Below are 72,089 nucleotides of genomic sequence, written 5' to 3'. Positions count from 1 at the left end.
GGACCCTATAATATTTTTGTCTAGCTATTTTCATTTGCTTTCTGTTTTTTATTATGGAAATACTTTTGTATATAGACCTTGTATTTCGTGACTTTGCTAAGCTTATTTATTGATCGAAAAATATATCTGTATGTCTTTATGACAGGGTTTGCTCTTTATAAAATTATAGCATTTAATAAAAGATGTATTTCTTCTTTTCCTACCCTTACATCTTTTTTATTGCTTTATTGTAATTACTAGGAATTCTAGTACACACTTTCTTCTCCCCAATTTTAAGAGGAAAGGCTTCAACATTTAAGTACAATTGCCACATGTTTTTTTATGTGTTCATTAGATAAAGGAAACTTCTATCTCTAATTTTCCAAAGCTTTTTTTTTGTTCTTGGGAGTGGGGTACTGGAGTCAGATACTTATTTTTTTCCAGTTGTATTGAGATATAATTCACTTATAACGTTGTATGAGTTTGAGGTATGCGACACAATGATTTGATATTTCTATATATTGTAAAATGATTACCTCAATAAGTCTAATTAAATCCAAAACATCACATACTTACGATTTTTTTCTTGTGCAAACTTCTAAGATCTACTCTCTTAACTTTGAAATATACACTATTATTAACTAGAGCACCGTGTTGCACACTACATCCCAGAACTTGTTTATAACCTAAAGTTTGTATTTTTTTAAATTTGTATTTAAATTCTGGTTAGTTAACATATAGTGTAATATTGTTTTCAAGAGTAGAATTTAGTGATTCATCACTTACATATAACACCCAGTGCTCAACAAGACAAGTGCCCTCCTTGATACCCATCACCCATTTAACCCATCCCCTCCATCTTCCCTCCATCAACTCTCGGTTCTCTTTTAGAGTCTCTTATGGTTTGTTTCCCTCTCTCCCTTCTTTCCCCCTTCCCTTATGTTTATCTGGGTTTTTTTCCCTTAAATTCCACATGTTAGTGAAATCATATGGTATTTGTCTCTCTCCCTTCCTTATTTCACTTAGCATAACACCCTCTAGTTCCATCCACGTTGTTGCAAATGGCAAGATTTCATTCCTTTTGATGGCTGAGTAATATTCCTGTGTGTGTGTGTGTGTGTGTGTGTGTGTGTGTGTGTGTGTGTGTGTGTTTATACCACACCTTTATCATTGATCAGTCAGTGGACATTTGAGCTCTTTCCATAGTCTGACTATTGTTGACAATCCGATATAAACATTGGGGCACGTGTACCCCTTCAAATCTGTATTTTTTATTCTTTGGATAAATACCTAATAGTGAATAAATACACCTAATAGTGGATTGTAGGGTAGTTCTATTTTTAGTTTTTTGAGGAACCCCTCTACTGTTTTCCAGAGCGGCTGCACCACTTTGCATTCCCATCAAGAGTGCAAGAAGGGTTCCCTTTTCTCTTCATCCTTTCCAACACTTTTTGTTTCTTGTGTTGTTAATTTTAGCTATTCTGACAAATGAAGTTTGTATCTTTTAACCACCTTTGTCTATTTCCCCCCTCCCCATTCGCCACTTACATCTGGAAACCACCAATCTGTTCCCCATTTCTAGAAGTTTGGCTTTTTTAGATTCTGCATATAAGTAAGATCATGAACTATTGGCCTTTCTCTGTGTGACATTTTCATTTAGCATAATGCCCTCAAGGTCCACCCATGTTGTTACACATGGAAGGATTTCCTTTTTTTTTAATACCTGAATAATATTCCACTGTGTGTGTGTATGTCTGTATACACACATATACACATAACATACTACAGCTCCTTTATCCATTTATCTGTCAATAACACATTGTTTCTATGCCTTGGCTATTGTAAATGATGTTGCAATGAACATGGGTTTGCAGATACAGCTTCAGAAGAGTGTATATATACACAAAGGAGGAATTGCTGGATTATACGGAAGCTCTACTTCCTGTTTTTTATAGTACTTCCATATTGTTTTCTATAGTGGTTGAATGAATGAACATTCCCATACACAAGTGTTCCCTTTTGTCCACATTATAGACAACTCTTTCTTGTCTTTTTGATGATGGCCATTTTAACAGGTAAATACATATCTCATTGTGGTTTTAATGTGCATTTTGCTGATAAGTGATGTTGAACACACTCAAGTACTTATTGCTTTTAGGGATAAATCTGTTTAGTTCCTCTGCCAGTGCTTTATTAAGATTCTTTGGTGGGTTTGTTTTTTTGTTTGTTTGTTTGTTTGTTTGTTTTTTGCTGTTGAGTGTATGCCTTTATGCATTTTGGGTATTAAACCCTTATCAGATATATGATTTATAAATATATTCTCTTATTCAATAGTGTGACTTTCTTTTTGTTAATCATCTCATTTGCTGTGCAGAAGCTTTTTAGTTTGATGTAGTTTCACATGCTTATTTTTCCTTTTATTGCATTTGATTTCAGTTCCATAGGAGTTTTAGAGTTCCCAGTTTTATATTCAAATTTTTAATAAATTTTGAGGTCATTATTGTGTATGTTAAAATAGGTCTAATTCTATTCTTTTGCATGTGGTGGTCTAGTTTTCCAGCATCATTTATTAAATGACTGTCCTTTCCTCGCGGTATGTTCTTTGACACTGTATCATAAATTTATTGACCATATATGCATGACTTTATTTGCAGGCTCTCTTTTCAGTTTCATTAATCTACGTGTGTGTGTTTATGTCAATACCATAGTATTTCGATGAATGTATTCTTGCAATGTACCTTGAAATCAGGAAGTGTAATGCTTCTAACTTTCTTCTATATCAAGAGTGGCTTATCTTTGTATTAGGGGTATTTTGTGGATCCACACAAATTTTAAGATTGTTTTATTTCTGTGAAAAAAAAATGCCACTTGAACTTTGATATGGATTACATTGAATCTGTCCACCACTTTGAGTAGTGTGGACATTTTAACAGTATTTATTCTTTCAATCCATGAGTTCAAAATATCTTTATTGTGTCTTCATTTTTTTGGCATTAATATTCACAGTTTTCAATGCATATGTATTTCATCTCCTTAAATTTATTCTCAGGTATTTTATTCTTTTCTTGATTTTAAATGGGATTTTTCATTCAGATATAATTGACATATAAAAATTTTATTACTTTCAGATATATCACATAATGATTCAATATTTGTGTGTATATTATGAAATGATAAGTCTACCTACTTAACATTTACCGCCATGTTTACTTATAAATTTTTTCTTGTGATGAAATGTTAAGGTCTATCTCAGGAACTTTGAAATATACAATGCAGTATATTAACTATAGTCACTGTGTTTTATATTATATATCCCATGACTTATTTATTTTATAACTGGAAGCTTTTACCTTTTGAACCCCTTTACCCATTACACACACTCCACACCCAGCTGCTGACAACCACCACTTTGTAACTAGGAGTTCATGGGTTTTTTTAAGATTAGTGACATTATATGGTATTTTTCTTTCTCTGTCTGAATTATTCACTTAGCATATTGCCCTCAAGGTCCATTCATGTTGTTAAAAATGGAAAGATTTCCTCCTTTTTTGTGGCTGAATAATATTCCATGGGTTGTATGTGAATGTGTGTGTATGTACATACATATATATGCACCATATTTTCTTTATCCACTCATCCTTTGATAGATTCTTTTGTTGCTTCCTTGTCTTGGCTCTTATAAATAATGAACATGCAGGTGCATATATCCTTTTGAGTTAGTGTTTTTATTTCCTTTGGATAATTACCCAGAGATGGAATTGCAATATCACATGGTAATTCTATTTTTAATACTTTGAGGAAACTCCTTACTGTTTTCCATAGTGATCCCACCAACAGGGCACAAATGTTCCCTTTTCTTCACATTATTGCTAACACTTATTATCTCCTGTCTTTTTGGTGATAGCCATTCTAACATGTATGAAGTGATATCCAATTGTGGTTTTGATTTGCCCTTCTCTGATTAGTGATGTGAGCATATTTTCATGTACCTACTTGTCATTTGTGTGTTGTCTTTGGAAAAATGTCTATTCAGCTTCTCTGCCCATGTTTATTCAAATTGTTTGGGGTGGGGTTTGTTTTTGTTTTTGTTTTGCTGTTGAGTTGTATTTGTTGTGTTTTTTTTTAAAGTATTAATCCTTTGTCATATATGTGGTTTGCAAATATCTTACCAATTCTGTAGATTGTTTTTTGATGGTGGTGGTGGTGGCTTCCTTTGTTGTGCAGAAGATTTTTAGTTTTGCATAGTCCCAGCTGTTTATGTTCATATTTGTTGCCTTTGCTTTTCAGTGTCAAATTCAAATAATTATCACCTGGGCTGGTGTCAAAAAGCACACCCCTATAAATCTCCTTCTGGAAGTTATGGCTTCGGGTGTCACACTCAGTCTTTAATGAATTTTGAGTTGACTTTTGGGTATGATGTATGACAGCCATTCTTTTGCATGTGGCTGTCCAGTTTTCCAAGCATCATTTATTGAAGATATTGTCATTTTCTCATTGTATATTTTAGACCTTTTGTCATAAACTTATTGACTATGTATTAGTGGGTTTATTTTGAATCTCTTTATTCATTTATGTCTGTTTTTATGCCAATATCACACTCTTTTGATGAGCATAGCTTTCTAACATAGTTTGAAATCAGGAAGCATGATGCCTCCAGCTTTGTTCTTTCTCTAGATTACTTTAGCGATATGGGGTCCTTGTGGCTCCATATAAATTTAGGACTACTTCTTTTATGTCTGTGTAAATGCCAATGGAATTTTGATAAAGATTTGCATGGAATCTGTACATTGCTTTGGGTAATATGCAAATTTTCACAATACTCTTCCAATCAATGAACACAGAAAATCTTTCCATTTATTTGTGTAATTTTCAATATCTTTCTGTCTTAGGAGCTGGTTTACACATATTTTTCCTCCTTATATTTATTACTAGTATTTTATTTTGATGCAGTTGTAAATGGGAATGTTTTCTCAATTTCTCTATTATTATTGTATAGAAATCCAATTTTTTGTATATTGATTTTATATCATGCAACGTTACTGAATTCATTTATAAGTTCTATTTTTTGTGATCTGTATATAACATCATATCATCTACAAATTGTGACAATTTTACTTCTTCCTTACAAAATTGGATGTCTTTTATTTATTATTGCTGCAGCTAACACTTCCAGTACTATGTTGGATAAAGGTGGTGACTGCAATCCTCATCTTGTTCCTGATCTTAGACAAAAGTTTCAGGTTTTTTTTTTTTTTTTAACCATAAACCCTGGTTTTTTATATATAGTCTTTATTATGTTGAGGGATGTTTTCTCCAAACACATTTTGTTGAGAGTTTTTATCATGAGCAGATACTGTATTTTGTTCAATGCTTTTTCTGCACCTATTGAGATGATCACGTGGCTTTTATTCTTCCTTGTGTTAATGTGATGTGTCACACTGATTGATTTGAGTGTATTGAACCATCCTTGCATCACTGGCATGAATCACACTGGATCATAATGAATAATTTTTCTAAGGTATTGTTGAAATTGGTTTGCTAATATTTTGTTGAGGATATTCACTTCTATATTTCATCAAAGACATTGGCCTGCAATTTTCTTGTAGTTCCCTTGTTTGTGTTTGGTGTCACAGTAATTCTGTCCTCATAAAATGAGTTTGGAAGTATTTCCTCCTCTTTTCTTTTTTGGAAAAGTTTGAAAAAGATTGGCATTAATTTTTCTTTAAATATTTGGTAGTATTCACCAAACATCTGTTTTCACAAAGATCTGCAAAACCATCTGTTCCTGGACTATTGTTTGCAGGGAGGTTTTTATTACTGATTCATTCTCCTTAGTAGTAATTAGTCTCTTCTGATTTCCTATTTCTTCATGATTCAGTACTATAAGGTTAAATGTTTCTAGGAATTTATCCATATTTTTACATTGTCGAATAAGTTGGCATATGATTGCTTGGAGAGTCTTATAATCCTTCATATTTATGTGTCATTGTCAAGGCTTTTTAAAACCATGACTAGATATTGAATGTTTTTAATTGCATTTTATGCATCTGTTAAAATAATCATTATAATTGAAGTTATAAAATTTAGTATTCTGTAAAATATCTGGAAGGTTTACTCAGTGATACTTCTGAGCCTAAAGTTTCCTTATAAGAGGGTTGTTGATTATAAATCCAATTTATTTAATATAATTCTGACTTTCCTATTTCTTCTTGTGTCCGTTAAAGTCACCACTACTAACATTTTTGTGAAATGTCCTTTTTTCTAACTTAGTAAACACTGTTTAAAGATTATAATATACTAAAAATCTTTTAAGTGTTTGCAGCAGGATCTATAGTGTTGTCTCCTTTTGTAATCCTGGTATTAGTTCTTTGTGGTTTCTACCTATTCTCTTTTAATCAATCTATTCTGGATTTAATTGACTTATTATTCCTTTCTAAGGCCAAACTCTTAGCTTTAATGATTTTCTTTCTTGATTGCTTTTTGTTTCATTAGTTTTTTTCTCTTACCTTAATATTTGTATTTGGGACGGGGACTTAATTTATCTCATTCTAATTTCTTGAGATGAAGGCTTATTTTCAGATCTTATTTTTTACTAATATATTAGTTTAAAGATATAACACTTAAGCATGGCTTTCACTCCATCTCATTGATCTGTTTGATTAGTAGCAATATTACTTTTGCATCCTTGTATGCATAGGTCTGTACTTTACCACCTATTTAAAAAATAATATTACATCTACTTTGCCTTGCATCATAAGCCTTTAAACTATTTTAAGATATAAGTTTATGTTGATAAAAATGGTGGGTGGAGTGCTTTCAACTTCCATTAAAGTGAACAGATCAAAAAGATGTACACTCTTACACCTTTTTGTTTTCAATTTTATTTGTTTCAGGTGTAAAACATAGTGATTTGACAATTATATGGATCAGTATATAGTATAAGATGCTCACCATAATAATTTCAGTTAACAGCCACTATACAAAGTTATTATAATATTATTGACTATATTCCCTATGCTGTACTTTGATTACTGTGGCTTATTTGCTTTGTAATTGGAAGTTTGTACTTTTTAATACCCTTGACCTGTTTTTGCCATCCTCCCACCAACCTCCTCTGTGACAACCACAAGTTTCTTCTCTGTACTTTTAGTCTGTTTCATTTATTTTTTGTTCAGTTATTTTATTTAGATTCCATAGAAGTGAAATCATATGGGATTTGTCTTTGACTTGTTTTACTTAGTATACTTTCTAGGTCCATCCATGTTGTTCCAAGTGGTAAGATTTCATCCTTTTTTATGTCTGAGTAATATTCCATTGTGTGTGTTTACCACATCTTTACCCATTCATGTATCAGTGGATGCTTAGGTTGCTTTTATATCTTGGCCATTGTTAAATAAAGCTGTAATAAACATAGGGGTGCATCTGTCTTTTCAAATTAGTATATTCATTATCTTCGGGTAAATACCCAGCATTGGGTGTATTAGATTAATTTTTTGAAGAAAGTCCATACAGTTTTCCAGTGCACAAATTTACATTCCCACGAACAGTGCACATCCTTGGAAACACTTTTTTTTTCTTTTTTCCAGACTAACCATTCTGATTGGTGTGGAGTGATATATCATTGTGATTTTGATTTGCATTTTCCTGATGATTAGTAACACTGAGTATCTTTTCATGTGTCTGTTGACCATCTATATATATATTCTTTATAAAAATGTTTACTCAGGTCCTCTGCCTATTTTTAGGTTATTTCCCTTTTTGGTGTTGACCTGTAGGACTTGACTTCTTTACATATTTTGGATATTAATACCTTATCAGATAGGTTATTTGTAAATAAACTCATTCAGTAGGTAGTATTTTCATTTTGCTGATGGTTCTTTTAAAAGATGGTGCAAAAACTTATTGGTTTGAAGCAGTTTTAATTGTTTATTTTTGCTTCTTTCCACCCTCAGCTAGACACACAAATCCAAAACTCTGTGTGTCTGTTTCTATGTGTTAGGAAAGTCAGCTATGTTTCTAGTTCTTGGAAGTAGGGGCTAATTAAGAAGAGGTCTTGTGGTGCCCTATAGTGCAAGGGTGCCCTACTGTTGTGGTTGAGTAATAATTGCCCCCAATCAAGTAATATGCAATGGCTCTCTTTGACTGTCATGGGCAGGGTTTTGTCCCATGCTCTTAAGGGTCCAGTCTGGGGGCCACCTTGAGCTTCAGTTTGGTCCAACCAGATGCCTGCCCTCAGTTTGTTTGCTAGAACTGTGGTTGCATCAAATTATAGGCACACTCCTTGTGTTGTCCCTTGTGAGGTTTTTCTTGGGAAGCAAGGCCTTTGGTCAGACCAGATATCTGTCATCTGCCAGTCTTTTTGTTGGGGTTGCTGTGACCCTGTAGTACTATGCTGTCTCTTGTGCTGGTTTATATTGGTGGGCAGGGCTGGCAGATCAGATGTCTGCCCTAAGCCCACCCTGGGGCTACAGTCAAACTTGTGTGTGCCATTATCTTCCCCTCTCCCCAGGGTGGGCTCACTTTGGAGTGGTGCTGGCCACTATTGGAGCTGCTTGTACAATGCCACGCTTGTGACGTCACTTTGGATGGACTCCTACTGAGGTGGGTGTTTTCGATGAAGCATCTGCAGGAGAATACAGTGTCGGTATGCATGGTGTTAGCAAGACATCCATGGTCTGCTTATGGCAAGAGGTCTTGAGCCAATATGGAGGAACTCCAGCCAAGTGAGCCAGTTGGATCGGGTGGATCTGTAGAAGAATGTGGGAGCAGGGCATACCGTTTGCAAACTAGAAGGAGAGCGTTTGCTGTCATTCCCACAGATGTCATTGTATCTGGGGGTAGGGGGTTGGTGACTGAGAGAGTTGGAGTCCATCAGCTCTTTTGTCCTTGGCAAGGTCTCCTAAAGATCCCTGCCCTCCCTTGCACATTCTGAGATTACTAAGTAAATCTCGTATACCTCAGGCAATTTCAAAGCACTGTTTTTATGCTATATCTCTGTGATTGTCATACTGTATTTTTTTATATATTTTTAATGTTTGTTTTTGAGAGAGAGAGCGTGAATGAGGGAGGGGCAACGAGAGAGGGAGACACAGAATTCGAAGCAGGCTCCAGGTTCTGAGCTGTCAGCACAGAGCCCGACACAGGGCTGGAACTTACGAAGCACGAGATCATGACCTGAGCCCAAGTCAGATGCTTAACCAACTGAGCCACTCAGGTGCCCCTATGCTGTCTCCTTAAGAACAGGAACTATTTCCGGTCACCCGCAGACTCTTCCAGAGCCAAGCCCACTGGTTTTTAAAGTTGCTGGTGTTAAGCCCCTCTGGTTTTCAAAGCCAAATGGGACTCCTCTTCCCAATGCTGCAGGTCCTTTGTGCTTGAGGTGCCTGTGGCGGAGTCTACTCCACTCCTTTCTCCATGCTTGTGGCGTCCCTCCCTTTTGTGTTAGTCTTGCAGGTTAGTTTGTTTCCACACTGTGTCTTGCCCTTTCTACTACTTTTAGTATGGCCTCTTCTCTATGATTATCTGTGGCACTGAGGTGGGTGTTATCTAGGTGTATCCATAGGGTGAGGTGAACTTGGGATTCTCTTGTTCTGCCATCTTACCAGTGTTATTACAATATTATTGACTATATGCACTGTGCTGTGCTTTTGTCTCTGGACCCTGTTTTATACTTGGAATTTTGTACCTTTTAATCCCAATTATCTAGTTCACATACGATTCCACTCACATTCCCTCTGCAACAACTATTCTTTGTATTTTGACTCTTTTCCGTTTGTTCCTTTGTTCGTTTAGATGCCACATATAAGTTAAATCATATGGTATTTGTCTCTAACTTATTTCATTAGCATCATACCCTCCAGGTCCATCCATGCTTTTGTAAATGGCAACATCTCATCCTTTTTATGGCTGAGTAATATTCCATTGTAAATATATACATCTTTTTTTAATCCATTTATCTCTTGATGGACACTTGGGTTGATTCAATATCTTGGCTATTGTAAATAATACTACATATTTTTTCTTAGTGATTTCATTTTATTTGGGTAGTAGTATAATTACTGGATCATATGGTATTTCTATACGTTTTAAAGGAAACTCTACTGTTTTCCATAGTATCTATACCAGTTTACATCCCCACCACCAGTGCATGAGACTTCCTTTTTCTTAGTCTTCACCAACACTTGTTATTTCTTGTCTTTTTTATTCTAGCCACTCTGACAGGTATATGTCGTTGTGGTTTCAATTTGTATTTCTCTGATGACTAATGATATTGAGCATATTTTTCACACGTCTCTTGTCATGTATGTGTCTTCTGTGGGAAAATGTCTAGTCAGATCCTTTGATGATTTTTTAATTAGATTGTCTGGGTGTTGAGTTATATAGTTCTTTATATTTTTTGGTTATTAGCTCCTTATCTGGTATATCTTTTGCAAGTATATTCCCCCATTCAGTAGGTTGCCTTCTTGTTTTGCTGATGGTTTCCTTCACTGTGCAAAAGCTTTTTGTTTTGGTATGGTCACAATACTTTACTTTTTATTTTGTTTCTCTTGCATGAGAAGTCCTATCTAGAAATATGTTGCCAAACCAATGCCAAAGATATTACTGCCTGTGTTTCCTTTTAGGGGTTTTATGGTTTCAAGTCACACATTTAAAACTTTAATCTATTTTGGGCTCATTTTTGTGTATGGGGTGAGAAAATGGTCCAGATCCATTCTTTTGCATGTAACTGTCCAGTTTTCCCAACCAGTTTGCTACCATTTATTGAAGAGATTTTCTTTTCCTTATTGTATGTTCTTGTCACATTGTCATAGATTAATTGACCATATAAGCATTTGTATGTATCTATTTTATGCCAATGCCATAATGTTTTGATTGCTGTAGTTTAGTAGTATATTTTAAAATCTGGGATTGTGATACACCTCCTATTTTGTTCTTCCTCAACATTGTTTTGGCTATTCGGGTCGTTTATAATTCCACACAAATTTTAGTATTATTTGATCTAGTTCTGTGCAAAAGTCTATTGGTATTTTGATAAATATTGCTTTCAATCTCAGATTGTTTTCGTTAGCCTGGACATTTTAACAATACCTATTCCTCCAATCTATGAACATGGAATATCTTTCCACTTGTTGGAGCCATCATCAATTATTTTCATCAGTGTTTTATAGTTTTCAGAGTACAAGTATTTTACCTTGGCTAAGTTTATTGGTGTTTTATTCTTTTTGATGCAATTGTAGAGATTGTTTTTTTACTTGATCTTTCTGTTACTTCATTATTAATGTGTAAAAAGACAACAGATCCTGTATATTAACTTTTTATCCTGCAACTTTAGTGACTCTATCAGTTCTAATCGTTTTTGGTGGAGTCTTTAGGATTTTCTATATAGAGTATCATGTCACCTGCAAATAATGATACTTCTTTTCTAATTTGAGTGCCTTTTATTTCTTGTCTGATTGCTGTGGCTAAGATTGCCAACACTACGTTGAATGAAAGTGGTGAGAGTGTACATCTTTATCTTGTTCCTGATCTTAGAGGAAAAACTTTCAGATTTACATAATTATGATGTTAGCCATGGATTTTTTGTATATGTTCTTTATTACACTGAGGTATGTTTCCATTGAACCCACTGTTGATAATTTTTATCATAAATGAATCTTGTACTCTGTCAAATGCTTCCACTGCATCTATTAAAATGATCATAACATTTTTATCCTTCCTTTAATTAATGTGAGGTATCACATTGATTAATTTGCAAATGTTGACCACCCTTGTATTCCTGGAATACACACTACTTGACTATGGCCAATGACTTTTTAATGTGTTGTTGAATTCAGTTTGCTAATATTTAGTTAAGGATTTTTGTGTCTTTGTTCAGCAGAGATATTGGCTTACATTTTTCTGTTTTTGTTGTGTGTTTGTGTGGTTTTGGTATCAGTATAATGCCAGTCACATGGAATAAATTTGGAATTTTTTTCTCTTCAATTTTTTGCAATAGTTTGAGAATAGTAGTTATTAAATCTTTTTTAAATGTTTGGTAGAATTAACCTGTGAATATATCTGATATTGTATATTTGTTAAGAGTTTTTTAAATTTCTGATTTATTTCATTACATTAATTGGTCAATTCAAATTTTCTATTTTTTCCTCATTCAAATTTGGAAGATTATGTGTGTCTAGGAATTTATCTGTTTCTTCTAGATTTTCAATTTGTTGGGATATAATCTTTCATAATCTCTTATAATCTTTTGTATTTCTGTTGTGTCAGTTATTTCACTTTTTGATTTTATTATTTGAGCTCTCACACTCTTTCTTAGTTGGTCTAGCTCTAGGCTTATAAATTTGTTTATCTTTTCAGTGAAACTCCTACTGGTTTCATTGATTCTGTTGTGGGTTTTTTGTAAGTATTTCACTTATTTCTGTTCTAATCCTTAACATTTCTTCCTTTCTCTACATTTTGGCTTTTTTTTTCACTAGTCATTAATTGTAGTTGGGCTGTGCCATTCCAGGTGTTCTGGCCAGGCTTTCTGGTCAAGACAGTGAGTGGGGTTATGAATTCGCTCTCCTTCATGAGCAGAGCTAGGGAACAAACCCAACTGCAAGAGATCTTTTTCATGGTCTTGACTCAAACCAATCTGTTGCCTAAGTTCCCTGGCCAAACGTTGCCAGGGGTTTTGCTCTGAAGATGATCAGTTCTGCTTGACATCATCTCTGCTCAAGTTTTACTGGACTATGTAGCTTTCAGGTGTTCTAGCCAGGCATTCTTGTCAGGGCATTCTGAATTAGCTCCCCTGCCTGCAAATTGGGAGGTCCAGCTCCAAGCAGCATTCCACCAACCTTCCCATTTGGGAGGGCCGAAAAGCTATATTCACCAGTGAATGGGACTCTGAATTCCTTCCCTGCATGCATGGAGTGAGGGAATCACTCCAAGCCTCAGGAGTTCTTTGTGGTCTTTACTTAAGCTGATTAACTCCCCAAGTTTCCTTTCCAAATGGTGCTACTGGCATTACTCTACATATGTGCACCTTTGCCTGCCTTACTGTCTAGTGTTGCTGAGCTATCCAAATTTTTAGATGTTCAGAACAGCCTTTCTGGTCAGATTCAATCAGAAACTATATTCATCAATGAGATGCTATTTGATTCAGCAACCCTGCCTGGGCGGGGGGGAGACCACATTCCAAGGCCACAAAATTTCCTCATTTGAAAACCAGAATTAGGCATACCAGTACCCCACTGAGTTTTCTGGTCAGACTGCACCACTATTTTTGTTCTGCAGATGAGCAAAGATGCTGGTTGGGACTATTACTTGGGCACCAAAGGTAGGAAGTTGGTCAGCCAAGATCCAAGTGTTGGTAGTTGCAAGCTTTTCGCATTTTTCTGCATCAGAATAACCTTTCCTGCGGTCAACTTCTAGAAATTCCCACACAAACCCATTGGGGACTCCAAGAAGTGACCAATGATGCCGGGAAGATGTACATCCACCATGGGCCATCTTTTGTAGAAACCACAGACTTGGGTGGCTATGCAGTCTATGTGCAGTGCAGTGGCATAGGCCAACCTAGGGTGGAGAAATGTCGTCATGTAATCGCTCCTCTTATTCTAATACACACTGTCTTGGTCACTATGATTTAAGAGAGTGCTTTGACCTCACCCCATATTCTAAAATTTTCTCAGGGTCCTGTCCATTAATAGTTTTTCAATGTTCATCTTAGGAATGACCTATGATGTAATGTTGGTGAATTTACTGCGAAGTCACTTTTTAGTTTATTATGGTCTGATTTATTGATGTTTTTCTTTTGTTGTTTGTGCTTTTGGTGTCAGATTGAAAATATCATTGCCTAGAGCAATGTCAAGAAACTTCTTCCTTATGTGTTTTTCTAGGAATTTTACAGTAGAAGGACTTATGTTTCAGTCTTCAATCCATTCAACTTACTTTGTGTGAGAGGTGTAAATTGTGGGTCCAGTTTCATTTTTCTGCATGTGTTCTCCAGTTTTACAAACATCATTTGTTGAACAGACAATCCTTTCTCTGTTAAGTGTTCTTGGAAACTTTGTCAAATGTTAGTTGATTGTGTATATGTGGGCTTACATCTGGGTTCTCTACTCTGTTCTATTGGTCTATGTGTCTACTTTTATGCCAGGAACATAGTGGGTTTTTTTTAATTTTTTTAAGTATATTTATTTTTGGGAGAGAGAGCATGAGTGGAGGAGTGGCATAAAGGGAAAGGGAGAATCCCAAGCAGACTCCACACTGTCAGCACAGAGCCCAACACAGGGCTCTATCTCATGAACCATGAGATCATGACCTGAAATCACATTGCTTAACCAACTGAGCTACCCAGGAACCCCCTGCTTCTGCATTTTTCATTTCATTCATTGAATTATTCTGATCCAGAAGTTTCGTTTGCTTCTTTTTAGTAGTATCTATCTCTTTGACAAATATCTCATTTTGTTAATGTGTTTTTTCATAATTTCACTGAATTATCTCTTTGAGTTTTCCTATAGTTCATTGAGTTTTCACGAAGGTATTTTTTATTTATCAATTCCATTCTGAGTATGAATATTGTAGAATTATCATCTTTTTTCCCATGATTTTTATCTTTTTGCATTTTTGTGCACTGCTTTCACATTTGAAGTAGCAGACACTCCTTACATCTATACTAGATGCCTTCAGATGAGATATAGTTTTCACTGATGCTGATATGTCTAGAGTTTTCTCCCCTTTATAGATTTTCTAGAAGTTAGCTACAGCTCAAGTTTGTGGTTTCTCTTTTGACCCACAGATCCTGGTCTGTTTTTCTGATAGCATTCCAATTACCAGACTTACTCCCACCATGCACTGGATGGTGCACCCAAAGGGTTGGTCACAGAGTGTGGAGAGGTATGAGTTTAGCACAAGGGCATTGGGAGTTCCTATGGACCCAGTGAGGAGATGCGTGGATATGGCACTCTCAGAGACTTATGAGTGCACTGCCTGCTAAAGTTCTACATGCCATCAGCAGGAACTGAACCCCTTTAATGCCCTTTGTTATTCTAATCTGCCTCTTTCTAATCTCCCCAGCCCTTCAGTTATGGAGGTCCCATTTCAGTGCTCTGCGTGTTGCTGGAGAAAAATGGGTTTCTCCAAATCCCATACAACTAGGTAGCGGGACACTCACTCAGTGCTCTCTTTTTCCCTAGTGGTAGAGGTGACCACCACTGGATAGGTCAGCCCCATTCAAAGTTGACTTAGGGGAGGGTGCAGGGCAGGGAAAATGTCTCTTAGCATATACATATATCTATCCATCCATCCATCCATCCATCCATCCATCCATCCATCCATAGAATGTTGAATCTCCACTTGGGAAGGCTACACTTCTGCAAATTCTTTCCTGTCTATAGGTATTTGCCTTGGTCATCACGTTCCAGTTTTGTTGTGTTGTGTTGTGTTTTCAAATATGCTAAGAGGGGCTAGAGCAAGTTAGCTTGCTCTGCTTGATCCAAAACTGGTACCAAAATCTGTCTGCCTTTCACCAGATGTACAAGTGGATAAGACTATTCTCAGGTCCCTAGGCATATGGGACAGCATCTGCAAAGGCACTTTTGTTCATGGATGGATGTCTCATTCATTGTTTAAAATGGTAGACAAAAAGAAAGATTGTCTCACACGACTATGATACTGATGTCATTCTCAACCACCATTTTACTTCACAGTTTTAGGAGCTTGGTAATGTAAAAAAATATTTTTCAAGTTCATGTCCTGGTCCAAAATAATATGGTGAAGAAAGCATGTGCCAAGCAAGGAGAGCTCCAGGACCCATGTGTGTGTCAGCCTACACCTACGTTCCTAAGATCTAGCACCAAAAACTGAACTGTGCTCTGAGTGCCCAAGACCAAAGACCAACAGGGAAAGACATTCACAAGTCTCAAATCAGGTCTAAGTCCCACACAGTCACCCAGGACCTCTGCCCAGTCACACTGATCCCAGCTGCTCCACAGCCTGAAAATCTTATGAACTCCTTTTACTCAAGCGACCTACTTTACCAGCACCCTGGTTAGGTGTTACTGTGGTTTCCAGGGATCCCAGGACTCCATCCAGTAAGAGTTCAGACTAGACCACCTTATAAAATGACACTATTTTATTCTCATAGGGCTTTGTAAATGAGAGAGAGAGAGAGAGAGAGAGAGAGAGAGAGAGAGAAGAATCAACGAAACTCCAAGCACAGGCTCAACATTTTGAAGATACTTGGATCCAAATCTTCTACGGAAGATTCTTAGAAAACAAGACAATAACTAGTCTTGGATTTACGTACTACAATATGTCTCTTTAATGCCTGGCAAATGTTCTACATTATATAATTAGCCACAGGTGTCAAGGTCCCAATTCTCAAGTTGTGATTTTATCAAGAGTTAGAGATACTGGAAATACTATCATTGGGTAGCAAGCAGGGAATGTTTACTATGAATACTAGTGCAGGAACTAGGCCATGAATCAGTCCTCCCCTGTCTGTGTTGGTTATTATACCATTGACTTTTTATGTTCTCTTATCTCTGATCATTTCTTCCTAGTTTTTCATCTGTCCCCAAATTAGGTGTATTTCCAAGGTTAAGACCTTAGAAACAGAAGTTTTCTTGTATTGTAAGGTTAGAAAGAACTTTATGAAAAATATCTGGGTATTGTTCCATTTTCAGTGGCAAGTAGACCCTTAGTAACCTTTACAATTTGTTCTTTTGTTACGATCAGTCCAAGTTTTATAATTGGTAATTTGTATGTTGCTCGAAAATTATCTATTTTCTCTACATTTGATATTGTATATGATATCCTTTTGTAACAATTATAAATACAAAAATAACTTTTATTGTATGCATCCCTCTAGTTGCTTCTCCATTTTCATTTTTCATGCAGATATGTTTGTTTTCCTTTCCACCCAACATTTATATGTTGAACTTCCTCAGCCCTCCTCTCTGTTCCACTTGCTTTCTTAGAGAACCTCACCCATACTCATGGCTTTAGTTACTATCCATGTGATAAATAGTCTCAAACTGTGGTCTTCAGTCCTGACCTCTTACCTGAGCTCTAGAACTGCAAATTTTCACGGCATAACCTGACTCTCCTCATGGACATTCCAAAGCCATCTCATATTTCTTGTACAAAGTGAAAGTCATTTCCTGGAGATTCTCCACTATTTATTTCAGTGAATGGCATCACCATCACCTGTCAGCCCTATAACCTCATTAAATCCTATCTGTTGCATGTCCTAAATACCTATTGTTTCCTTCAATTCCTCTCCATCACCACTGCTACCAAGTTACCAGAACTGCTCTCTCAGATGACTATACTACCTGCTATATGGGCTCCACATGTTTTCTTGCCTTCTCTTTAATAGATTCTCTTTATATAGCCTAAGCAATCTCTTTTTATTTTAATTTTGAAATAAATTCAGACTCTCAGAATAGTTGCTTAGATATCTACAATTGTTTGATCTCCTTGCTATACTGACCCATTTAGCATTATCAATTATTTGATACTTTTATCATTTTTCTAAATGTTTATTTTATTTTTGAGAGAGACAGCTTGAGCAGGGGAGGGACAGAGAGAGAGGGAGGCACAGAATCCAAATCAGGCTCCAGGCTCTGAGCTGTCAGCACAGAGCCTGATGCAGGGCTCAAACCCATGAACCACAAGATCATGACCTGAGCTGAAGTCGAACACTTAACCGACTAAGCCACCCAGGTGCCCCAATACTTTTATCATTTTTAATTTAAAATCTCTTTTGCCTAAATATTTTTTGGTCCTTTCACACAGTCTATGTGAGTCTTCCAGGATAAAGTGAGCCTCTTGTAGTCAACAGATCACAGGATTTTTTTTTTTTCACATCTATTCAGCCATTCTATGTCTTTGATTGAAGTATTTAGTCCATTTGCATTTTTAAAAATTTTTTAATGTTTGTTACTTATTTTTGAGAAAGAGCATGAGTGGGGGAGGGGCAGAGGGAGAGGTAGACACAGACTCTGAAGCAGGCTCCAGGGTCTGAGCTATCAGCACAGTGCCTGTTGCAGGGCTCAAACTCATGAACCATGAGATCATGACCTGCGCTGAAGTCAGAGGCTTAACCAACTGAGCCATTCCAGTGCCCCTAGTCCATTTGCATTTAAAAGTAATTATTGATATCTAAAGATTCCCTATTGCCATTTCTTAAATTGTTTTTGGAGTTTTGCAAATCCATTGTTTCTTGTTTCCTCTCCTCCCATCTCTTTTGTGTTTTGATGTCTTTGGTATCAGTAGGTGTTTACTTTTTATCTTAGTCTTTTGTGTAATTACTATACATTTTCCCTTTTGGGCTACCATAAAGCTTATATAAAATGTCTTAAAACTATAATACCCTATTTTAAACTAATAACCTCAATAGAATTCCTACACTTTAAAATGTACTTACCTTCCCTCTCATATTTTAGGTTAGTGATGTTATAATTTACATAATTTTATATTGTATAATTAATACAGATTATTGTACTTATAGTTATTTTTACTTCCTTTTTTTTTTTAAACTTCTAGCTAGAGTCGTAAGTGAATTATGTGCCACAATTACCGTATTACAGAATCTAATGTTGACTATATATTTACCATTACCAGGGAGTTTTACACTGCTATCTTATGTTTTTATGATGTTAATTAGCATGCTTTTATTTCCACTGAAATAACTTCTTTTAGCATTTAATTGTAAAGCATGTCTAGTGGTGATGAATTCCCTCAACTTTTGTTTATTTAGGGAAGCCTTCATCTTTCTTCCACTTATGAAGAACAGCTTCCCTGGATATAGCATTCTTGATTAATGATTTTTTTCCTCAATATTTTGCGTATGTCATCCTATTCTCCTCTGGTCTGAAAGGTTTCTGCGAGAAATCTGCCTAGAGCCTTATGGGGGTTTTATGTAACTTCTCTCTCCTTTTGCTGCTTTCACAGCTCTTTGTCATTGATGTTTGATAACTTGATATTACTTTGTCTCTTTGTAGCCCTATTCACCTTATTTGGAGTTCTTTGGGCATCTGTGTCCGGATGTCTATTTCTCTCCTGAGAACTATAAATTTTCAGCCATAATTATTGATTTAAATATACTTTCCCTTTTCTTTGTCATTTTTTATGGAATTCTCATATTGCCAAGGTTGTTCTTTACATTCTGTCCCATAAGTACCTTTCATTCTTTCTTTTTGCTTTCCACTTCTTTTTCTTCTCTGACTAGATAATTTCAAATGTCCTATCTTGATAGTGTTGACATTTTCACATTAATTGTTCCATTTAATGAGCATGGAATATCTTTCCATTTATTTGTGTAGTCTTTAATTTCTTCCATTAATGTCTTTTATTACTCAGCATAGAGGTTTTTGTGCTTGGTTAAATTTATTAGTATTTTATTTTGATTCAATTATAAATGGCCATTTTCTTAATTTCTCTAATTGTTCATTACTATTCTATAGAAGTGCAACTGTTTGTATATTGATTTTATATCCTGCAACTCTATTGAATTCATTTATCAGTTCTAAACGTTTTTGGGTGGTTTCTTTAGTGTCTGTGTACAATGTCATGTCATCTGAAAATTGTGACAGTTTTACTTGTTCACCAATTTGGATGTATTTTATTTCTTCTTTCTGCAGCTAGTATTCCCATTACTATGTTGGACAAGTGATAGAGTGCACATCCTTGTCTTCTTGATCTTATAGAAATGCTTTTAATTTTTCACCATTTAGGGGCCCCTGGGTGGCTCAGTCAGTTAAGCATTCAACTTTGACTCAGATATGATCTCACAGTTCATGAGCTCAAGCCCTACGTTGTGCTCTTGTGCTGACAGCCCAGAGCCTGGAGCCTGCTTCAGATTCTGTGTCTCCCTTTCTCTCTACCCTTCCCCTGGCTTACACTCTGTCTGTCTCAAAAATAAACATTAAAAAAATTTTTTTTTAATTTTTCACCATTGAGTATGCTGTTAGCTGTAGGCTTTTCATGTATTTCTTTTATTGTGTTAAGGGATGCTCCCTCTAAATCCCCTCCATTGAGTTTTTATCATGAATAGTGCTGTATGTTGTCAAATGCTTTTTCTGCACCTATTGAGATGATCATATGGTTTTAATTCTTACTTTCATTAAGGTGATGTATCACACTGATTGATTTGAGGTTGCTAAAGCATCCTTGCATCACTGAAATAAGTTACGCTGGATCATGGTGAATAATTTTTCTAATGTATTGTTAAAATCGGTTTGCTAATATTTTGCGGAAGACATTTGCATCTATCTTTCATCAGGAATATTGGCCTGCGATTTTCTTGTAGTTTCCTTCTCTGGTAATTATCAGGGAGATGCTGACCTCATAAAATGCATTTGGAAGTGTTTACCTTTCCTCTGTTATTTGGAAAAGCTTCAAAAGGCTTGGTATTCTTTAAATATTTGGTAGAATTCACCAGTGGAACCATCTGTTCCTAGACGATTGTTTGTGCAGAGATTTTTATTAATAATTCATTTTCCTTAGTAGTAATTGGTCTGTTTAGATTCTCTATTTCTTCATGATTCAATCTTGGTAGGTTGTATGCTTCTAGGAATTTATCCATTTTTTAGGTTGTCCAATTTGTTGGCCTGTAATGATTTGTTATAGTGTCTTATAATCCTTTGTATTCATATGGCATTGCCAAGGCTTTTTAAAGTCATGAGTAGATATTAAATGCTTTAAATTACATTTTATGCATCTGTTATAATGATCATTATAATTTTCCTTCTTTATTCAGTAAGCATGTTAATCACATTGTTTAGTTTCTGAATACTAGACCAAGCTGGCATTCCCAAAATAAACCAATAAAAGAAAGATTTACTCTCCTTTTCACATATTGCCCAATTCACTTTGGTAATATCTTATTTAGGATTTGGGGGATTTAATTATTGAGTTTTCTTTTTAACTATTTGTCATATTTTTGGTGTCAAAATTCCTTAGGCACTGGGGATTAGATTTTTAAATTTCTTAAAGTTTAGCTTAAATTCTATAAAATGTTTGCAGGAATTAATGAGTGAGATTTCTGAGCATAAAACTTTACAAGAAGTTTGTTAATTATAAATCCAATGTTTTTAATATTCTGATTTTTTTTTCTATTTCTTGTGTTAAGATCAGTCATCACTGACATTTTTGAGGAACATGTCAGTTTAAGTTAGATAATATTGGCATGTTCCTCAAAAATAGTTTGACTATTTGTAATATACTTAAAATCTTTTAAATGTTTGCAGCAAGATCTACAGTATTGTTGCCTTTTGTAATCCTAATGTTAGTTATTTGTGTTTTCTACCTGTTTTCTCTTAATCCATATATCCTAGATTTAATAAATTTTACTAGTCCTAAGAACCAAGATTTAATTTTACTGATCATCTTTCTTATTTTGTTAAATTTTTTCTCTTATCTTATTCCTTCCTTCTTTGTACTTTTTGGGGGAGTTTCATTCCTTTATCTAATTCTAACTTAAGGAATCTTTAGCTCGTTTATTTTCAGATACTCTTGAGAAACATATAAATTTAAGGCTATAAACTTTACCCTAAGCATGGCTTTAATTGATCCTCCCTGACTTGTTTTATTAGTAGCAGTAGTACTTTTGTATTTTTGAATACATATGGCTATATTTTACCACTTATCACTTTAAAGTAATATTAAATCTACTTTTACCTTTTAAGTTTATTTTATTTATTTTAAGAGAGAGGGAGATCAGGGGAGGGACAGAGCCCAGGTAGGGTCCATGCTGTCAGCACAGAGCCTGATGCAGCACTCGATCTCACCACAGTGAGATCATGACCTGAGCCAAAATCATGAGTCTGACACTTAACCAACTGAGCCACCCAGGTGCCCCTACGTCTACTTTTGTTTACATCCCATTGTAAGCCTCTAAATAATATTTTTATCCTAAGTTATATGTATATATTAATTTGATAAAGAGGGGACTTTCAGTTTCTCATTATCTAGAAGGCAGATGAGAAGGATGAAGACATTTACCTATACATTTTTTGTAGTTTACACACAGTGTTGCCTGTACTTTATTTTGTTTTTTTGAATATTATTATTTTTTAATTAAAGTATAGTTGACATATAACATTGGTTTCAGGCACATAACATAGTGATTTGACAGATCTATACATTACAAAATGCTCACCATGATAAGTTTAGTTACCATCATTCACCATACAAAGTTACTACAATATTAGAGACAATACTCCCTTGGCTGACTTTTCATTCCTCTGGCTTATTTATCTTATAACTGGATATTTATATCTCTTAATCCCCTTCGCCTCTCACACTCGTCCTCTCACCCACCTCCCTTCTGGTAACTACAAGTTTCCTCTTTGTAATCTGTGGCCCATACAATCTTTTATATGCCATTCTTCCACAATGGTCCTAGGGCCAGATATCAGGAGGTGACTTGTTACCCATATATAGCAACATAAGATTAATATAAGACAAAAAATACTTAGAACAATAGTTCTCCCAATGATTTGGTAAAGAGGTGCACCATCTAGTGATGGCATCAGCAAAAAAGATCTCTATATAATCAATAACCTTTTGTATATGTTATGGTTTAAGTTCAGCATTCTGTAGACCCAGCATTGCTTATTCTTGAGGAATAGGATGACTCTAGCTATTTCCTGCTGAAAAGGGATGTAACTTATGAAAGAAATTGAAGGGAGCACAAAGAAATGGAAAAAAAACTACATGTTTATGGAATGGAAGAACAAATATTGTGAAAATAACTATACTAACCAAGGAAATCTACACATTTAATGCAATTGCTATCAAAATACCACCAGCATTTTTCACAGACCTAGAACAAACAATCTGAAAATTTTATGGAATCACAAAAGACCCTGAATAGCTAAAGCAATCCTGAAAAAGAAAAGAAAAACTGAAAGCATCCATTCCAGACTTCAAGCTGTATTACAAAGCTGTAGTCATCAAGACAGTATGGTACTGGCACAAAATCAGACACGTACATCAGTGGAACAGAATACCTAGAAATGGACCCATAACTATATGCCTAACTAATCTTCAACAAAGTAGGAAAGAATATCCAATGGGAAAAATAAGAGTGTCTTCAACAAATGGTGTTGAGAAAACTGGACAGCAATTTCCAGAAGAATGAAACTGGACCACTTTCTTACACCATCCACAAAAATAAATTCAAAATGGATAAAAGACCTAAATATGAGACAGGAAACCATCAAAATCCGGGAGGAGAACACAGGCAGCAACCTCTTTGACCTCAGCCACAGCAACTTCTTACTAGACACGTCTCCAGAGGCAAAGGAAACAAAAGCAAAAATGAGCAATAGGGACTTGATCAAAATAAAAAGCTTCTGCACAGTGAAGGAAACAGTCAACAAAACTAAAAGACAGTCGATGAAATGGGAGAAGACACTTGCAAATGACATATAGGATAAAGGGTTAGTATCCAAAATCTATAAAGAACTTATCAAACTCAACACCCAAAAAAGAAATCCAGTGAAGAAACAGGCAGAAAACATGAATAGACACTTTTCCAAAGAAGACATCCAGATGGCTAACAGACACATGGAATGATGCTCAACATTACTCTTCATCAGGAAAACAAACCAAAATAATGATGAAATATCACCTCTCACAACCTGTCAGAATGGCTAGAACTAATAACACAGGAAAAAACAGGTTGGCAAGATTGCAGAGAAAGAGAAACCCTCTTACACTGTTGGTGAGTTTACAAAGTTGTGCAGCCACTCTAGAAACCAGTAGGGAGTTTCCTCAAAAAGTTAAAAAATAGAACTATCTTATGACCTAACAATTGTACTATTAGTATTTACCGAAATGATACAAAAATACAGATTCAAAAGGGTACATGCAACCTGATGTTTATAGCAGCATTATCAACAATAGCCAAACTATGGAAAGAGCCCAGTTGTCCATCAAGTGATGAATTGATAAAGATGTTGTGGCATATATATATATATATGTGTGTGTGTGTGTGTGTGTGTGTGTGTACACACAACTCAACCATCAAAAAGAATGAGAATGTCCATCGATGGATGAATGGGTAAAGAAGATGTGGTACATTCAGATATCACCTCACGCCAGTCAGAGTGGCTAAAATGAACAAATCAGGAAACTATAGATGCTGGAGAGGATGTGGAGAAAGAGGAACCATCTTGCACTGTTGGTGGGAATGCAAATTGGTGCAGCCACTCTGGAAAACAGTGTGCAGTTTCCTCAGAAAATTAAAAATAGACCTACCCTATGACCCAGCAGTAGCACTGCTAGGAATTTACCCAAGGGATACAGGAGTACTGATGCATAGGGGCACTTGCACCCCAATGTTTATAGCAGCACTCTCAACAATAGCCAAATTATGGAAAGAGCCTAAATGTCCATCAACTGATGAATGGATAAAGAAATTGTGGTTTATACACACAATGGAGTACTACGTGGCAATGAGAAAGAATGAAATATGGCCATTTGTAGCAAAATGGATGGAACTGGAGAGTGTGATGCTAAGTGAAATAAGCCATACAGAGAAAGACAGATACCACATGTTTTTACTCTTATGTGGATCCTGAGAAACTTAACAGAAACCCATGGGGGAGGGGAAGGGAAAAAAAAAGGTTAGAATGGAAGAGAGCCAAAGCATAAGAGACTGTTAAAAACTGAGAACAAACTGAGGGTTGATGGGGGGTGGGAGGGAGGGGAGGGTCGGTGATGGGTATTGAGGAGGGCACCTTTTGGGATGAGCACTGGGTGTTGTATGGAAACCAATTTGACAATAAACTTCATATATTGGAAAAAAAAAAGATGTGGTATATATATACAATGGAGTGTTACTTGGCAGTCAAAAGAATGAAATCTTGCTATTTGCAACTACGTGGATGGAACTGGAGGGTATTATGCTAAGTGAAATTAGAGAAAGACAAAAATCATATGATTTCACTCATATGAGGACTTTAAGAGACAAAACAGATGAACATAAGAGAAGGGAAACAAAAATAATATAAAAACAGGGAGAAGGACGAAACAGAAGAGACTCATAAATATGGAGAACAGAGGGTTACTGGAGGGGTTGTGGGAGGGGGGATGGGCTAAATGGGTAAGGGGCACTAAGGAATCTAATCCTGAAATCATTGTTGCACTATATGCTAACTAATTTGGATGTAAATTTTTAAAAATAAAAAATGAAATTAAAAAACATGAAATCTTGCCATTTGCAATGACATGGATGGAGTCAGAGTGTATTATGCTGAGTGAAATAAGTCAGGCAGAGAAGGACAAATACCATATGTGAAATTTAAGAAACAAAATATATGAACCTATTAGAAGGGAAAAAGAGGGAATAAAACTATAGGAGACTCAACAATAAAGAACAAACTGAGGGGTGATGGAGGGGTGGGGGATGGGCTAAATGGGTGATGAATATTTTTTTAAATTTATTTTGAGAGAGAGAGGGGTGGGGGAAAGGGCAGAAAGAGAGTGAGAGAGAGAGAGAGAATGAATCCCAAGCAGGCTTCTCACTGCCAGCGCAGAGCCCTAACATGGGGCTCAAATTCACAAACTGTGAGATCATGACCTGAGCTGAAATCAAGAGTCAGATGCTTAACCAATGAGCCACCCAGGTGCCCCAAATGGGTGATAAGTGTTAAGGAGGGCACTTGTTAGGATAAGCACTGGGTGTTATATGTAAGGGATGAATGACTGAATTCTACTCCTGAAACCAATATTACGTTATATGTTAACTAACTAGAATTTAAATAAAAATTAAAGAAAAAGGATGTAGGTCAGGATTTGAGAAATGAAACAGTCTTGCATCCAATCGTAGATATTCCACAGTACTAAGGTGAGCCTTAGAGGGTCATTATTTTGGAACTATTATGTATAGTCTTAGCACTTTATGTCACATTTCGTAACAAGGTAAATTAGGTCAGTTCAGTTAAACAGTTGTCTCATTTTAGGAGGCAATTCTATAGGTTGGCTTGCAAAGGCAAGCCCATAGTGTGTAAGGAGTTGGGCAGAAAATTAGCCAGATATGCAAGGAATCCACAAAGATTCAGGATCCATCCCAGTTTTACAGGTAAACAACAAACATTCAAGAACAATTAGAAATGAACGCCCATAAATGTGTGTACTTAAAAATAACTTTCTCTAAACTCCATTTCCATCAAAGATAGCCAAATTAAGACTAGTTTGTTTGTAAAACAAGTTCACTTTTAACAAACTTGGCTAATTATTTACAAAAATGCAGCAAGGATAGTGTCTGATCATATAGACTCTTTTAAATGTGCTTTGCTGGAACTTTTTAGAAGGAATGTCAGATTGAGCTTTTAGCAGCCTCTTAAGGCTATAAGAAGCCAAGCCAAGCACTTGCCATCAGACTCACCTTCAATATCTAAGATTTGGGTTACTTCCTCTCTTCTCAAAGTCCCCAAATATCCTGAGATTCCTGAGCCTGCCAGGAAGTGACCGTCCTTATTCACCTAAGTTTTCTGGGAACCCTACAAGCAAGGTACCAGGCTGATTTTTTTTCAAGGAGATTTAATGGCTCCATACAGTCAGCTTGAGTCCCTTAAAGCTGTCTGTTCATAGCTGAGCCTATATATATCTATCTCAATTATGGCATTCTCGTCAAAACCTTGGTAATAAGACCCATGTTTCCAATGGTGTTCTGTTACAAAAAGACCAGATTCTTATTAAACTTGTGTACATAATTACAATTTCCATGAAAGAAAGAATACTCCCTGAGAGTTTCTGATTTCTGCAGGGATAAGGCAGGGAGAAAAAGATAAATGTTTTCTTAAATCGGAAAGAGCAAATGTTAACCAGCAATGTTTCAAACAAGAGTCCTAAAAGCGATAATACTCTTCTTCAACTCATTTAGTTTCATGTTACTAATTCCTGTTCTGTTTGAATACGCTTTTTCCATTAGTTCCAGAAATTCTTACTCAGCTTAATTGTATGATTGTACATGGTATCAAAAGCCTATATCCATCAAAAGTCCTCTCCACGAATCTCCTTGAAGCCATTTGCAAGAGCATTGGAACAAGAATTGAGGTAAATGATTTTAGGAGTTCCCTGAGCTTGCACCCACGGATTAACAGGCAGATAGGAATAGGAAGCCTCAGGGTGAAATCATCCAAGATTAGGTCATCAAGATTAGGTATTCAGGACAGAAGCGCCCCCCAATTTAGTACAATAGCAGAAAACTGCTTTCACAGGAAGGAAGGACCAAAATAGGTAAATAGGTAAATAGGGCTAGAGACCGCAGCAGGGTAAAGTTGCCTGGAGCAGAGCTAATTAGCAAAAGAAAGGTGCCTTGTTGAACCCAAGATAGCATGCTTTGTCTTACCCCCTAGGCAAGCGAAGGTTAACAGACACAGTGCCTCATGCCTGCCTTAAACAACCATCTTCCAGAGCACCAGGACTTTGTTTTGTATTGACCCAAACACCTAACACCACATTATCTTGGAAACCACCTTTCCCTCACACACATGAGTTAATGATCATGGTTTCATTGTCTCTTTGTGTGCGCCCATCGCCACGTTTGTAAGCCTTCTGATCCTAATAGAAACGGAGCAAGGACCTTTACTCAGGGCTCTTGTCTCCTCCCAGACATTAGCCTCTCTCACATTTTAATCCTGTGTTCACTGTCTTGCTGGACAAGAGAGAACTCCAGACCCAGAGTCTACGACAAATAACTGTAAAGAGAAAAGACTCAAAAATAGTCAGAGTTAAAGATCGGATGAGTGTTCATTTTAATGCAGTTGACAAGGAAAATTTGGTTATTTCTGTGACACAACATTTCAATAATTAGAATCACAAGTGATGATGTTATTCTAGGCCAATATCAAAATCATAGGAGTTTTATATAGTTTCTAGAACAATTATAGCATTTATCTATACAATATAATCTAACAAGTTTTATCACTAATTTGACAATGCTTCCCCTGTAACTTGACATGCCAAACAAATAAGCCCTAATTCATCAAAAAGACTTTATTTAATTAAATTTGGGAAGTTTGTTAAAAAACACCAGAAGGTTTTGGGGCACCTGGGTGCCTCAGTTGGTTGAGCATCCAACTTTGGCTCAGGTTATGATCTCACGGTTCATGGGTTTGAGCCCCGTGTTGGGCTCTGTGCTGACAGCTTAGAGCCTAGAGCCGACTTCAGATTCTTTGTCTCCCTCTCTCTCTGTCCTTCCCCTGTTTGCTCTCTTTCTCTCTCTCTCTCTCAAAAATAAGCATTTTAAAAAAATATTTCAAAGGGTTTTAAAGCACAGACCTAAATAGGATCACAGATCATTGCAAAACAATCTTTTTAACCAAGATATAAATAAGAGATTCTAAAGGCAAATATAAAAGGTTACATAGTTGTTAGCAAATCTTAGCTCTTCTAATAGTGAGAAAATTTGACCTCAGTTATTGAGGACCTGAGGAAGGCAAATCATTAGAAACTGTTTTTATAGGCAAATAAAAACATGTAATTACAATGTTCTATCAAGAGCAAACCAACAAATCAAAAAACAAAAAAGACTGTCATCTTAACAGAGAAAAACCAAATTCTAATCTTATACTATCAGATTTTTGATATTAAAATTCATTCAATATGTAACTGGACCAATGTGAGTTTCTTCCTAGTTGTGTCACAGAAACTGTAGCAGGTGAGTTGTTGCACAAAGAAAACTTTATTTGCAGCAAACAAGGCGATCACAGGAATAATGTCCAAAGCCATGACTCCCCAAGGTACATTTTGTTTAGGACTAGGAAGAATTTTTAGGTGGGGAAACCTTGTCATCGTATATAGAGGCAGGCATGTGCCTAAGTCACATATGTGCCTTAAGGAAACATGCCTATACATATGTTGTGTATTATGTAAATGAGGCGGAGGCTCTTCCTTGGATGGAGATTTTAGTATTATAATGAGGTAAAGGCAATTTCCAGTTGTTTCAGGGGTCACTCCCTGGTCCATCTCCACAGACACAAGTTGGGGGGTTTAGCTCAAAAGTTCTGGGTGGTCGGGGCTGGTGGGAAGTCTTGTCAGGGCAGTAGCCATCACCTAATGGGTGGTTTCAGGTTTCATTGCCTAAATTAAAAGGTAAACTGGGAAGAAGAGCTTAAGGAAAAATCTAAGAGAAAAGTTAGTGAGTCCAAGCAGGTAGGCAGTAAATGTCAGACCTTGGGGTGTAGCTGTTGACAATTCCAATCTTAGTTCTGACCATTCATAAAACTATTTTCCAAAGATTGTTTTGTCACAAACTTTCTATAACTTTTTCATTTAGATTTTCTCCTGAGTTTTCCTTCTGTAAACAACCAGTCTTATTTTAGGACAAAATTACATTCTTTTCCCTCAACATAATGTATTCCCATTCCTCCTAACTTTCTTACCAAAAACATACATCTTATTCTCTTTGCATACAGAGACAGTTTTCGTATTTTTCTAGTAGTTGAATTATATTTATCAGAACTTTTAATGCTTAGAAGACTTAAATTTTAGTGAAAACTAATAACTGATGGGTTTTGGAATGGTGGGGGTTCGGAGCTGGAAACCAAGAAAGAATTCTTGAGATATCTTTGGTAGAAAAGGTGATTTTATTAAAGCACAGGTGATGGGGTTTTGGGGTGATGGGTGGGAGCAGAGGGGTTCAGAGCCAATGGCCAAGAAAGAATTCTTAAAGATGTCTTTGGTGCAAAAAGGTGATTTTATTAAAGCACAGGGACAGGGTCCATGGTCAGAAAGAGCTGCACTGGGGTTGTCACAGGTAACTGATTATGTACCTTCAGGTGGGAGGGGGTCAGGGATAGAGTAAGTCTCTAACGTACTTTGGAAGCAAGGACCTTTCCAGGACTTGAGGGGCCAGCTGTTATTAGGAAAATGCCATATATTACTGTTGAGTAAAACCTCAGTCATGAGACCCTTCAGATGTATATCAAAGGCCATAAGCTTGATGTATGATTGCCAGCATATGCCTTGGGGGAGTTGAGATAAAGGAAGTTCCTGAAGAAATTTGTATATAAAGTAGACTTACAGGATCCTGGGGAGTCAGGATAATGTTAAGCCAAGATTCTCTTTTTCCCCTAGCAAAATGTCATCATGGAGGCAGCTGAGCTCGTAGAGAGATGTCACTCTGCTTGTTTCAAGGACTTGTAGATGGGCTGTAGGCAGTAAGGAAATTTAATTTTTCATTTGCCTTAGTTTCTCACATCACCATGGCAAGCACTTAAACCCCTTTCCTTTGTTCTTGGGTAGCCAGGAGTATCTGAGAAATATCACACATACTCACCTGGGGGTTGGGGGGAGGAGTGTGCTAGCTTGTGTTTTGCCCTCAGCTTACATTATGCTCCCTCATTACAGGGACAGGACCCATGAGCAGAAAGGACTGCACTGGGGTTGTGCAGAGTGACTGGTTATATACTATGGAGTTGGGGGAGGTAGAGTCAAAAGGGAGGCCTCCAGAAGGACTTTGATATGCTAAAGAAGACTCCTAAGACACCTGAAGCCTTGCTATTGTCAAGCTAAGATTCTTTTTCCTCTAGCAAGACATTAACATCGGGATGGTAGGGGGTTCTTAGAGAAATGATTTACTCTGTATTTGCCTCAAGTATTTGTCAATGGGTTACAGGTTATAAGGAAATTTAATTTTATTTCCTTCTTGCCTTCATTCCCCCACAGCACTATGGAGGGGAGGGTGATATTAGGGCTCCAGGAGTCTGTAGGTTTCTGGACATTAGGCTATTGGTAAGATTGACTTTTTCTTGTAATTGACTAAGAAATTTTAAATTGATGGAGACTCATGTCCTTTATGACTGTGATCTCTATTAGTTAACCATTTGTTTTCTTCCGTTTCCTTTGTTCTTGGGCAGCCGGAGTGTCTGAGGAATATCACACATATCCCACCTGGGGGTGGGGGGGAGGTGCCATCTTGCACTTTGCCCTCAGCTTGCCTTATGCTCCCTCATCAGTAAGGAACTGTGAACTATTACAACAGAATTTTCTAGATTGGAAAATTTATGAAAAAAATCTATAATTGCTAAAAAAAATATTTTTCCATAGTAAGTCTTTCAATAAAGAATAACATGTTTATTAGCAGACCCAAATTTATCTGTAGTTGCTCTTTAATAAAAGTATATAAACCTATTTTAGTAATCTTGGAAGAGACTTAAATATCCAGTGAATTCTACATAGTTTATCATTTAATTTAGCAAAATTTGAAAGATTTTGGAAGTTATTTAAAAGTTGACCTACAAACCTTCTTCATCTATTCAACCTACTTATTAAACAACAAACTTTAATTTAGCAGAGATTATCCCAGAACACATGAGCCTGAACAAAAATTTGGGGTAGTTTCTATCTTTCTGAGTTTTAGAATGCCCAATCCTTACAAGTAGTTGCCTTCAAACCAACTAAATAGAGCTGTTTCACAAATTAATTTTAGCAATACCAGTCACAGGTAGAAAGTTACTCATGGCACCTGGGTGCCTCAGTTGGTTGAGTGTCTGACTTAGGCTCAGGTCATGATCTCGTAGTATGTGAGTTCGAGCCCCACATCGAGCTCTGTGCTGACAGCTCAGAGCCTGGAGCCTGCTTCAGATTCTGTGTCTCCCTTTCTCTCTGCCCCTCCCCTGCTCATGCTCTGTCTCTCTCTCTCTCTCTCTGTCAAAAATAAATAAACATTAAAAAAGAAAAAGAAAATTATCTCAAATTTGCAACATTCATATATGGATACACACAGAGACAGACGTAAAGATCTTATAGTTGATAATATTTTTAGAGGTTTTCAAGATTTGTATCTGTCCCTGGAATTAATCTTGAGATATTACTAGACTTTGGGCACAACAGCTCTCTTAGCAGTCTGCATTTTAAAGAGGTTTCTTGGGGCACCTGGGTGGCTCAGTCTGTTAAGCATCTGACTTCAGCTCAGGTCATGATCTCACAGTTTGTGAGTTCGAGTCCCATGTCAGGGTCTATATTGACAGCTCAGAGTCTTGAGCCTGCTTCAGATTATGTCTGTCTGTCTGTCTCTCTCTCTCTCTCTCTCTGCCCTTCCCCTGCTCATGGTCTGTCTCTTTCTCTCAAAAATAAATAAAACATTAAAAAAGGTTTAAAGAGGTTTCTTCAGAGAAATAATAAAGATTAGAGCAGAAATAAACAAGATATAATCAAAAAAACAGATCAGCGAATCTAAGAGCTGTTTTTTTTTAATTAAACAAAATTGATAAACCCCTAGCCAGACTTCTCAAAAAGAAAAGAGAACCCAAATAGATAAAATCACGAATTAAAGAGGAGAGATCACAACCAACACCACAGAAATGCAATTATTAGAGAATACTATGAAAAAATATATGCCAACAAACTGGACAACCTGGAAGAAATGGACAAATTCCTAGACACCCATACACTACCAAAACTCAAATGGGAAGAAATAGAACATTTTAACAGACCCATAACCAGCAAAGAAATTGAATCAGTTATCAAAAATCTCCCAAAAAATAAGACTCCTGGGCCAGATGGCTTACCAGGGGAATTCTACCAGATATTTAAAGCAGAGGTAAGGGGCAGCTGGGTGGCTCAGTCTGTTGAGCGCCCAACTTCAGCTCAGGTCATGATCTTGCAATCTGTGAGTTCAAGCCCCGCATTGGGCTCTGTGCTGACAGCTCGGAGCCTGGGGCCTGCTTCAGATTCTGTGTCTCCTTCTCTCTCTGCTCCTCCCCTACTCATGCTCTGTCTCTCTCTCTCTCTCTGTCTCTCTCTCTCTCTCTCTGTCTCTCTCTCTCTCTCTGTCTCTCAGTAATAAATAAACATTAAAAAAATTAAAAAAAAATAAAGCAGAGTTAATACCTATCCTTCTCAAGGTGTTCCAAAAAATAGAAACATAAGGAAAGCTTCTGGACTCATTCTATAAAGTCAGCATTACCTTGATTCCCAAACCAGACAGAAACCCCACTAAGCTAATATCATCCTCAATGGGGAAAATGAAGAGCTTTCACCCTGAGATCAGGAACACGACAGGGATGTCCTCTGTCACCACTGTTGTTTAACATTGTGTTGGAAGTCTTAGCCTCAGCAATCAGACAACAAAATGAAATAAAAGGCATCCAAATTGGCAAAAAAGAAGTCAAACTTTCACTTTTCACAGAAGACCTGATACTCTACATGAGAAACCTGAAAGACTCCACCAAAAGGCTGCTAGAACTGATACATGAATTCAGCAAAGTCACAGGATACAAAATCTGTACAGAATCAGTTGTGTTTCTATACACCAATAATGAAGCAACGGCAAGAGAACTCAAGAGATCAGTCCCATTTACACTTTCACTGAGGACTGTAAAATACCTAGGAATAAACCTAACCAAAGACGTAAAAGATCTATATGCTGAAAACTATAGAAAACTTATGAAAGACATTGAAGAAGACCTGAAGAGATGGAAAAACATCCCATATTCATGGATTGGAAGAATAAATATTGTTAAAATGTCAGTATTAAAAGCAATCTACACATTCAATGAAATCCCAATCAAAATTGCACTGGCATTCTTCTTAGTGCTAGAACAAATGATCCTAAAATTTATATGGAACCACAAAAGACCCCAAATAGCCAAAGAAATGTTGAAAAACAAAACTAAAGCAGAAGCATCACAATCCCAGACTTTAGCCCTTACTACAAAGCTGTAACCATCAAGACAGTATGGTATTGGCACAAAAAAACAGACACATAGAGCAATGGAATAGAATAGAGAACCCAGAATTGGACCCACAAATGCATGGCCAACTAATCTTTGACAAAGCAGGAAAGAGTATCCAATGGAAAAAAGTCTCTTTAGCAAATGGTGTTGGGAGAACTAGACATCAACATTCCAGAAGAATGAAATTGTGCTATTTTCCTACACTGTACACAAAAATAAACTCAAAATGGATGAAATACCTACATGTGAGATAGAAAACCATCAAAACCCTAGAGGAGAAAACAGAAAACAACCTGTTTGACCTCAGCTTGACACATCTCCGAATGCAAGGGAAATAAAAGCAAAAATGAACTATTGGACCTTGTCAAAATAAAAATCTTCTGCACTGCAAAGGAAACAATCAACAAAACTAAAAGGCAAACCACAGAATGGGAGAATATATTTGCAAATGACACATCAGAGGGTTAGTATCCAAAATCTATAAAGAACTTACCAAACTCAACACCCAAAAAACAAATAATCCAGTGAAGAAATGGGCAGAGGACATGAATTAGACACTTTTCCAAAGAAGACATCCAGATGGCCAACATACATATGAAAATATGTTCAACATGACTCGTCAGGGAAATACAAACCAAAACCACATTGAGACACCACTTCTCACAAGTCAGAGTGGCTAAAATTAACAACTCAAGAAACAACAGATGTTGGCAAGGATGTGGAGAAATGGGAACCCTCTTGCACTGTTGGTGGGAATGCAAATCAGTGCAGCTGCTCTGGAAAACAGTGTGGAGGTTCCTCAAAAAATTAAAAATAGAACTACCCTATGACCTAGCAATTGCACTACTAGGAATTTATCCAAAGGATACAGGAGTGCTGAAGCATAGGGGCACTTGTACCCCAATGTTTATAGTAGCACTTTCAGCAATAGCCAAATCATGGAAAGAGCCTAAATGTCCATCAACTGATGAATGGATAAAGAAGATGTGCTATATATATACAATGGAAGACTACTTGACAGTGAGAAAGAATGAAATCCTGCCATTTGCAACAACGTGGATGGAATGGGAGGGTATTATGCTAAGTGAAATCAGTCAGTCAGAGAAAGACAGGTATCATATGTTTTCACTCATATATGGAACTTGAGAAACTTAACAGAAGACCATGGGGAAAGGGAGGGGGAAAATAGTTACAGAGAGGAGGCAAACCTTAGAGACTCTTGAATACAGAGAACAAACTGAGGGTTGGGAGGAGGGGAAAATGGGTGATGGGATGAACACTGGGTGTTGTATGTAAGTGATGAATCACGGGAATCTATCCCCAAAACCAAGAGCACACTGCATACACTGTGTGTTAGCTAACTTGACAATAAACTAAACTAAACTAAACTAAAATAAATAAATAAATAAATTCTTCCCCTCCTCTGCCTGCTTCCACGTTTTTCCCTTCAGCTTCAGGTGATCGTGGGCTGTGGTCACATTTCAAAGAAAGAATACAAACTTTTCCAAGAAAGGCTTTGGTTTCCTAAAGTCAATAATTTAGAAGACATTTAAGATAAATAGGGGAAGACTTGGGAACAGTAAAGGAATATGTAAACTGAAATTCCTTTAGAGCTGCATTTCTAGCTGTGTAAAGTTTTATAAGATAAAGAAGGATGCTTTCAATTCCCAAAGAACTGGGTGGTAGCACAATGATACAGGTTGATCTACCCATCTGATTACATCTTCTTAATCTGCTTCTTCCCCTCAGGGCACATCTTCTTATTTTTTTATGGATAGTATACTGTCAGTGTTTTTAGAAGACTCCAAATACCAATCAAAGCAGGCATCCTACTCAAATTGTTTAGTAGCCAGCTTTCTCAAGTTGGGCGTGCAAATACAATAATTAAGTATTTTAAAGGATCCTCATTTAAGCCAGTTGAGTGTTAAAATAATTTTCAGTATAATCTTCTTAAAACATTTTTGACCTCCATTACCTGGGGACTTCTAAGCTCCACTTGAACAAGAATTTAATCCCCGAGGGGATTTATCAAAGGGACCTTTCTCTTAAGACACTTCCGCTGAGCTCTCTTTTAGTCTGTCTTTCTGTCTTTCTTTCTTTCTTTCTTTCTTTCTTTCTTTCTTTCTTTCTTTCTTTCTTTCTTTTAGTGTGTGTTTATTTTAAGAGAGAGAAAGAGCAAGGAAGGGGTAGGGAGAGAGGGGGAGAGAGAGAATCCCACGCAGGCTCCATAAGGTCAGCACAAAGCCTGATACGGGGCTCAAACCCATGAACCTGATCATGACCTGGACCAAATTCAAGAGTCAGACGCTTAACTGACTGAGCTACCCAGGCACCCCTCCCCTTTAGTCTTTACAATTAGCAAGACAGCACTAACTGTGGTGGCAGAGCCGCAACTCACTTATCTGCCAACTCTCCTGAGATGCTGAACAAAGAGTGTTCAGGGTGGCCACTTCACCTCTGGGATCAGCAGACACCAAGGCACCAAGCAGAATGTTCCTAGTCTTGAACCTCAGATGCAGTGCCTGGAGCTACCTCAATCTGCCGTTGCCAACTGCTTCATTCCAGCTCTCAGATTAAGTAGGCACACAAACCACAGACACGTCCCGTGTGGGTCACCAAAATTTATAACAACTCAAGGAGATTACTGCTTGGGGTAGTTTAAATTGAACAGTACCAAATAGAATGTTGAAAGCAAAGGACTATTTACTACTTGTTACAAGCAAGGAGACAGAGCAGTAGCCCTCAAAGCGCTGTCTCTTGAAATTCCTTTTTTGTGGCATCTCATAATGCACAGAGCAATGGCCGAGTTACCATCGCAATAGTTTTATTCACGTTCTCTTTTCCATTTCCTTTTCTCCACCATTTTGTATGGAATATCTAACAATCCATTGGGAATATTTGAGTTGTCCCCATATGCATGCACTGGTCCCAAATGCTCAAAAACTTGGCCAGGTCTCCCCAGAGCCATAAGATTTCCCCCATGAACAATGGAATTTCCCCATGGACAACAGACTTTCCCCCAGCATGGCCCCTTTACCCATGCTAGTTTCACTCTGGGTCCCCTGGCTTAGCTTGCCAATTGTTATAAAATGGAAAAGAGGTTGTTAATTATCCTTTAAACTGAGAAGGTACTTTGAGACCAAAATATGAAGCCAACAATTGTATACAGTTTATACAGAGTTTTATTCAGGGTAAATTACTGGCAAGGAGGATCAGATGGACGATGATCCATAACTGTGCTGCTGTTCCCTGCAAAGTCCTGACCTTAGTCTACAGATTTTATAGAGCAAGGAAATGCACACGAGGGCATTGTGGTGCGAGCAAAAGGTTTGCATGCATTTTTTTTTTAACGTTTATTTTTGAGACAGAGAGAGACAGAGCATGAATGGGGGAGGGTCAGAGAGAGGGAGACACAGAATCTGAAACAGGCTCCGGGCTCTGAGCTGTCAGCACAGGGGCCCGATGCGGGGCTCGAACTCACGGACCGCGAGATCATGACCTGAGCCGAAGTCGGCGCTCAACCAACTGAGCCACCCAGGCGCCCCCGGTTTGCATGCATTTAATTGACAGCTAACCTTGAATTCGATCTTGTGGTGGTGCCATTTGTGCATCAGGAAGAAGAGATGCTGTGTTATCTTTAACAAACATATGGAAGGTCAAAGCAAGCCTCCCACATTCCAGCCTTGGCAGGCATGTCTAAGGTATGTACATTGATCTCCAACTGGCCTGGATCATATAACCTCAACAGAGGCCATTGAGCTGACATGAAAAAGATAAGCGGGCCAAAGATGGCGTCACTATTGTCAGCACACCTACATAAGTAAATTCATTTGGTATCTGTCTTTCTATGTATGAGTTATGTCACTTAGCATAATATCATCTTGTTCCCTTCATGTTGTCCCAAATGGCAAGATCTATTTCGTTTGATGGCTGTTAATGAAATTCCATTGTAAATATATCCCACAACCTCTTTTTCCATTCATCTATCAACAGGCACTTGTGTTCCTTCCATATTGTAAATAGTGCTCCAATAAACATAGAGGTACCTACATCTTTCCAAATTAGTGTGTTCATTTTCTCTAGGTAACTACCCTGTAGTGGAGATATTTGATCATATGGTATTTCTGTTTCTGACGTTTTGAGGAAATTCCACACTGTTTTCACAGTGGCTGTACCAGTTCGTATTCCCACCAACAGTGCATGAGCATTGCTTTTTCTGTACATCCTCACCAACACTTGTTACTTTTTTGTCTTTTTGATTCCAGCCATTATGACAGGTATGAGATAATACCTTGTTGTGGTTTTGATTTGTATTTCCCTGATGGTTGGTGATGTTGAGCATTTTTCCATGCATCTGTTTGCCATCTGTATGTGTTCTTTGAAAAAAAATGTCGATTCGGGTCCTCTGCCCATTTTTAATCATGTTATTTGGGGTTTAGAAAAAGATTACTTGGAGCTTTTTGGTGTTGAGTCTTAAACATTTTTTAATATATTTTGGATATTAATTGAATATGTCCAATTATCCTTATTGGATATATCATTTGTAAATATCCTCCCATTCAGTGGAGTGCCTTTCCTTTTGTTGATGGTTTTCTTTGTTGTACAAAAATTTTTTGTTTTGGTGTAGTCCAATAGTTTAATATTGCTTTATTTCCCTTGCCTGAGGAGACATATCTAAAAAATGTCACCAAGGCTGATGTCAAAAACATTTTTCTTCTAAACATTACCAAATAGAATGTTGAAAGCAAACAAACTTCGTTTCTTCTGGGAGTTACGTGGTTTCATGTCTCACATTTAGGTCTTTAATCAATTTTGAGTTCATTTATGTAGGTAGTGTGAGAAAATGGTCCAGTTTAATTCTTTTGCATGTAGCCATCCAGTTTTCCCAGAACCCTTTATTGACGAGACCATCTATTTCCCCTTGTATATTCTTGCCTCCTTTGTTATAGATTAATTGACCATGTAAACAAGTGTTTCTTTTTGGACACTGTATTCTGTTCCATTGATCTATGTCTGTGTTTATGTCTGTACCATACGTTTTGATTACTGCAGTTTTGTGGTATATCTTGAATTCTGGGATTATGATACCTTCAGCTTTGTTCTTCTTTCTCAAGATTGCTTGGGCTTTCCGTGTCTTTGTGATTCCATACAACTTTCAGGATTGTTTGTTCTAGTTCTGTGGGAAATTCTGTTGGTATTTTGATATGTATTGCATCGAATCTGAAAATTTCTTTGGGTAGTATGGATATTTTAGCAATACAATTTCTTCCAATCCATGAACATGGAACATCTTTCCTTTTTGTGTGCCACTATCAATTTCTTTTATGAGTGTTTAGCTATTAGAGTACAAGTCTTTCATCACTTTAGTTAAGTTTTTTTCCTAGGCGTTTTATTCTTTTTGGTGTGATGGTAAAAGGAATTGTTATCTTAATTTCTCTTTCTGCTAATTTGTTATTAGTGTATAGAAATGCAACAGATTTCTGTACATTAATTTTCTATTCTGCAACTTTACTGAATTTATCAGTTCTAATAGTTTTTTGGTGGAGTTTTTTTTTGCGGGGGGGGGGGTTCAGGGTTTCTATATATAGTATTAGGTCCTTTCCAAATAATGAAAGCTTTACTTCTTTCTTACCAATTTGGATGCCTGTTATTTGTTTCTCTTGCCTTAGGACTTCCAGTATTATGTTAATAAAAGTTGTAAGTGGACATCTTTGTCTTGTCCCTGATCTTAGTGGAAAAGGTCTCAGTTTTTCACCATTGAGTATGATGTTAGCTGTAGGTTTTTAATATAAAGCCTTTATTTTGTTGAGGTATGTTCTCTCTAAACCCACTTTATTGAGAGTTTTTATCATGACTGGATGTATTATTTTGTCAAATGTTTTTCTGCATCTGTTGAGATGATCCTATGGTTTTGATCCTTTCTCTTGTTAATGTGATGTATCACATTGATCAATTTGCAAACATTGAACCACACTTGCATCCCTGGAATAAATCCTACTTGGTAGTGGTAAATGATGTTCTAATGTATTGCTGGTATTGGTTTGCTAATATTTTGTTGAGAAATTTTGCATCTATATTTATCAGAAATATTTTCCTATAGTTTTCTTTTTTGTGTGTATCTTTGTCTACTTTTTGTATCAGGATAATGCTGACCTTATAGAATGAAATTTGAATTTTTCCTTCTTCTATATTTTGGAATAGTTTGAGAAGAATATATATTCTTCTTTAAATGTTTGTGGAATTCATCTGTGAAGCTATCTGATCCTGGGCTTTTGTTTGATTGGAGTTTTTTGGTTACCCATTCAATTTCATTACTAGTAACTAGTCTGTTAAAATTTTCTATTTCTTGGGCACCTGGGGGGCTCAGTCAGTTAAGTGTCTGACTTTGGCTCAGGTCTTTATCTTATGGTTCATAGGTCTGAGACCCACATCAGACTCTGTGCTGACAGCCCAGAGCCCAGACCCTGCTTCCAATTCTGTGTCTCCCTCTCTCTCTGCCCCTCCCCCCCCTCTCTCCCTCAAAAATATAAACATTAAAACAATTTTTTTTTAATTTTATATTTCTTCCTGATTCAGTTTTGGATGATTCTTATTTTTTTAACTTTTAATTTTAGAGCATGAGCAGATAAGAGGAACAGAGGAGAAAGAAGATTTCAAGCAGGCTCCATGCTCAGTATGGAGCATATCATGGGGCTCGATCCCATGACCCTGGGATCATGACCTGAGCTGAAATCAAGAGTTGGACACTCCACCAACTGAGCTACCCAGACACCCCAGTTTTGGAAGATTATATGTTTCTTTTTTTTTTTTTCAATATATGAAGTTTATTGTCAAATTGGTTTCCATACAACACCCAGTGCTCATCCCAAAAGGTGCCCTCCTCAATACCCATCACCCACCCTTTCCTCCCTCCCACCTCCCATCAACCCTCAGTTTGTTCTCAGTTTTTAACAGTCTCTTATGCTTTGGCTCTCTTCCACTCTAACCTCTTTTTTTTTCCCTTCCCCTCCCCCATGGGTTTCTGTTAAGTTTCTCAGGATCCACATAAGAGTGAAACCATATGGTATCTGTCTTTCTCTGTATGGCTTATTTCACTTAGCATCACACTCTCCAGTTCCATCCACGTTGCTATAAAGGGCCATATTTCATTCTTTCTCATTGCCACGTAGTACTCCATTGTGTATATAAACCACAATTTCTTTATCCATTCATCAGTTGATGGACATTTAGGCTCTTTCCATAATTTGGCTATTGTTGAGAGTGCTGCTATAAACATTGGGGTACAAGTGCCCCTATGCATCAGTACTCCTGTATCCCTTGGGTAAATTCCTAGCAGTGCTACTGCTGGGTCATAAGGTAGGTCTATTTTTAATTTTCTGAGGAACCTCCACACTGTTTTCCAGAGTGGCTGCACCAATTTGCATTCCCACCAACAGTGCAAGAGGGTTCCCGTTTCTCCACATCCTCGCCAGCATCTATAGTCTCCTGATTTGTTCATTTTAGCCACTCTGACTGGCGTGAGGTGGTATCTGAGTGTGGTTTTGATGTTAATTTCCCTGATGAGGAGCGACATTAAGCATCTTTTCAGGTGCCTGTTGGCCATCTGGATGTCTTCTTTAGAGAAGTGTCTATTCATGTTTTCTGCGCATTTCTTCATCAGATTCTGGTTTTGGTGTTGAGTTGTATAAATTCTTTATGTATTTTGGATACTAACCCCTTATTAGATATATCACTTACAAATATCTTCTCCCATTCATTAGGTTGTCTTTTTTGTTTTGTTGATGGTTGTTTTCACTGTGCAAAAGATTTTTATTTTGTTGTAGCCCAATAGTTTAATTTTGCCTTTGTTTCCCTTCCCTGAGGAGATATATCTAGAAAAGTGTTGCCAAGGTTGATGTCAAAGAGATTACTGCCTGTGTTTTTTTCTAGAAGTTTCATGTTTTCAGGTCTCACATTTAGATCTTTAATCAATTTTGAGTTTATTTTTGTGTATGGTATGAGAAAATGGTCCAGTTTAATTCTTTTGCATGTACCTCTCCAATTTTCCCAGAACAATTTACTGAAGTTACTATGAAGTCCTCATCATATGTCTTTGTCTCCTTTGTTGGAGATTAATTGACCATATAAGAGTGGGTTTTATTTCTGGTCTCTCTATTCTGTTCTTTTGATCTATGCATCTATTTTTGTACCAGTACTCTACTATTTTGATTACTACAGCTTTGTAGTAATCTTGAAATCTCAAGTTGTGATACCTCCATGTTTTCTTTTTCAAGATTGCTTTGGCCATTCCAGGGTCTTTTGTGGTTAGATACAATTATAGAATTGTTCTAGTTCTGTGAAGAATGCTGTTAGTATTTCGATAGGTATTACATTAAACCTATAGATTGCTTTGGGTAGTATGGATATTTTAACGATATTTGTTCTCTCAGCCTATGAGCATGGAATATCTTTCTATTTGTGTCATTCTTAATTCCTTTCATCAACCTTTTTTAGTTATTGGAGTATATATCTTTCACCTACTTGGGTGAAAGTATTTATTTCCTAAGTTTTTATTTCATTTTCATGCAATTTTAAGTGGAATTGTTTTTTTAATTTCTCTTTCTGCTACTTTATTATTAATGTATAGAAATTCAACAGATTTCTGTACATCAATTTTGTAGCCTACAGCTTCATTGAATTTATTGATCAGTTCTAGTAGTTTCTTGGTAGAGTCTTTCCAGTTTTGTGTATATAGAATCATGTCATCTAAAAATAGTGAAAGTTCTCTTTTTTCCTTAAAAATTTGGATGTCTTTTATTTTTGTTGTTTTTGTGGGCTTATTGCTGTGAGTAGAACCTTCAATACTATGTTGAATAAAATAAGTGAGAGTGAACATCCTTATTGGTCCTATTTTTAAAGGAAAGATCTCAGTTTTTCACCATTGAGTATGTTAGCTGTGGGTTTTTCATATATAACCTTTATTACATTGAAGTATATTCCCTCTAAACCTACTCTGTTGAGAATTTTTATCATGAATGGATATTGTACTTTGTCAAATGCTTTTTCTGCTTCTTTTGAGACAATCATATAGTCTTTATTCTCTCTTTTGTTAATGCGATGTATTATATCGATTGATTTTTGAATATTGAACCACATTTGTATCCAATGAACCACATTGGATTAAACCCCTCTTGATCATGGTGAATAATTTTTTAAGTGTATTTTTGGCTTTGGTTTGCTAATACCTTGCTGAAGATTTTTGCATCTATATTCTTCAGAGATATTGGCCTGTATTTCTCTTTTTTTGTAGTGTCTATCTGGTTTTGGTATCAGGGTAATGCTGGCCTTGTGGAATGAATTTGAATTATTTCCTTCCTCTCCTGTTTTTTGGAATAGTTTGAGTAGGTATTAGCTCTTTATATGTTTGGTAGAATTCAAGTGTGGAAGCCATCTGGTCCTGGGCTTTTGTTTTTTAGGAGTTTTGATTAGTGCTAGTAATCAGCCCGTTCAAATCTTCTAATGCTTCTGAATTTAGTTTTAGGAGATTATAGGTTTCTAGAAATGTATCCATTTCCTCTAGGTGACCCAATTTTGGCATATAATTTTTCATATTATCTCATAATTCTTTGTATTTCTGTGGTATTATTTCTGGATTTTTATTTCTCCTCTTTCATTTCTTACTTATTTCCCTACCCCCTCCCCTTTTGATGAGTTTTTGATAAGTTTTATCAATGTTTTTGGTCTTTTCAAAAACTAGCTCCTGGTTTCATTGATTGGTTTTATGGATTTTTAGTCCATTTATTGATTCTCTAATCTTTATTATTTCCTTCTTTCTACTGGCTTTGTTTTGTTTTGCTTTTTCTAGTTCTTGGTATGTAAAGTTAGGATATTTTTAAAGATTTTTTCTTTTCTTAATATATGAGTTGTTCTATAAATTCCCTTTTCAGAACTGCTTTTGCAGAATTCCATCAGTTTTGGCATATTATGTTTCCATTTTTGTGTGTTTGCGTGTGTGCGCGTGCACCCACACGTGTGTGTATTTCCCTTCTACATTTGTGACCCATTGCTTGTTCAGGACTGTGTTATTTAATTTCCATATTTTTGTAGTTTTCCAGCTTTCCTCTTGCTGTTGATTTCTAGTTTCATTCCACTGTAGTTGGAAAAAATATTTGTTATTATTTCAATCTCCTTAAATTTGCTGAGACTTGTTTGTATCCTATTATATGATTTACCATGGGGAATATTCTGGGTATTCTTGAGAAGAATTCCTGCTGTTGAATGGAATGTTTTAGAATGTCTGTTATGTTCTTTTTCTAATTTTTCTGTTGTTCAAGTCCACAATTTCCTTGTTGAATTATTTGTTGCTGAAACTTGGGCTTGAAATCCCTTAGTATTATTGCAGTTTTGTCCATTTCACCCTTCATATCTGTTAGTATTTGCTGAATATATTTAAGTGCTCTGATGTTGTGTGCATATATGTTTATAATGGTTACATATTCTTGTTCGATACCTGCACTATTGCATAATAATCTTATTTTTCTCATTACCATTTTTGGTAGAAAATCTCTTTTGTCTGATAAGTTTTATCCCTGCTTTCTTTATGGTTTCCACTTGCATTGAATACCTTTTTCCATCCCTTTACTTTGAGCCCAAGTGTTTAAAGCTATAGTGAATCTCTTGTAGTCAGCATATATTTGGATCTTCTCTTCTGTCCAGCTTCTCTGTGCCTTTTGATTGGTGAATTCGATCCATCTACATTTAGCATTATGTGCAAGAACCTATAATGCTATCTTATTAAGAGTTCTGATGTCTTATATCACCACTGTTTCTTTTTTTCCTCTCTTTCTGCCTATCTTTGTAAACTGGCTGTTTTCCTTCCTTTTTTTACTGAGATAATATTGGCATATACATTATGTAAGTTTAAGGTATACAACCTGTTATTTTGATAAATCTATATATTCATATATGATTACTACAGTAGCATTAGCTAACTCCTTTACCACATCATATAATTATCACTTATTTCTTGGTGTTGATTACAATTTAAATCTAGTATCTTAGAAAAGTTAAAGTTAATAATTCAGGGGGCACCTGGGTGGCTCAGTTAGGCTAAGCCTCCAACTCTTGATCTGGGCTTAGGTAATGATCTCCTAGTTTGTGATTTCAAGCTCCACATCAAACTCTGCACTGACAGCACAGAGCCTGCTTAGGATTCTGTCTCTCCCTCTCTCTGCCCCTCCCCTGCTCTCTCTCTCACACACACACACACACACACACACACACACACACACACACACACACTCTCTCTCTCTCTCTCTCTCTCTCAAAATAAATAAATTTTAAAAAAATAAAAATAAGGAAGTTGATAATTCAGTATTGTTGTCTATAATCACTATGCCCTGCATTAAATGTCCAGAATTTATTTATCTATTAGTTGAATGTTGGTACCCAAAGTCAACATCTCCACCATTCTCCCACCACCTAACCCCTAGTAAGTACCATTCTCTTCTGTTTTTACAAGTTTAGATTGTTAGACCCCCACACATAAGTGATGCCATATGTTATTTATCTTTCTCTGACTTATCTTAGCATAATGCCATCAAGATCTATCCATGTTGTCATATATGGTAGGTTTTCCTTCCTTCTCCTGGTTGAACAATTGTGTGTGTGTGTGCGCACACACACACACACACACACACACTTTACCCATTATCCATTGACAGACATTTAGGTTTTTTCCATATCTTCATATTATGAATAATAACAATAAACAGGATTGTGCCAATATTTCTTGAGATACTTCAATTTATACTAAGGAGTATAAGGGATGGTTCGATCATATGGTAGTTCAATTTTTATTTTTTTAGGAACCAACATACTGCTTCCATAATGGCAGTACCAATCTACATTTCTACCAACAGTGTATAAGAGTTTCCTTTCTCCTTGGCAACATTTGTTTTCTGTTTTGTTTTTTTTTTTCTAAAAGCCCTTTTAACAGGTATGAGTTGATATCTCATTGTGGTTTTGATTTGCATTTCCCTGATGATTAGTAATGTTGAGTATTCTTTAATGTACCTGTTGGCCATTTGAAGTTTTATTTAGAAAAATGCTCTTCAGGTCATCTTTCCATTTTTCAATCAGATTTTTTTGTTTTTTGCTGTTGACTTGTTTGAGCTCTATATATATTTTGAACATTAGTCCTTTACTCAATATAAGATTTGTGAGTAATTTCTCTCATTCTGTAGGTTGCCTTTTCAACCTAATGATTTATTTTCTGTTTCCCTTGCTATGCAGAAGCTCTTGAACTTAATGTAATCCCACTTATTAACTTACTTGTTATTGCCTGTTCTTTGGGAGAATTACCCAAAAAGCCATCACCTACACCAATGTCAAGAATCTTTTTCCATGTTTTCTTCTAGGAGGTTTATGGTTTTAGGTCTTGTATCTAAATCTTTGACCCAATTTGACTTAATTTTTTGAGTGATATAAGATAGAGGTACAGTTTTATTATTTTGCACATGACTATCTTCTCTTCCCAACACTGTATATTGAATATTATCTTTTTCTCATTGTATGTCCTTGGAAACCTTGTCATAAATTAAATATTTATTTTGAGAGAGAGAAAGAGGAGTACATTGAATCTGTAGATTACTTTGAGTAGTATGGGCATATTCATGTTGTTAATTTTCCAATCCAAAAATATGGGCTATCTTTCCATTTCTTTCATAAATTGCTTATAGTTTTCAGTGTACAGGTTTTTCATCACATTGGTTAAATTTATTGCTAAGTATTTTACTGTTTTCAATACTATCTTAAATAAGATTGCTTATTATTTATTTAAATTCAGGTTAGTTAACAGAGGGTAGTACTGGTTTCAGGACTAGAACCCAGTGATTCATCACTTACATATAACACCCAGGGTTCATCACAAGTGCCCTCCTTAATGCTCATCACCCATTTAGCCTATCCTCCTACCCACCTCCCCTCCAGCAACCCTCAGTTTGTTCTCTAGATTTAAGAGTCTCTTATGGTTTGCCTCCCTCTCTGTTTTTATCTTATTTTGCCTTCTTTTCCCCCATGTTCATCTGTTGTGTTTCTTACATTCCACATCTGAGTGAAATCATACAATATTTTTCTGTCCCTGACTGACTTATTTCACTTAACATAACATGTTCTAATTTCATACACATTGTTGCAAATGGCAACATTTCATTCTTTTTGATCGAGTAATATTCCATTGTGTGTCTATGTCACATCTTATTTATGCATTCATCAGTCGATGGTCATTTGGGCTCTTTCCACAATTTGGCAATTGTTGATGGTGCTGGTATAAACATTGGGGTTTACTCCTCATCAAAATTCCAGGGGTAATTTTCACAAAAAAAAACAATAAATAATCCCTAATTTTTGCATGAAACCACAAAAGAACCCAAATGGCCAATTCATTTTTTAATGTTTATTTTTTTCTGAGAAAGGGAGAGAGAGGGGACAAGAGGGGAGGGGCAGACAGAGAGGGAGACACAGAATCTGAAGCAGGCTCCAGGCTCCGAGCTGTCAGCACAGAGCCTGATGCTGGGCTCAAACTCACAAACTGTGAGATCATGACCTGAGCTGAAGTCGGACACTTAACCGACTGAGCCACCTAGGTGCTCCCCAAATAGCCAATTCAATCCTAAGAAAGAATAAAACTGAAAGAATCACAATACCTGATTTTAAGCCATGTTTTGAAGTTATAACATTCAGGCATTATGGTACTGACATAAAAACAGACACATAGATCGGTGAAATAGAATAGGGAGTCCAGACACAAACCCCCATATATATAGTCAACTAATTTATGACAAGGGTTATAGGGGCGCCTGGGTGGCTCAGTTGTTTAAGTGTCCAACTCTTGATTTCAGCTCAAGTCATGATCTCCTGGTTTGTGGGATTAAGGCTGCTGTAAACATTGGGGTGTATGTGCCCCTTCAAATCAGCATTTTTGTATCCTTTGGATAAATACCTAGTAGCGCAATTGCTGGGTCATAGAGTAATTCTATTTTTAAATATTTTTTATGTTTGTTTATTTTTGAGAGAGAGACAGAGTGTGAGTGGGGGAGGAGCAGAAAGAGAGGGAGACACAGAATCTGAAACAGGCTCCAGGCTCAGAGCTGTCAGTACAGAACCTGACACAGGGCTCATACTCACAAACCACGAGATGATGACCTGAGCCAAAGTCAGGGGCTTAACCAAATGAGCCACTCAGGTGCCCTGGATAATTCTATTTTTAATTTTCTGTGGAACCTCCACACTATTTTTCAGAGTGGCTGCACCAGTTTGCATTCCCACCAACAGGGCAAAAGGGTTCCCCTTTCTCTACATGCTCATGTTGTTTCCTGAGTTGTTAGTTTTAGAGCCTTGCTAGTTATGAGCCTGTCCAGATTTTCTGTTTCTTCCTGATTGAGTTTTGGTAGTATGTAAGTTTTCCATTTCTTCCAGATTGCCCAGTTTTTTGGCATATAATTTTCCATAGTATTCTCTTATAATTGTTTATATCTCTGTGATGTTGGTTGTGATCTGTTTCATTCGTGATTTTATCCGTTTGGGTCCACTTTCATTTTGTTTACTCTTTCAAAAAACCAGCTTTTCAGATGCACAGCTTTTATAGTAGCACTATCAATAGCCAAATTATGGAAAGAGCCCAAATGTCCATCGACTGATGAACGGATAAAGATGTAGTAAATATATATAATGGAATACTACTTGGCAACCAAAAGAATATCTTGTCATTTGAAACAGTGTGGATGGAATTAGAATGTATTCTGCTAAGTGAAATCAATTAGAGAAAGACAAATACCATATGATTTCACTCATGTGGAATGTAAGAAACACAGCAGATGAACATAGGGGCCGGGAAGGAAAAATAAGATAAAAACGGAGAGGGAGGCAAACCATAAGAGACTCTCAAATCCAGAGAACAAACTGAGGGTTGCTGGAGGGGTTTTGGGGGGGGGGGGGATGGGCTAAGTGGGTAATGGGCTTTAAAGAGGGCACTTGTTGGGATGAGCACCGGATGTTCTATGTCAGAGATGAATTGCTAAATCCTACTCCTGAAACCAGTATTATACTATATGCTAACTAACTTGGATTTAAATAAATTTTTTTTTTAAAAACCAACTTTTAGCTTCATTGATCTGTTCTGTTTTTGTTGTAATATTGTTTGTTTCTGCTCTAATACTTACTATTTCCCTTCTGTTGGCTCTGGGCTTTATTTGCTTTCCCTTTTCTAGCTCCTTTAGCTGTAAGGTCAAGTTATGTATTTAAGACCTTTCTTCCTTCTTGAGATAGGCCTAAATTGCAAGGTACTTTCCTTTTGGGGCCGCCTTTGCTGCATTCCAAAGGGTTTGGACCATAATGTTTTCATTCTCATTTGTTTCCAATATTTTTTTAACTTCTTCTTTAATTTCCTGGGTAACCAATTCATTCTTCAGTAGGATGTTCTTTAACCTCCATGTATTTGAGGGCTTTCCAAATTTTTTCTTGTGGTTGATTTTGAGTTTCGTAGTGTTGTGATCTGAAAATATGCACGGTGTGACCGTGATCTTTCTGTACTTGTTGAGAGCTGATTTGTGACCCAGTATGTGATCTATTCTGGAGAATGTCCCATGTGCACTTGAGAAGAATGTATATTCTGCTTTAGGATGAAATGTTCTGAATATATCTGTTCGGTCCATCTGGTCCAGTATGTCATTCAGCCATTGTTTCCTTGTTGGTTTTCTGCTTAGATGATCTGTCCATTTCTGTAAGTGGGGTATTGAAGTCCCCTACTATTATGGTATTATTATCAATGTGTTTTTTTATTTTTGTGTTTAATTGATTTATTTATTTGGGTTATTCCAAGTTGGAGGTATAAATATGTATAATTGTTAGAACTTCCTGATGGATAGATCTCTTAGTTATTATATAATGCCCTTCTTTATTGCTTGTTACAGTCTGTGGTTTAAGATCTAGTTTGATCTAAGTATGGCTACTCTGGTCTTCTTTTGACCTCCATTTAGCATGATAGATGGTTCTCCATCCCTCACTTTCAATCTGCAGGTGATTTTAGGTCTAAAATGAGTCTCTTATAAGCAGCATATAGATGGATCTTGGTTTTTTATCCATTTTGATACCCTATTCATTTTGGTTGGAGCATTTAGTCCGTTTACATTCAGAGTGATTATTGAAAGATACAAATTTAGTGCCATTGTGTTACCCGTAGAGTTAGTGTTTCTGGTGATGTTCTCTGGTCCTTTCTAGTCTTTGTTGCTTTGGTCTTCTTTTTATTTTTTCACCACTCAAGGATCCCCTTAAAATTTCTTTCAGGTTGGTTTAGTGGTCACACACTCCTTTAGTTTTCATTTGTCTGGTAAAGTCTTTATCTCTCCTTCTATTCTGAGTAACAGCCTTGCTGGATAAGGGATGCTTGGCTGCTAATTTTTCCTGTTCAGCACATTGAATATTTCCTGCCACTCCCTTCTGGCCTGCCAAGATTCAGTGGACAGGTCTGCTACTAACCTTATGAGTCTACCCTTGTAGGTTAAAAGATTGCTTTCATAATTTCTTTTTCACAGCCTTCATTATTACTGTTTGGAAATACAACTGATTTCTGTATGCTAATTTTTGTGACCTGCAAGTTAAGTCGTTCATTAGTTCTACTGGTTTGAGTGGAGCCTTTATAGTTTTCTATCTATAAAATTGTGCCCTCTGCAAGTAGAGGTAATTTTACTTCCTTTTTTTTAAGTTGTTTTGTTTAATGTTTATTTATTTTGAGAGGGAGAGAGAGTGTGTGTGAGCAGGGGAGGAGCAGAGAGGGAGAAAGATAATCCCAAACAGGCTCCATGCTGTCACTGTAGAGCCCTATGTGGGGCTCAATCTCACCAACCATGAGATCATGACATGAGCCAAAATCAACAGACACTTACCTGACTGAGCCATCCATGTGTCCCTTACTTCTTCCTTTTTGATATGAATGCCTTTCGTTTCTTTTTCTTACATAATTATTTTGGCTAGGGCTTCCAGTACTATGTTTAATAGAAATGGTTTAATGGTTTAATAGAATAGGCAATCTTGTCTTGCTCCTGATCTTAAAGGAAAGGATTTAAACTTTTCACCACTGAGCGTGATGTTAGCTTTGAGCTTATCATATATGAGCTTGCTTGTGCTAAGGAATATTCCTTCTCTACATCTACTACATCTTCTTTATCCATTCATCAGTTGAAAAATATTTGGGCTCTCTCTGTTGTTTGGCTATTGTTGATAATGCTGCTATAAACATTGGGGTGTGTGTACCCCTTCAAATCAGCATTTTGGTATCCTTTGGATAAATACCTACAAGTGCACTTGCTGGGTAAGAGGGTAGTTCTATTTTTTTAGTTTTTTGAAGAACCCCGTACTGCTTTCCAGAGTGGCTGCACCAGTTTTCATTCCCACCAGCAGTGCAAGAGGGTTCCCCTTTCTCCATATCCTCACCAATGCCTATTCTTTATTATATTGTTGATTTTAGCCATTCTGACAGGTGTGAGGTGGTATCTCATCATGGTTTTGATTGTATTTCCTTGATGATGAGTGACGTTGAGCATCTTTTCATGTGTCTGTTGGCCAACTAGATATGGTCTTTGGAAAAGTGTTTATGTTTTCTGGCCATTTCTTCACTGTATTGTTTGTTTATTGGGTGTTGAGTTTGATATATGAAAGACCCACGGCTAACATCCTCAATGGAGAAAAACTGACAGCATTCCCCCTAATGTCAGGAACAGGGATGTCCACTCTCACCATTGTTGTTCAACATAGTACTGGAAGTCCTAGGCTCAGCCACAAGACAACAAAAGGAAATAAAAGCATCCAGATTGGCAAAGAAGAAGTCAAACTTTCACTTTTCACAGACGATATGATATGTATTCTATGTGGAAAACCCAAAAGACTCCACCAAAAACCTGTTAGATCAATTATATTAATTCAGCAGTCACAGGATATAAAATCAATGTACAGAAATCATTTACATTTCTATACACCAATAATGAAGCAGCAGAAAGAGAAATCACAGAATCAGTCCCATTTACAATTGCACCAAAAACCATAAAATACCTAGAAATAAACCTAACCAAAGAGGAAAAAAATCTGTACATTGAAAACTATAGAAAGCTTATGAAAGAAATTGAAGAAGATACAAAGAAATGGAAAAACATTCTATGCTCATGGATTGGAAGAATATTGTTAAAATGAGTATAATATCCAAAGAACTCTACACATTCAATGCAATGCCTATCGAAATAACACTAGCATTAATCACAAAACTAGAATAAACTATCCTACCATTTGTATGGGACCAGAAAAGACCCTGAATAGCCAAAGTAATGTTGAAAAGGAAAACCGAAGCTGGAGGCATCCCAATTCCAGACCTCAAGCTATATTACAAAGCTGTAATCATCAAGGCAGTATGGTATTGGCACAAAAACACACACATAGATCAGTGGAACAGAACAGAGAACCCAGAAATGGACCCACAAAGGTAAGGCCAACTAATCTTTGACAAAGCAGGAAAGAGTATCCAATGGAAAAAAGACAGTCACTTCAGTAAATGGTGTTAGGAAAACTGGACAGCAACGTGCAGAAGAACGAACCTGGACCACTTCCTTACACCATACACAAAAATAAGTTCAAAACTGATGAAAGACATAAATGTGAGACAGGAAACCATCAAAATCCTACAGGACAACACAGGCAGCCTCTTAGGCCTTGGCAGCAGCAACTTCTTTCTAGACATGTCTCTGGAGGCAAGGAAAACAAAAGCAAAAATGAACTATTGTGACCTCATCATGATAAAAAGCTTCTGTACAGCAAAGAATCAACAAACTAAAAGGCAACTGATGGAGAAGATATTTGCAAATGACAGAGAAAGGATTAGTATCCAAAATATGTAAAGAACTCATATATGATTTTTGACAGTGACATTATAATGCAGCTTGGGAAAGGTCTTTTTGCATTTAGATAAGAGTGATTTGCTAGCTTTGTGAACTTGGATGTCCAAGTCCTTCCCCAGGTTTAGGAAGTTCTTAGCTATTTTTTTAATTTTATTTTTGATTTTTTAAAATCTGCATCCAAATTAGTTAGCATATAGTGCAACAATGATTTCAGGAATAGATTCCTTAGTGCCCCTGACCCATTTAGCCCATCCCCCCTCCCACACCCACTCCAGTAACCCTCAGTTTGTTCTCCATATTTATGAGTCTCTTCTGTTTTGTCCCCCTCCCTGGTTTTATATTATTTTTGTTTCCCATTCCTTATGTTCATCTGTTTTTTCTCTTAAAATCCTCATAGGAGTGAAGTCATATGATTTTTGTCTTTCTCTGACTAATTTCACTTAGCATAATACCCTCCACTTCCATCCACGTAGTTGTAAATGGCAAGATTTCATTCTTTTTGATTGCCGAGTAATACTCCTGTATACACACCACATCTTCTTTATCCATTCATCCATCGATGGACATTTGGGCTCTTTCCATACTTTGACTATTGTTGATAGTGCTGCTATAGACATGGGGGTGCATGTGTCCCTTTGAAACAGCACACCTGTATCTCTTGGATAAATGCCTAGTAGAGCAATTGCTGGGTCATAGGGTAGTTCTCAGCTATTTTTAAAAAAAATTTCCTCCCCTCTTGTCCTTCTCTTCTACTTCTGGAATCCTAATTATCCTAATATTGTTCTTTAGATGGAGCTTATAGATCAATAGGATTTTTTTGCTCTTTTTTATTCTTTTTTCTTCTGTTTTGAGTTGGTTGTTTCAAAATTCCTGTATTTTGTTTACTTGTTCTATCTTCCATCTGTTCTATTCTGTTGCAGCTGTTCCTTATTGCATTTTTCATTTCATTCTTCATTAAATTCTTCAGCTATAGAGTTTTTGTTTGGTTCTTTTTAATGATCTCTATCTGTTTGACAAATATCTCATTTTGTTCATGTTGTTTTCCCCATGATTTCATTGAATTGTCTGAGTTTTCTTGCAGTTCATTGAGTGTTATCAAAAGTATTTCTTTATCAGCTTAATCATATAATTCCATGCCACTGAGCTTGGTTATTAGATACTTATTGTCATTTTTTTGGTAATGACAAGTTTCTTTGATTTTCCATGTTCTTTGCGGCTTTGCTTTGCTATTTTCACATCTGAGGTAACAGACACCACTTCAATCTTTACTATCGCCTTTATAGGGAATACTTTTTACTGATGTTGTTATGCCTGGGATTTTCTTCATCTCTTGCTTTTTCCAGAAGATGGTGCTATAGCTCATGTTTGTGGTTTCCCCCTTGCCCACCAATCAGGGTCTTTTTCTGATAGCATTCCAATTACCAGGCATGCTCCCACCCCTGCACGGGGGAGTGCAGACTAGGAGTTGGCTACAAAGTGAGGCGAAGTACAGGTTTAGAACTCAGAGCATTTGGGGTGCCTGTGGACCTAGTAGGAAGATCTTTAGTTGAGGTACTCCCAAAAGGATCATGACTGCATTCCCTGCTAAAGTCGTGGTTACAGTCAGAAAGAACTGCACCCATGTAATGCCCTTTGATATGCCCATCTGCTACTTTCTCAGTCTCTTCCCCTACCTCTCAATCATGGAGGTCCCCCCTCCTAGGGTCTGCTGGAGAGAAATAGGTTTGTCCAACCATGTCCCACACACTCACTACTGCTCTCTCCTTTTCCACTATTGAATAGTTCAGCCCCATGCAGTATTGTCTTGGGGGAGGTGACAGTGCTGGAAAAATTCCTCTTACCATCTCCACTATAAGCAAATTTTAAAAACGTGTGTGTGTGTGTGTGTGTGTGTGTGTATGTGTGTGTGTGTGCATGTATACATATATATATTATATATGCATAAATTTGTGTAGATTAATAAAGACTTATATGTATAAATTTATATTTAAAATTATATAAAATTTATATTCACATAAATTTATATAAAATATATTTTTATATTCACATATAAATGTATATATAGATATATATCACATATACATTTAAATTATAAATGTATATATTTGTATAGATTATAAATATAAGCATATATTTATATAGATTACAATATATATACAATTTTTTTTTCTTTTTTGCTCCAGTGGCATTCTGGATGTCCAATTGGAAAAGCTGGACTTCTACAAATTCTTTCCTGTTTGTAGGTATCTGCCTAGGCCACCATTATTCAGGTTTTTTACTCACCATGGCAAGAAGGGTCAGGGCATGTGTGTTTGCTTATTCCACAGCCAATACCAAGGACTGTCTGCATATAACCAAATATATAGGTTAATTAGATTCCTTTGGCATATGATTCTGGATCCTGCAACACCCACAAGGCCCTTTTGCTTATGGATGGATGTCTTATTCATTGTTCAAAATGGTGGACAAAAGGAAAGGACGTTTTCCACCACCATGCTGCTGATGTCACTCAACCACCTTGGAGAATTTAATAATATGAACTTAAAACAGTTTCGAATTTCATGTTTTGGTACAGAATGAAAGAACAGAATGGTACAGTGAGGAAAGCATGTAGCAAGTAAGAGCTCCAGGACCCATGTGTATGTCCAATCCCCACCCCCACCCTAAGATCTAGCATCAGAAACTGAACTCTGCTCTCAGAGTGCCAAAGACCAGAGATCAGTAAGAAGAGACTGTCACAGATTTTCAAACCAGGTGTAAGGTCCCACATAGCCATTCAGTGTCTCTGCCCAGCCACACTGATCCCAGCTGCTCCACAGCCTTCAAATCTCATGGCTGTCTTTCCTCAACCAACCTCCTTTGCTAGCACCCAGGTTGGCTGTTACTATGGTCTGTTTCCAAGGCTTCCAAAAATGTTCCCAGTTCTCCATCCAATTAGAGGTCAAATCACGTCACTTTATACAATAACACCATTTTTTCTTTGAAAGACTTTGCAAATGAGAGAGAGGGGGAATCAAGCCAACTCAAAATGCAAGCTCAACTTTTTCAAGACACTTAGACCCAAATCTTTTATGGAAGATTTCTAGGAAATAAGATTATAACTGGTCCTGCATTTATGTACTACAACTTCTCTCTTGAATGCCTGGCAATGTCCCATATTATGTAATTAGCCACAGGTGTCAAGATTCCAGTCCCCATGTCCTCTGACTTGACCCAGGGTTAGAGATACTGGAAACTACTATCACCTGATATCAAGCAGGGAATGTTCATTATGAACACCAGTGCAGGACCTAGGCCATGAGTCAGACTTCTGTCTCTGTTGGTTATCATACCATTGCCCTTTTATGTTCTTCTCTTAATCCTTTGATCATTTCTTCCTAGTTTTTTATTTGCCTCCAAGTGAGTTGTGTTTCCAAGGTAAAGACCTTAGAAACAGAAGTTTTCTGTTCTTGGAAGGTTAGAAAGAAGGCAATTTTTAAAAGATCTGGGTATGGCTCCTTCAGTGGTAAATAGATCTTTAGTCACCTGAACGATTTGTTCTGTTGTTATGGCCATTTCACGTTTTCTAATTGCTAGTTTGTATTTTTCTAGAAAATTACCCATTTCCTCTACATTGTCAAATAGCCCCTGGAGTTGTAGATACCCCTTTATAATTATTTTCACTGTGCACATCCCTCAGGTTGCATCTTCTGTCTGCTTCTAAAGCTGTATTTGTTTGTTTTCCTTTCCACCCAACCTCTATGTGTTGGGCTTCCTTAGACCTTGTCTCTATGCCACTTGCTTTCTTAGAAAGCCTCACCCATAGTCATGACTTCAGTTACCACCCATGTTCTAAATAGTTTTAAACTTTATCTTCTGGCCTGAGCTCTTCCTTGAGCTCTAGAATTGTAAATCTTCCCTGCCTAACCTAACTCTCTTTACGGACATTTCAAAAGCACTTCATGTGTGTTGTACAAAATGGAACTCCTCATTCTCTCTAAGGCTGTATATTCTCTACTGTTTCTTATTTCAGTGAATGGCATCACTGTCACCTGTCAGCCCTGTATCCTCATTAACTCCTATTTGCTGCATGTCCTAAATGCTTCTTGATTCCATCAACTCTTATCCATCGCTGCCACCACCACCAAGTTACAAGAAGCACTCTTTTGGATGACCATACTGTCTGCTAAGTGGGTTCCACATATAACCTTTTGTGTTTTCTCTAGTGGATTCTCTTTATATAGCCTAAGCAATCGTATTTTTGTTTTTATTTTGAAATAAACTTATAGAAAAGTTGCATAGATATTTACAGCTGGTATAATTTCTGATGCATTAATCCCTTTATAGAAAGACCTTTGTCTATCAGACAAAACCCATCTTTATCATTTTTAGTTGAAAGTCTACTTTGTTTGCTATAAGGATAGCTACCTCTGGTTTTAGGAGGTTATTTTTTTCTTGTTATAATTTGCTTGAAAATTTTTTTCCATCCCTTCACTCTTAGTCTGAGTTTAAGGGTAAAGTGAGTCTCTGTGGGTAGCATATTATTGGATTTTGTTTTTTCATCCATTCAGTTATTCTGTCTTCTGACTGGAGAATTCAATCCATTTACATCTGAAGTTGTTAATGACACGTAAGGAGTCATTATTTGCCATCTTATTGTTTTCGTCTTTTGTAAATCCATCGTTCCTTGTTTCATGTCCTGTTGTCTTTTTTTGTGTGTTTTGATATCTTGTGGTATCAGTATACTTTGACTTCTTTACCACATTATTCCCTTGTGGTTATTGCCTTGTGGTTACTTTGAGACTTACATAAAATATCTTCAAATTATAACTATATAAAATTATAACCATTTTAAACTAATAACAAATTAACTTCAATAGAACTCCTACACTTTACAATTTACTTCTCATCCCCCTCATATTTGAGAGTAACATTTCAATTGACATTTTTATACAATATAACTAATACAGACTGTTGTAGTACGATTTTTTTTACCCCATTTGTTTTTAACCTTTAAACTATTCAGTTAAGCAAATGGTAGATCTACTTATAATTTTTTTGAGGAACTTCCATACTGTGTTACATAGTGACTCCATCACTTTAGCTTCCCACCAATAGCGAACAAGTGTTCCCTTTTCTCCACATTCTCACCAACACTTCTCATCAACACTTCTGATCTCCAGTCTTTTTGATGATAGCCATTCTAACATGTATGAGGTGATATCTCGTTGTGGTTTGATTTACATTACTCAGGTGAATAGTCATGTGAGAACATTTCATGTACCTATTTCCCATTCTTATGTCTTTTGGAAAAATAACTACTCAGTTTCTCTGCCCATTTTTATTCAGATTGTTTTTTGGGTTGTTTTGATGTTTGCTATTGAGTTGTGTTAGGGTTTTCTATATTAATCCCTTATCATATATGTATTTTGCAAAAAACTTTTCCCCATTCTGTACGTTGTCTTTTCACTTTGTTAATGGTTCCTTTGCCGTTCAGAAGCTTTCTAGTTTGATGTAATCCCACATGTTTATGTTTGCTTCTGTTGACTTCATTTTTTTGGTGTCAAATCCAAATAATCATTACCAAGACCAATGTCAAGATCTTACCCCCCAAAACTCCTGGGAGTTTTATCATTTCACATCTTACATTCAACATTCAACGAATTTTGAGTTGATGTTTGTATATGATGTAAAACAACCATTCTTTTGCATATGGATGTTCAGTTTTCCCAGCACCATTTACTGAGGAGACTATCATTTCTCCATTATATATTCCTAACTCATTTGTCATTAATCTATTGACTGTATATGAGTGAGTTTATTTGGGCGGCTCTCTATTGTGTTTCATTTATCTATGAGTCTGTTTTTATGCTGATACCATACTCTTTTGAAGAATATAACTTTTAGTAAAGTTTGAAATCAGGAGGTGTGATTTCTCTAGCCTTGTTCTTTCTCAAGATTGGTTTGGCTATTTGAAATCTTTTGTGTATCCATACAAATTTTAGGACTGTTTGTTCTACTTCTGTTTAAAATGCCATTGGAATTTTTATAGGGATTGCATTGAATGTGTACATTGCTTTGGGTAACATGGACATTTCCACAATATTCTTGCATTTGATGAGAATGGATCTTTCCCTCTATTTGCATTTTCTTCAGTTTCTTTAATTAAAGTCTTCTAGCAGTCAGTGTATAGATTTTTAGCCTCCTTGGTTACATTTATTACTAGCATTTTATTCTTTTTGATGCAATTGTAATTTTCTTAATTTCACTCTCTGATCATTCATCATTATTGTTTAGAAATGTAACTTTTTTATATTGATTTAATATCATGCAACTCTACTGAATTCATAGTTCTAACACTAGTTCTAGCACTAGTTCTAACTAGTTCTAACACTTTCTGGTGGTATCTTTAGAATCTGTATATAGTATCACATCATCTGAAAATAGTAACAATATTACTTATTCCTTACCAATTTGGATGTCTTTTTTTTGCCTTGTCTGGCTTCTGTAGCTAGGACTTCCATTATTAGATTCAATAAAAGTGGTTACAGTGGATATACTTGTAGTGTCCTGAAATTTCAGGAGAAACTTCCAGTTTTTCACAATTGAATATCATGTTAGCGGTAGGTTTTTTATATATGGCCTTTGTTACATTGAGGTACCTTCCCTCTAAGCACATTATGTTGAGAGTTTTTACCAGTAACATTTGTTGTATTTTGTTAAATGCTTTTTCTGCCTCTACTGACATGATCATATGAATTTGATACTTTCTCTTGTTAATGTGATGCATCACACTAATTGATTTGAGGATATTGAACTATCCTTGCATCACTGGAATAAATCACACCAGATCATGATGAATAATTTTTCTAATATACTGTTGAATTTGGTATTCTAATGCTTTGTTGAGGATTTTTGCATCTATTTTTCATCAAGGATATTGGTCTTTAATTTTATTTTCTTATGGTTTCCTTGTCTAGTTTTGGTATCATAATAATGCTGACCTTATAAAATTCATTTTTAAGTGTTTCCTCCTCCTCTGTTTATGAAATACTTGAAAAGGACTGATACTAGTTCTTTAAATGTTTGGTAGAATGTACCAGTGAAATCACCTAATTTATTCTTCTTTCTGTCCATATTTTCTATTTCTTCATGATTTAGTCTTGGTAGCATGTATGTTTCTAGGGATTTATCCATTTCTCTTAAGTTGTCCAATTTATTGACATCCAGTTGTTCATAGTAATGTCTTCCTTTGTATTTGTGTGGGATTGCCAACACTTTTTAAAATATTGAGTAGATCTTGAATGTTTTTAGTTGCATTTTATGAATCTGTTAAACAGAATCATTTTAGGATAGGAGTTAAGATAGTGAAGCAGCATGGAGATCCTGAGCTTGTTTTGTCCTTGAAATGCAGCTAGATCAGCACCAAACCATTTGAACAGCTAGGAAATTGATCTGAGGATTAAGGCAACAAACTACAGAACTCAGCAGGTATGCAGTGCAGAGAGGTGAACTGTGGGAGAGAAAAGCCACAGAGGGTAGACAGCCATTTTTGCAGAGAGAGGACAGAGAAAGGAAGAGAAGGGAGGGAGCGCAGCTCATTGGAGTCATGCAAGAAATGCACCCCCCACCCTCCAAAAGTACCTGGAAAGAAAGAGTGAAAACACTGTCAGGGGAGTGAACATGAAATCTGTTCCCCAAAACCATTGACAGGGAGAAAGCACAGGATTTCCATACCACCAGGGTTCTGTAAACAGTGGAGAGCAGAGTCTGAAGCTTCAGTGCTCCGTGTCTGGTGGTGCTCTGTTGAGAAAGTGGGGTGACTCCCCAGGAGCAGAAAGCTGGGTCTGAGGGGTCCATGTGCCACACAAGAGAAACAGTTCCCCTGCTTGGAGTGCCCTGGGTATAGGCCTTACAGCCTCCCCACAGGCAAATGCCCCAGGGGACCCTGGAGAGCAGCCACATATTGGGTCAAAGATGCCAGATTGCAGCAAAACCTGGTGCTGGCTATGTGTTGTGACTTTCCATAATCTCTGAACCTCTGCCACTGTGTGACCACACAAACATTTTCTGGAGTGAGACAGCACCCAGTCATTGCTCAGCGAGACCCTCCCCCAGAGAGATGGCATGAGTCCAAGCCACAGGGGCCTCTGAAGTATGGGGTTTTGAAACACAATCATGTCTGAGATAAAATTCTGGAGGGAGGTGCTGCCTGGCAGGCAGACAGCTTGGACTCAGGGTAGAGGCAGGGAGTGGATGGAGGCCTGAGACTAAGGGTGATTGATCACAGGTTGGTGAGAGCATGAAGTTCCTGCGCCAGAGACTAGGGAGCTGGATGCAGCCGTTTCCACCTCTCCCACACATATGCATGTGTGCGTGCACACTGATCCACCCCAGTAAGCTAAGCAGCGACACCCAGTGGAGAACAGAGCCATTATGCCAAGCCCTGCAATACTGTGCCCTCCAAGCACATCCCCCAGAAGACCACAAGTCCCTCCACCTGCTTAGTGTATGGACTATAGAGGGCTTCATAGTTTCAGTTCTAGGGGAAACTGGATGTAACTGCATTTGGGTTTCATTCTGTTTGCTGTTTCATTCATTCTTTTTGTTTTCTTTGCTTCTGTTTTTACTTGTTTTTTCTTTCTTGTCTTTCTCAGATACAGAAAGAAAAAAATATTTTTATCTTTTACTTTATTTTTATTCACTTTTAATTATAGTTCACTTTATTATATAAATGTTTTTAATTTTTAAATTTTTTATCTTTTTTTTCTTTCCTTTCCCTTTTTTCTCTATTCTATCAAGCTTCTTTCAAAAAGCAGACCAAAACACACTTAGGATGTAGCTTCCTTTATTTAATTTTTGTTCTGTTTTTAATTTTTTCTTCCTCCAAAATGACAAAATGAAGGAATTCACCCCAAAAGGAAGAACAGGGAGAAATGACAGCCAGGGACTTAACACAGATGTAATATGATGTCTGAATTAGAATTTAGAGCCATGATAATAAGAATACTAGCTGGGGTTGAAAAAAGCATAGAAGACACCAAAGAATCCCTTTCGGTGGTGACAAAACCAGAGAAGACCCTGAATAGTCAAAATAATGTTGAAAAAGAAAGCCAAAACTGGAGGCATCCCAATTCCAGACTTCAAGCTGTATTACAAAGCTGTAATCATCAAGACAGTATGGTACTGGCACAAAAACAGACACATAGATCAGTGGGACAGAATAGAAAACCCAGCAATGGACCCACAAACATATGGCCAACCAATCTTTGACAACACAGGAAAGAATATACAACAGAAGAAAGACAGTCTCTTCAGCAAATGGTGTTGGGAAAACTGGACAGTGACATGCAGAAGATTGAACCTGGACCACTTTCTTATACCAGACACAAAAATAAACTCAAAATGGATGAAACATCTAAAGTAGGACAGGAAGCCATCAAAATCCTAGAGGAGAAAACAGGCCACAAACTCTTTGACCTTGGCCACAGCAACTTCTTATTTGACATGTCTCCAGACGCAAGGGAAACAAAAGCAAAAATGAACTGCTGGGCCCTCATCAAGATAAAAAGCTTCTGCACAGCGAAGGAAACAATCAACAAAACTAAAAGGCAACCAATAGAATGGGAGAAGATATTTGCAAATAACATATCAGATAAAGGGCTAGTATCCAAAATCTATAAAGAAGTTGTCAAACTCAACACCCAAATAAACCACAAACAATCCAGTGAAGAAATGGGCAGAAGACATGAATAGACACTTTTATAAAGAAGACATCCAGATAGCTAACAGACACATGAGAAGATGCTCAACATCACTCATCATCAGGGAAATACAGATCAAAGCCACAATGAAATACATCCTTTTATCTGTCAGAATGGATAAAATTAACAACTCAGGCAACAACAGATGTTTGCGAAGATGTGGAGAAAGAAGAACCCTTTTGCACTGCTGGTAGGAATGCAAACTGGTGCAGCCACTCAGGAAAACAGTATGGAGTTTCCTCAAAAAACTAAAAGCAGAACTACCCTACGACCCTGCAATTGCACTACTAGGCATTTATCCACGGGAAACAGGTGTGCTGTTTCGAAGGGACACATGCACCCGCATGTTTAGAGCAGCACTATCAACAATAGCCAAAGTATGGAAAGAGCCCAAATGTCCATTGATGGATTAATGGATAAAGAAGATGTGGTATGTATGTATATATGTATATACACATTATATACACATTTATGTGTGTGTGTGTGTATATATATATATATACTTATATATATAATGAAATATTATTTGGCAATCAAAAAGAATGAAATTTGCCATTTCCAACAACATGGGTGGAACTAGAGTGTATTATGCTAAGCAAAATAAGTCAGAGAAAGACAAATATCACATGATTTCACTCAGGTGGTATTTAAGAAACAAAACAGATGAATACAGGGGAATGGAAGCAAAAATAAGAAAAACAGAGAGGGAGACAAACCATAAGAGACTCTTAAATACAGAGAACAAACTGAGTGTTGCTGGAAGGGTGTTGGGTAGGAGGGTGGGCTAAATGGGCAATGGGCATTAAGGCACTGTTGGGCTGAGCACTGGGTGGTATATGTTAGTAATGAATCACTAAATTCTATTCCTGAAATCATTATTACACCATACATTAACTAACTTGGATTTAAATTAAAAAAGAAAACCATTTTGTTAAAGGGTAATGCGCATTGGGGTGCCTGGGTAGTTCAGTTGGTTGGACACCAGATTCTTGATTTTGGCTCAGGTCCTGATCTCACAGTGAGATCAGCCTGTGTGGAATTAGGATTGGGATTCTCTGTCTCCTTCTCCCTCTGCCCATGGCCTGCACACTCAGGCATACATACACATCAGCATGTGCTGTCTCTTTCTGTCTCCCTTTTTCTGTAAAAAAGCAAGTGTAATACAAATAAAAAATACAATATAGAGCTCAACAAATGATCACAAACTGAATACCCATGTAATCACCACTACCTGAAGAATGGATAGTTAGTATTGTCAGAAGCCTCCTTCTAGAGCCTTTCCAACCTCTATTACCTTCCCCCCTGTGAAAAACAATGAGGCTTCTACCTTGTGATATCATATATTAATTTTGTTTTTTAATCTTATATACATATTATAAGCATGCATTATTTTGTATCCAGCTTTGTTTGCTGATATTACCTTTATGAGCAAGATGTATTATCCTTTTTACATATTGCCCAGTTAACTTTTATAAAGTTTTTTTATATTTGTCATTTCTATTTGTTAATTCTATTTTGTTTAGAATTTTTGTGATTGAAATATTGTTTTTCTTATAGTGTTTTTCACATTTCTGTGTCAAGTTTCCTTAGGCACTAGGGATTATCTTTTATTTCCTATTCACTGAAAGAGTGGTAAACATCAGCATTAATTCTGTCTTAAATGTTTGGAAGAATTCATGAGTGAGACTTCAAGCCTAAAGTTTTCTTCATGGGAAGGTTGTTAATTATAAGTCCAATGAATTTAAGATTCTGATTTTTCTATTTCCTCTTGTATCCATTAAGGTTAGTCACCACTGACATTTTTGAGGAATGTGTCAGTTTTATCATACTTATCCAAATCCAAAATTGTTCAAAGTTGCTCATGATATTCTAAAATCTTTTAAATATTTTTGGCAAGATCTACAGTGTTGTCTCCTTTTATGTTCCTAATGTTATTTGTGTTTTTTCTTTTTATCAATCTTTTCTGGATTTAATGAATTTTATTGGTCCTTTCTAAGAACCAACATTTAGCTTTGCTAATCATCTTTCTTGATTATTTTCTGTTTCCTTTTTTTCTCTTTCCTTTATTACTTCCTCCTTTCTACTCTTTGGGGGGAGTTTGATTACTTCATCCCTAGAATTTAAGATAAATGTTTGGTTCATTTTTTTAGATCTTGTTATTTACAGATATATAAACTTAAAGGTACAAACTTTTTTAAATGTTTATTTCTTTATATTGAGAGAAAGAGAGTAACACAGGTAGAGAGGGGCAGAGAGAGAGGGTGAGAGAGAATCCCAAGCACAGAGCTGACAGCACAGAGCCTAACGCAGGGCTCTATCCCATGAACAGTGAGATCATGACCTGAGCTGAAACCAAGAGTCAGATGAGAGACCCAGGCGTCCCTAAATTTAAGGGTATAAATTTTAAACATTGCCTTAATTGTACCTCACCAATCCATTTTATTAGTAGCAGTAGTACTTTTGTGGCTTGGTCTAGGCTTACATTTTATGATTTATTTTAAAAATAGGCATCTACTTTTATTTACATCCCATCATAAACCTCTAAACTGTTTTTTTATCTGTATATATGTTAATTTGATTAAAAGTTTGGGACTTTCAACTTCTCTTGTCTATAGGACATATGAGAAAAGTGTGCACACTTGCCTATACCTTTTTAATTTTGTTTTTTAAAATGTTATCTTTCTAAGTTGAAGTATCATTGACATATATTGGTTTCAAGTGCACACCTTAGTAACTGGACAATTATGTACATTAAGAAATGGTCACCACAATAATTGTAATTTCCATCAGTTACCATACAAAGTTATGATAATATTAGTGACTCTATTCCCTATGATGTACTTTTTATTCCTGTGACCTATGTATTTTGTAACTGGAAGTTTGTACCATTTAATCCCTTTCCTCTATTTCACCCATCCTGTCACCTACCTCCCCTGCGGCAACCACCAGTCTGTTATCTGTATTTTCAGTCTTATTATGTTCCTTTTGTTTGTTCATTTGTTTTGTTATTTAGATCCCATATATATGGGAAGTCATATTGGTTTTGTCCTTCTCTGATTTATTTCGCTTAGTGTAATACACTCTAGGTCTCTCCATGTTGCCCTAAATGACAATACTACATTCTTTTTTATGGCTGAGGAATATTCTATTGTGTATACATACCACATATTCTTTATCCATTCATGTATTGATGGACATTTAGGTTGCTTCCATATTTTGGCTATTGCAAATACTGCCACAGTAAACATAGGGGTGCATCTATCTTTGTGAATCAGTGTTTTCATTTTCTTCAGGTAAATACCCATCGGTGGACTTACTAGATTGTATGCTATCCCTATTTCTATTTATTTTTTCTAGTAACCTCCATACTGTTTTCCATGGTGGCTGTATCAATGTACATTTCCACAAACTGCGCATGAGGATTGCCTTTCTCCATATTTTTGATACTTCTTATTTCTTCCTTTTTTGACACCAACCATTCTGACACAATGAAAGGTGATAGGTCATTGTGGTTTTGATTTTCATTGCTCTTATTATTAGCGATTAAGCCCATTTTCATGTGCCTGATGACCATTTGTGTGTCTTCTTTAGAAAACTGTCTATTCAGGTATTCTGCCTGTTTTAATTAGATTAGTTCTTTTAAGAGGCATAACTTGACTTTGTGTATCTGAGATATTAACCCATGTATCAGCTAGATCATTTGCAAATACCCTCTCCCATTCAGTAGGTTGCCTTTTAGTTTTGTTGATAGTTTATTTAACTGTGGAAAAATGTTTTATTTAGCTTTATTTAGTCCCTATTGTTCTTCTTTTTCTCCATTTGCTTGAGGAGATGTCTCTAGTAAAATATTGCTAAGACTGCCTATTTTTACTGCCTATTTTCCCTTTTAGGAATTTTATGACTTCATGTGGGGGTCTTTAATTCAATTTGGTGAGTATGTTTTCGTGTATGGTATAAGTGGTTTATGTTCATTCTTTTCCTTATAACAGTTCAGTTTTCCCAACAGCATCTATCAAAGAGATTATCTTTCCCCATTGTGCATTCTTGCCTCCATTGTCATAGATTAATTGACCATATAAGTATGGGTTTATTTCTGGGCTCTCTGTTCTGTTCTATTGGTCTGTGTATCTATTTTTGTGCCACTATTCTGTTTGACTCCTATATTCCTTTCCTTTATTTTCCTTGATTCCTTTCTTTAGTATAGTTTGGAATCTGGGAGCAGGCTACTTCTACCTTTGTGCTTCCTTCTCAAAGTGGCTTTAGATATTCAGGGTCCTTAGTTGTTCAACAAAAACTTTATGATTTAGTGTTTCTAGTTCTCTGAAAACTACTGTTGGTATTTTCATGAAGGTTGCATTGAATCTGCAGATTGCTTTTGGTAGTATGGTCATTTTAACAATATTAATTCTTCCAATTGATGCACAGTATATCTTTCCACTTATTTGTGTCATCTTAAATTTCTTTTTTCAATGTCTCACAGTTTTCAGGGTGATTTCCCCTCAGTTAAATTTATTCCTAAGTATTTTATTCTTTTTGATGCAATCGTAAATAGGATTTTTTTCTTAATTTCTCTTTCTGCTAATTTGTTTTTAGTGTACGGAAATACAACATAATTCTTTGTATTCATTTTATATCCTGGACCTTGCCTGAATTAATCTATTAGTTCTGATAGCATTTAGTGGAATCTTTAGGGGTTTCTGTATATAGTATGATGGCATCTGCATATGGTGATAGTTTTACTTGTCACCAATTTAAATGTCTTTTATTTCTTGTCTGATTGCTGTGGGTAGGGCTTCCAATAAATCCTAGTGTTGAATAAAAGTGGGGAGAGTACACGTCTTAATCTTATTCCTATTCTAGAACAAAAATTTTTTGGTTTTTCACCATTGAGTATGATGTTAGCTGTGGGTTTGTCATATATGGTCTGTATTATGTTGAGGTATGTTCCCTCCAAATCCACTTTGTTGGGCATTTTTTTTGCCATGAATATATGTTACATTTTAAAACCCTTTTTCTGCCTCTGTTGAGATGATCATATGGTTTTCATCCTTCCTTTTGTTAATCAGATGTATCACATTGATTGATTTGTAATTATTGAACCATCCTTGCATCCCTGGAATAAGTCCCTTTGATCATTGTACATGATCCTTTTAATATATTGGCCTGTAGTTTTCTTTATTATTATTATTATTATTATTATTATTATTTCTTCTTCTTCTTCTTCTTCTTCTTCTTCTGTAGTGTCTTTGTCTGGTTTTGGTATTTGGGTAATTCTGGCCTCATAGAATGAATCTGAAATTTTTTCCTTCTTCTGTTTTTGGAGTAATTTGAGAAGAATAGGTAGTAATTCCTCTTTAAATATTAGGTAGAATTTATCTATGAAGCCATCTGGTCCTGGACATTTTTTTGGTATTTTTTTAGTATCAATTCAATTTCATTACTAGTAAGTGGTCTGTTTAAATTTTGTTTCTTTATGATTAAGTTTTGAATATTGTATGTTTCCAGGAATTTATCAGTTTCCAGGTTGTTAAGTTTGTTGGCATATAATTTTTCATTCTATTCTCTTATAATTATTTGCATTTTTGTGGGTTGTTATTTCTTTTTTTCATTTGTGGTTATATTTATTTGAGTCCTCTCTTTTGTTTTTCTTGATGAGTCTGGCTAAAGTTTCATCAATTTTGTTTATCTTTCAAAGAATCAGCTCTTGGTTTCATTGACCTTTTGTAACTTTGTAAGAGTCCATTTCATTTATTTCTACTATAATATACATTATTGCCTTCCTTCTACTAACGTTGGACTTTGTTCTTTACTAGTCCTTTAGGTATAAGATTAAATCTTTTATTTGAGATTTTTCTTGTTTCCTGAAGTACTTCTGCATTGTTATAAACTTCCCTCTTAGAACTGTTTTTTTTTTTTTTTTTGCGTGTGTCCCAAAGATTTTGGAGTATATGTTTCCATTTTCAGTTCTCTCCAGGTATTTTTTATTTCCCCTTTGATTTCTTCATTAAACCATTCAATTTCAATATCATGTTTTAAGCCTCTGCTTGTTTATTAGTTTTTTTTCTTATATCTATTTTTATACCATTGTGGTCAGAAAAAAATGTTTGATGTGATTTCAGTATTCTTAAGTTTATTAAGACTTGTTTTGTGGCTTACCATGTGATCTATCCTGGAGAATGTGCTATGTGCACCTGAAAAGAATGTGTATTCTGCTGTATGGAGAAGAAATGTTCTGTGTATATCCATTAAGTCCATCTAGTCTAATGTGTCATTCAAAACCTGTTTCCTTGTTGATTTTCTATCAGGATGATCTATCCATTGATGTAAGTAGGGTGTTAAAGTCCCATACCATTATTATATCACTGTCAATTTCTGCCTTTGTATCTATTAATATTTGCTTTATATATTTAAGTGCTCCTATGTTGAGTGCATATTTATTTATAATTGTTATGTCCTCTTATTGGATTGATCCCTTTATGATTGTGTAATACCTTCTTTGTCTCTTGCTACAGTCTTTGCCTCAAAGTCTATCTTGTCTGATATAATATTGCTACCCTCGCTTTTTTTCCCACTTGCGTGTGCATGGAATATCTTTTTTCATCCCTTCCCTTTAAATTTGAATGTGTCTTGGGGCACCTGGGTGGTGCAGTCGGTTAAGCGTCCGACTTCAGCCAGGTCACGATCTCGCGGTCCGTGAGTTCGAGCCCCGCGTCAGGCTCTGGGCTGATGGCTCGGAGCCTGGAGCCTGTTTCCGATTCTGTGTCTCCCTCTCTCTCTGCCCCTCCCCCGTTCTTGCTCTGTCTCTCTCTGTCCCAAAAATAAATAAAAAAAAAAACGTTAAAAAAAAATTAAAAAAAAAAAATTGAATGTGTCTTTAGATCTGTAGTGTCTGGTATGCAGCATTATAGAAGGATCTTGTTTTGTTTTTGGTTTTTTACCCGTTCAGTCACCCTATGTCTTTTGTTTGAAGCATTTAGTTCACTTACATTCAAAGTAATTATTGATAGGTATATACTTATTGTCGTTTTGTTAATCATTTTTTGCTTGTTTTGTCATTCTTCTCTGTTCTTTTCTTGCTCTTTTCTCTTGTGGTTTTTTGCCTTTCTTTAATGTTAGGTTTTGATTTCTTTCTCTTTATTTTTTTGTATATCAAAGGGTTTTCATTTTGGGTTATCATGGGGTTTATACGTGTATAGCAGTCTATATTAAGCTGATGGTCACTTAAGTTCAAACACATTCTGAACGCACTAGGATGTGCCTCCCTTCATGTTTTTGGTAAATGATGTCATATTTTAAATCTTTTTATTGTTTGTTTCCCTTGACTAATTTTTGTAGACATAATTAACTTTACTACTTTTGTTTTTTCACCTCCATACCAGCTTTATTAATGATTAATCTACTACCTTTACTGTATGTTTGCTTTTTTTAACGTATGAATTTTTTCCTGATTTTATGCTAGTTCTAACCTTTTCTTTCCAGTTATAGAATTCCTTTTAACATTTTTAAAAGGCCAACTTAGTGGTCATGAACTCCTGTAATGTTTGTTTGGGAAACTATCTCTCCTTCAATTCTGAATGATATTCTTGGTGGAAAGAGTATTTTGGGTTGCAAATTTTTTCTTTCAGCTCTTTGAGTATATCATGTCACTCCCTTCTGGCCTGTGAAGTTTCTGCCGAAAAATCAGCTGATACCCTTATGGGGTTTCCCTTGTTTGTAACTGTTTTCTTTTCTCTTACAGCTTTTAAGATTCTCTCTTTGTCTTTAGTTCCTTCATATTAATTGTTATGTGTCTTGGTACGAACCTCCTTGGCTTTATCTACTGGGCCCTTTGGTGGAGCGGGTTTTCTGGGGAACATCAGAGCAGGGCATATGGTGCTAGCAAGGTAGTTGGAGAATATTAGAACTGGTTCTCACAAGCATCTGACTATTTAGGCTGAGGAAGGCAAGAAAAATTGCACCCACTAGTACTATTGTTCCTAGAGAAATCTGTAGTTCCTTGCCCTTGTGGCACATGTCCCAACATTAGTCATTAAATCTAAATCTCTTGCATGTATACTCCAGGCACTTTTCAAACTGTGCTTCTGGGCTGTGTCTTATGCAATTACTTAGCATGCTGGCTCTCTAAGGGCAGAGACTTGGTTTCCTATAGCCCTCCAGCTCACCTGGAGTTAAGCCCTGCTGATTTTCAAAGCCGGACATTATGTGGACTTGTCTTTCCAACGCAAGTCCCTAGGGCCAGGGATGCCCAGTGTGGGGTCAGATCCCCTTGCTCTTCTGTACTTGTGATGTCTCTCCAGTTTGTGGTTAGTCAGTCTTGGGGTTTGGTTCCTAAGTATCAACACTCCTACTCTTTTTGATACGGGCTTCTCTGCAAGTTTTCCATGGAATAGCTGTTCTAATAGCCTTCAGGTCATTTTCAGAGTGAGTTATAATACGTGCAGTACTTGTTTTGGTGTGTCTTTTGGGTGAAATGAGTTCAGGATCCTCTCACTCTACCATCTTCGCTCTATTTTAACTCTTAAATGTTTGATCAGAATTTACCTGTTATCTCTGTTGCTTTCAGGTAAATAAATAAAACTTGTAAATAAAAAGGATTTATCTGTGAAGCCATCTGGTCCTGGACTTTTGTTTCTTGGGAGATTTTGGCCACTGATTCAATTCTGTTATTAGCAACACGTCTGTTCATATTTTGTCTTTCTTTTTAATTCAGTCTTGGAAGATAGTATGTTTCCAAAAACGTACCCAGTTCAATTTTTCATACTATTGTCTTATAATCCTTCAAATTTTTGTGGTCAGTTGTAACTTCTGTTTCATTTTTAATTTTCTTAGAGTTCTCTTTTTTTTTTTCTTGACAAGTCTGGCATCAGGTTTATTAATTTTGTTTATCTTTATAAAAAACTAGCTCTTAGTTTCACTGGTCTTTATTCTATTTAGTCTTTTATTAATTGCCACTCTAATCTTTATTATTCTATGAACATTGGGCTTTCTTTTTCTAGTTTCTTTAGGTGTAAGTTTAGATAGTTTGATATTTTTCTTGGTTCTTGAAGTAGTTCTGCATTCCTATAAATTCCCCTCTTAGAATTGCCTTGGTTGCATCCTAATGATTTGGAACCATTGTTTTTCTATTTTCTTTTGTCTCCAGGGATCTTTAAAAATTCTTCATTGATTTTTTCATTGATTCATTTGTTGTTAATAGCATATTGTTTAGCTTCCATGTGTTTGTGGTTTTTCCAGCTTCTTTCTTGATTGATTTCTACTTTCATACCGTTGTGATTGAAAAAGATGCTTGAGGGGTGCCTGGGTGGCTCAATCAGTTGACTGACTGACTTCAGCTTAGGTCATAATCTCTCAGTCTGTGAGTTCGAGCCCCGCATCAGGCTCTGTGCTGACAGCTCAGAGCCTGGAGCCTGCTTTGGATTCTGTGTCTCCCTCTCTCTCTGCCCCTAACCCACTCGCATTCTGTCTCTGTCTCTCTCAAAAATAAATAAACATTAAAAATTAAAAAAAAAGAAAGAGGCTTGACATAATTTCAGTGTGCTTAAATTTTTGCGACTGATTTTGTGGCCTAACAGCTGATCTATCCTTGAGAAATGTTTCATGTGCACTTACCTATACTTTTTCTTCAGTCTCACCCTACCCCTTCATTCTCCCTGCCCAAATCCATCATTCCTTGGAGTTCTTCCTCAGAGAGGCTTTCTGATGTCTCCCTTCTCTGAGCTTACAGTGGTTGATATCTTTCTTACTCATTTTGACAGTTGCTAACACAC

This window comes from Panthera tigris, chromosome B2 (genome assembly GCF_018350195.1).
Source record: "Panthera tigris isolate Pti1 chromosome B2, P.tigris_Pti1_mat1.1, whole genome shotgun sequence".
Lineage (NCBI taxonomy): Eukaryota > Metazoa > Chordata > Mammalia > Carnivora > Felidae > Panthera > Panthera tigris.
Note: the sequence above shows the minus strand (reverse complement) of the source record.